The sequence below is a fragment of the Papilio polytes genome, unplaced genomic scaffold, assembly GCF_000836215.1.
Source record: "Papilio polytes unplaced genomic scaffold, Ppol_1.0 DF823923.1, whole genome shotgun sequence".
NCBI classification, from domain to species: Eukaryota; Metazoa; Arthropoda; class Insecta; order Lepidoptera; family Papilionidae; genus Papilio; species Papilio polytes.
The window spans coordinates 995,602-1,067,690 of NW_013525281.1; the positions used below are offsets into that span (position 1 = coordinate 995,602).

Here is a 72,089-nt window from a genome sequence, read left to right on the forward strand (position 1 = left end):
AGGAGGAGACGCACGTAAAGAGGATATTTTCCCATCCTATGCGTCTCATGCACGGATAATTCCGCGTTACCTTTCCATCCTTTTCGAATAACAAAAAGTGTTCGAAGTAAAGGGGACTAAAGTTGGGCCTCTGGCACCATACTCATCAGACTAAGCGGGGAATTGCTTGCTCTACGCACATGTTTTCTGCGTGCTTAAACACGTTCGGATAGTTTGGGTTAATGTTATAATTAATGCAATATTTGAAGTGCAAAAGTATAACCAAAATTGTACTGTAAAAAAGTTATTAAGTAGCTTATGTTATTTTAGACTATGTTCTATATCAGTGCCAAATTTCAGCGAGATCCGTTGAGCTGTTCTAACGATACCTTCCACCGTATATCCATCCATTTATCAATCTAAACTATCTCATTTACATTAGTAAGAAATAAGGGAATAATAAATTTTGGTATTTAGAGTAATCTTATAAATGCTAAAATTTAGATGGATGGATGTTTGTTAGAGTTTACTTCAACTGCCGAACGGATCTAGACGAAATTTCGCGTATATGTAAAAGATAATCTGGAAGAACAGAGGTCTTTTATTTTTTTTCTATGCAGACGGAGTCGCGGGCGAACCCTAGTTACAAAAAAAATGTAATTTAAACAACATAATTAAAACAAGTAAGTTTACGCAATTGCTTAATGATTTGGAATTCTTAGGTTGAACACCAAAGTAGGAATAAAGCAAAAAGACTGCCCGTTTAGGTTTCGATCTCCTTTTAGGGCTAGGATGAGCCTTATGACTATTTATGAAGCGACCTCGAAGTCGGAGCTTTGATCTACTGATGACAGATGCAAACTGTTGTTGTGCCAAGGCTTTTGTTGTTAAGGAATCCAAATCTAACCGAACGTGGACATGATACAAGATTATAGTGCGACAAACTTTTTTGGCCCAATGAAGTGAGATTAAAATACTATAGCTTAGGGCTTCAGTCAACAAAGTTTTTTTTTTATAACATAAGGTGGCAAACCAGCAAGCGGTCACCTGAATCCGCCAAAATGGCGAAGCGACCGCTGCCCATAGACGTCCGCAATTGCAGATGCGTGGCCTACCCTTATACGACGGAAGAGGAGACGCACAAAAAGAGGATATTTCCCCTTCCTATGCATCTCCTCCACCGTCAAATCCACTTCCCCTTCCCATCATCTCCTTATAAGAAAAGGGTGGTAAAGACAAAGGGACTTAAATTAGGCCTCCGACACCACACTCATCAGACGAAACACGGAATTGCTCCCATTTCACGCCTGTCTTCTGTGTGGTCGTGGTATTACACCGGGCGTGCCGGCCCATTCGTGCTAAGATGTTAAAGCGGGCACTAACACTGTTAAAGTGACTAGAATCTTAGTGACGAAGAGCCAGATAAGTTTATTGATTTATATTTAGTTTATTTTAGAATAGTTTTAAAATTTTGCTATTATATTTTTTATTTTTAGTAGTCTAACACATAGGCCACCCTTATTTGTTTTTTAAAATTCCAAGTAAACGGAGCCGTGGGTGAAAGCTAGTATAATTAATATTGTTTCCTTCGAACTTTATCAAAGCAAACATCTTACAAGGTTAAAGTTATTGGCTTTGCACCATAGAGGTTATCAATCTGCTGCAAATAAGAGCGCGCGCACATCTTTGAGTAAACTATCGCAAAATGTTTAGTCTCGCTTTGATTCCTATGAGCTTATATGGAGCGTACATTACTCGATTTTAGTTGTACAACTAAACAGTTGAATTTGCTGCGTAACAATCGACAATCGCACGACAGTTGTTCGGTAGTGTATTCGAAGTTATGCGCACGGTCTTACGTGTATGGTACAACCACGTACTGTGGGACCATTGTATAAACGCATTCGCAGAGTTGATGCCACAATTTGATTTGAATGCTAATCAAGCGTTGCAATGTTATTGTTACAGATTAGATCGGAATATGCAAGATTTGCATGCGGATTTGCATGATGTTAAGATTAAAAACCCACTTGTTTGTCTTGCGTTAGAAGAAATTAACTGAGGTGCAAGCTCTTTTAAGAATATAGCCCTGAGGAACAAGGGCATGATCCTCGCAATTAGTTAACCAACAGACTGTAGATTAGCTGTTGCACCCGTCTTCGTCTGCGCGAAAAATAAAAATTGTAATAAATTTGTGGCAATGTAACTGGCATGCGTAGACTCGACTACGCATGTCAGAGTCGAAAAAGAATATCAGTAGATTAGAAAACTATAGCGAGTAAGGCGAATGATGTAAAATAAAGATATTAACATATACGTCTTTAAATTAATTAAAAAAAAATATTGTATTACTCAGAGATAACGTAGCTATTTATTGGTGAAGTAATAGTTTTATTAATGTTGGCATAAGAAACTGGAAATCGGTAGCCACTAACAGACCGAAGTGGAAAAAATTACTTGACCAAGCCAAGGCCCACAAAGGGCTGTAGAGCTAAGGAAGAAGAAGAAGAAGAATAGTTTTAATACATACAAATATAGAAGTCTTTCCTCTTTATAACATTAGTATAGATGTCACATAGTGACGTTATCGAATTACAGCTGCGGACTCTACAATATCCATTCACCATCACCCATAGACCCACCGACTCACAGGTCATACTAAAACCGAGGACGTGAACGGTTTGGCGGTTGATAGGTGCCATATACTACTTTTTTAATATCTATTATTAGGTGGCAAACGAGTAAGGAGCCACCTAAATCCGCCGAAATGGTGAAGCGACTGCTGCCCATAGACATCCGCAATTGTATATGCGTTACATACCCTTAATCAACAGAGAAGGAGACGCATAAAGAGAATATTTACACTTACTTCTTGATCTGTCTCCTATTTGCTGACCCTACAATTGAGTTAACACTTAAATTTCTACTGATGCTATTACTAAATGTAATTTTAGAATACTCATCTCAATCATCCAGAATATTAGAACATAGATTGTCAATGATTATATGCAATGTATGTAAAATTATGCATGCATGCGTTTCCATATTCCCACGGTCTCAGACATGTTGATCGTGATCTTGACTGTATTGGAATAGACTAGAAAATGGATTACAAGAGCCTTATATAGTGTTGAATGTTGAAGACGATTTAAGTTGTATAGTCATTAATTTATAACTCTAAAATAACAGGTCAATTATTATGTTTTAAAAATTTGAATCAAGTTTTCAATGTTTTCAAAAAAATTAATCATGTTTTCAATGTTTTCAAAAATTTTAATCATGTTTTCAATTTAATTGAATTAAGAGTATCATGTATTAAAATCGTTTATTGCAAGTGGTTCAAATATTTTTATTAAAAATAATATTGACTAATTAATGAGGAATTCTGATATATTAATAGTAATAAACGTTTTGTCTCTATAAAGTAAAACTTACATTTAACGACTTTTTTTATTACAGATGTTAATTTTTTTTATAGTAAATATTAATATGAAAGTTTGAAAGTAGCGTCAGTTGTGGAGATATTGAGAAGCAAAAGGTTAGCGTATGGACAAGTTATGCGACGAGATGATGGGGACATAAACCAGAAAGTGTTAAGATTGAATGTGGATGGCAACAAAGGAAGAGGAAGACCGAAGAAAGTATGAATGGATTGTGTGAAAGGATATGCTTAAGTGAGTGGATTATGACGGCTGATAGAAATGGAATAAATAACAGCACATATTATGCCGACCCTTAGTAGGGATAAAGGCAAGTTGATTATGATGAAATATTGTTATAAAAAGTTCAAGAGTTCACGTTCTTAAGACAAGTTTAAGGTTATGAAAAGTATAGTACAGGCGTGAATTTTAAAATTATTATTAACAATAATCTAAACGGTTCCGTGTTGAAGATTCAACAGCGAATATAATTTTTAATAATTATATGTCTACAAATTTGAATGTTTCATTCACGTTTCAATTATAGGTTTTAAATAGAAACATTGTAGACTTAAAACTTATTACGAAATAAGTTTTAAGAGATAAAGGACTAAAAGACTATTAATATGGATATTTAACATATCTTAAAATTATCTTACAAAAATGCAGACTATGTTCATCACAGATAAGTTACCTTTCTAATGGTGAAATAATTTTTAAAATCGGCCCAATAGTTTTTGAGTTATTTCAACACAAACAAAAATAAAAATCTTTCCTCTTTATAATATAGTTAAGTTAATATAATTTATTCCTGAAGTATATCTGATTCAAGATGATGCCATTATGTGTTAAGAAAACATTTAATCAACTACTTGTAAGATAAATTTATAAAAAGCCAGACAAATCAACTGACGCTTCCGTTTATATTAGAAACATGACAGGCGCTGAGTGATTTTGAGTTTTTTATAAGAGTCGAATTAATTGGTTATTTAGGATAATCATTAAGTACTTAATAGGATGAATAATGTTTAAAATTATTGCCTTTAATACTCACGATGTTAAAATTAAACATATTCAAATCTATTATTTTTATATTAGGTGGCAAACGAGCAAGCGGCCACCTGAATCCACCGAAATGAAGCGACCGCTGCCCATACAACTCCGTAATTGCAGATGAGTTGCTTACCCTTAATTTAAATATAAGAAGATAGCTATACAAACATTTTCTTTCGTGGGTAAATGCCTTACGCATATAACCCTTGCAGGGACAAGGGTGGTTATGACGTTATGTTATGTTATATTTATTAATAAAAAAATAACCGATACAAACATAAAGCGGCTCGTTATCAGAATTAGTTACTATTATTTGATCGCTTGTGGGCGAGATAAACTTACAAAACTTCATAATTTTATCTTATCACCAGCTTTCGCACGCGACTACGTCCGCGTGAAATTAAAAGAATAACAACAATGAGTAGCCTATGTGTTCTTCTAGACTACCCTCTACATCTATACCAAATTTCATAGATACCCGTTCAGCCGTTTAGGCTACAAACATCCATCTAAAGTTTCGCTTTTGTATAATTATTATACATAAATTTACATAATCACACATATATACATTAGCGCATATACACATACGAAATCACACACACACACACACTAACACACGCATACATAGTAATATTTGAATTCACAAACAACCTTTTTTATTGTAAATTTGTTTAGATTTATATTAGTGTTCTAAAAAAAAACCTAGCACTAAGACGGAAGAACCCTGGCTCCTACAAGACGGTCCTAGAGCCTAGTGTAGGAACCAGGCGATCGACCACAATTGTATTAAAAGACATTTTGTAACTTTATAAATAAATCTATTAATCTTTTAAATTTATTTACAAAACTTGCCTACGTGAGTTTTACTACGATACACAATGTTAGTGTGCACCTACCAAGAAGTGCTCAAGAACGCCGCATGGCGCTCGTGTGCTAAAATTGATATTAATTCAATTTGTTTTCTTGTAATTCCGACATACGTAACTTACATTTATAACAAGTAAAATTATTACCTACCAAATGTTTTAATGTCATTGTTTGTTTTTTTTTTGCGATAAAGACACAATAAATAATAATTAATGATTTTAAACCGACAAAATATAATAAAAGAGGATAATTTAGTATCACCCTAGGACTTTGATCAAGTGAACTGAAAACATTTAATGCGACAAACGTAAATTTTAGACAAGTTACATTTCTAGGCATACCTAATTTATATTGAACTACCATAGCTGTTACTCGCGACTGTACAAGCGTAGAATTAAAAAAAATGCCTATATTACTCAGTGATAACATAGCTTTTTAACACTGTAAGAATTTTTGAAATCGGTCCAGTAGTTTTTGAGTTATTTCAATACACACCCAAATCCAAAAATACAAATCTTTCCTCTTTATAATATTAGTATAGATTGAATAGTCTCTCTGTTTTGGTTAACATTGGTTCACGACTTGAGGTGAATAACGATCGATAGTCAATTATTTATTATGATTATGTTAAGCTCGTGACACACCCGGTGTAAGGGACGGGCTGCGTGATGCTGTAGTCAATGATCCCAATTACGTTCGTGCCGTGACTTGCTTGCTTTATGTTAATTATTTTCTCAAGGTATACACTTTAACACCCTAATTGTATTAGAACAATCCTTTCTAAATAATAAATATAACATATAATAATTATTATTTTAATTTATTTCAAGCTTCAAAGTCAGCTCATAAAAATAATGCAGAAATAATGCTTTCAATATTATAAATTAGCTTTCGCCCGTGACTCCGTCCGCGTGGAATAAAAAAAAAACAAAATAGAGTAGCCTATGTCATCTTCCAGTCTCTACATCTATGCCAAATTTCATCGCGATCCGTTCAACCGCTACAAACTCTGACAAACATTCATCCATCTAAACTTTTGCATTTATAATATTAGTAAGATATGATGCTTTTAATATACAGATAATGGAGGTTATGCCGTATTTAAAACGGCTTAACGGATCTTGATAAAATATAACACAAATACAGAACAGTCTAGAAGAATAAATTCTTATTTCCTTGCGGGCGAAGTCGCTGCCAATAGCAAGTTTAACATATATCTGCCAATGTAGATATTGCTGACAATCGAAAATAAATCATTAATTTGAACCTTCTTCGGAGTAATTTTAACTGCAGGAGTATCTGCTATAAATAATTGTAAAGGAATCGCACGTGACTTCATAAATTAACCACATTTGAAACTTGTATCAAAAGTTAATATTCCCATCCCTGTCATACTCATTGAAGAAACTGAGATAACGATATGTTTGCAGCGGAAATTCACGGTTATCGTCTACGATAACTTGATGCATCATTAATTTGAAACGTGCTTTAGTACAAACAAAAGCATTGTTTTGATGAATTATTAAAGTTCACGTTTGATGAATACTTTTATATTTTTTTTTCATTGTCTATGCACGTATTTGATTGCGTTTGTACTCGCGAAACAAAGAGATACAATTTGTGTAAGAATGCCAACAAAACCGTATTCTCTGAATAGTTATTAGGTAAAATTGTTTTCATATATCTAGCCGCCCATATATTAAAAAAAATGCTTATTAACATGTATTAAAATCGCTTGTAAGGTAATTAGTACCATCTATAATCCCCTAACTACTCTATGTGGATTCAACACAGGTTTTAAAAGTTCAGATTGATCTATCGTCATTTTAGTCCTCACGCCGTAATCATCTTCGTTTATCACTTACCCTTTCATATTCGTATTTGGAATGCCCGCTCTATTATTAATTTGATACTCTATGTCGCAAAATAATTCAGGCGTGTTCAACACTAGATTATAACGCCTTGAAACTCTATATTTGTTAGGAGATATAGATATTGCGTTTTATGTATTGTATTTCAATTAATATTATTTTAAGTGAACGTATTCTCACACTGTTTATTGCCAATGTTTTTATTCACATTTTACCATAGACATGATATACCCCGTACTTTTTAAAGATCGTAGATGTTTTGTTTAAGAGGAAAGCATTTAAAATGCTTATAGTTAACCAAAAAAGTTACATTCCTGATTATTAAAAAGTTAAGATATATACAAAACTATTTATTTTTTATTACATCTCTTAATTGATTTAATTTTAAAATGCTTTTATAAATTTACATATATGCCTTTAAGTAACAAATGCATCTGTGGTATATGAAGTAATTTTTTTATTCTGGTTAATAAATAAAGAACAATAGATCTGCCAAAATTATTTGCAACTCAAAATGGTAACTTCAAACAACTCTAGAAATAAATACTTATTACCTGTCTTCAACTTCATCCATTAGCTATAAAATCGGCATCGATCAAAACAATGCTGATAACAGATCGGACAGTTTTCGTATTGAAATCCATTCTATCAATAATTACGTTGCTGAAATTAATTGATACTCTATCCTTGGTAATGTGCGTACTTCATTGACAAGTCGAGGTCGAGTCATCACGTTTGTGGATTAAAAAAACTATAGCAACTAATTACTTTAAAAATACATATCGTAACTCGAACATAATCGTTCATTATGATCGCTATGAAACTATGACGTCAGCATTCGTGAGATGTTCAGGATTAGCTTCAGTTGAGGTATATATTGGGTCAGTTCGTCTTACAGTATCACAGTTTTGTGTGAGCTTCACATTTGGCAGTACCTCTCCAACCAACATAAACATCAAAATGAAACTGGTAATAATTTAATTATGAATTTTAATTCTGAATTGTGTAAATATATTATTTAGCAAATAAATAAATTTTAAAACTATATAAATGAGAAAAATCAGACCATTATATGCTTTTATTTAACAAGTATTTAACTCTTAGATACTTTATTTTCAATTATTAAAACTATTATAGACCAATGTATGAAGCATATCTGTCTCAGTTCTCAAGTAAATCTAATTGTTTAACATGTAAAATAACTGTTCAACATTTTTTTTCAAGTTCATCGTCGCTGCTTTAGTCGCTGTGTGCGCCGCTGGTCGTCTCGAACATCTCGAGCGCTCTTACCTACCTCCTGACAGCAGCAATTCTCTAGGATTCGGTTCTAGCCGTTCACAAAACGGCTTCGGTTCCAACGGACAGGGAAGCCAAGGTTTCGGCTCCCACGGTTCCTCTGGCAATTTCGGCTCAAACGGCGGTTTTCATGGCGCCTTCGGATCGAACGGTGGTTCCAGTGCTGGTTTCCGTTCAAACGGCAATGGTTTCGGTTCATCAAATGGCAACGGATTTGGTGCTGCCACATCTAACCAGTACCTGCCACCTAACTACAGCTCATCTGGATCTCACGGTTTAGCTAGAAGTGGATCTATCGGAGGTATGATTTGACTCTACAAGCGTTGCCATGGCAACTTACTATTCAACAAATAATCTTCTGTTGTTCTTTTTATTAACTAGTTGACCTATTTTGAGATTCCTAGATTTGGTCATTCTCATTTAATTTATTAAGTACTCTTCTTATTTTGAATTCTTCCTTCCCAGCTCCAAGCACACAGTATGGTACTCCATCCTTTGGCAACAACGGTTTCGGAGCCCAGGGTGGGTCTCAGTATTCCCAGGGTGCGCAGTACCGCTCTCAGTCCGGTGGTGCCGGCCCCAGCAACCAGTACCTCGCGCCTGCTCGCTCCAACTCCTTCCAGAACGTTCCCCAGCAGAACTTCGACGAGCAGACTGGCTACCATTACTAGTGCATATATCTTTGTAACCGCTTAGCTAATGTGATTATTCTTTCAATGTTATATACTTGAATATATTTACTCGTATTAATAATTATATTTTCATTTACTTCCCTGATAACTTAAAAATACTTTTTTATCGAAGGGACAAAACTATCACCCGATATTAAATGACAATAGAAATTGAACCAATGCTATTTTTATAGTAATCGACATAAATTAATTTAACAACGCTGACGATTTAATCTCCTAGATGATTGACATCGTCTCAGAGGGTTGAGGTTACTAATTGTTAATCATATTCATACTACAAATGCGAAAGTTTGATGGATGTTTGTTTGAGTTTCTAGAATAAACGGCTGAATGGATTCCAATGAAATTTGGTATAAATATTGAAGTGAGTCTGGAAGAACATACAGCTTAGTTAACTGTAAACTATGCGCCGACAGTCAAGGGCAAAAGCTAGTTTAAAATTGAACATGGTATATCTTGTTTCGAAGACATGATGAACTAACCTGATGACCTTGACTAAACTTACAATCGGTATCAACTTAAAAACACATTCGACTCGAAATGTGGAATTGTCAATAGAAAATGTTTGTAAATCAAGGTTACAGGTCCGGATGTAGTTTTATAAACTAATTGCTTGACATCGTCCAATTAGAATGTTTTTCTTAGATTTTGAGTGTGTTTGGTACTTGAGAATTCGCTTGAGTGGGTTATGCAAAAATGTTATAATTATATTTAGACTCATTGCTGAATTTAAAGCGCGTATTGGGTCTGCATTTTTTTTTTTATAATATATGGTGGCAAACGAGCAAGCGGCCATTTGAATTCACCGAAATGGTAAGCGACCGCTGCCCATAAACATCAGCAATCGCAGATGCCTACCCTTAATTGACAGAGGAGACGCACATAAAAAGGACATTTCCCCTTCCTATGCGTCTCCTCCACTGTAAAATCCACTTTTCCTTCCCATCCTTTTCTCTTAAGAATAGGGTGGAAAGGGAAAGGGACTAAAATTAGGCATCATCATCCTCATTTTAGACATTCTATGAAAATTTTAAGCCAGTTGTAACTGAACAGTTCAACTCAATTTAAACTGTCAGTTAGAACTGACAGATGATGGAAGGCTTTATTTATTGATTCTAATAATACGTTCGCTGACGATTTTACGAGTAGAATGCACAGAGTATTTAGTATTTCAGATGAATTTATGTTAATTCAATCAATGAAAGGTGTAGTCAAGAAACATTACGATTATTCTACGACTACTTATCAGAAACGATTTAAATGTCGCAAAACGAGGAATGTACGTAGAGTTTGGTAATAAATTTGTTTCCAACAGAATGTATAAAATTATCTTAACATGAATGAAATCATATTAAACAAAAAAATATTTAAATTCATACAATGATGTTGAGTTTTAACTTTGACTTTATTGCGTAATTAATAAGTTTCATCTGTCAGGCGACAAACTCTATCAAACATCCATCCATCGATCCATACATCTAACATCACAAACTAATACCATTATCAGCTGCCAGCGACTACGACCGCATAGAATTAAAAAAAAAAAACAAAAATGAGTAGCCCATTGTGTTCTTCCAAACTAATATACAAATTACATCGTTATTCGTTCAGTCGTTTAGGCTACAAACTCTAATAAACATCCATCCATAAATCCATACATCTAATGAGGTTTCCGCAGTAACCTTGGCTTCGATTTAACGAGGACCATTACTCACGTACACATTACTCCTATTTCATATTACTTTAATAAGCACGTTGAACTAGTTCACCCTATAAACATAATACCATGACCAAATGTTGTATTTAAATTAACATTTTTGAAAATAAATCCTTTTAGTAAACACGTGTAAGACATTGGCATCTACATCTAACCATTTATATAAAAATAAAATTATAAATAAAACAAAAAAAAAAGATACAAAACAAATAAAATCAGTTCCCGGGCAAAAGGAAAAGGCTCAGCTGATACAGCCAGTCTAGATGTCCAGCTTGTCACTGAAGGCCGCGCTGGTTTTCAGCCTCTTATGTAAAACTAAGTTACAACTTATATAAGGGTTTACTTCTTTTTCTTAATAAAAATCCATATATGTAATGTGAGTAATTATATTTATTTATATACAAATAACATGAGAGCCCAGTCACATTACCTAAACGTTCACAAAAGTATATTTAATTAGTAATGGTAGCCGGTCTGCTCGTCGAAGTCCTGCTGGGGGAGGTTCTGGAAGGAGTTGGAGCGAGCAGGCGCGAGGTACTGGTTGCTGGGGCCGGCACTACCGGACTGAGTACGGCCCTGCGCGTACTGAGAACCACCCTGTGCTCCAAATCCATTGTTATTGCCAAAGGATGGAGTACCATACTGGGTGCTAGGAGCTGTGAAAATAGAAACAGTATTAAAATAATTAGCACTTTCACTTTAGCAAAACTATTTAAAAGTCATACCTCTTAAAGATGATCCGCTTCTAGCAAAGCCGTTAGACCCAGCTGAGCTATAATTGGGCGGCAAGTACTGGTTCGATGTGGCAGCATCAAATCCATTGCCGTTTGAACCGAAGCCAGTATCGGAACCACCGTTCGATCCGAAGGCGCCATGAGAATTCCCGTTTGAGCCGAAGTTGCCAGAGGGACTATGAGAGCCGAAACCTTGGCTACCCTGTCCGTTGGAACCGAAGCCGTTTTGTGAACGGCTAGAAGCGAATCCTAGAGAATTGCTGCTGTCAGGAGGTAGGTAGGAGCGCTCGAGGTGTTCGAGACGACCAGCGGCGCATACAGCGACTAAAGCAGCGACGATGAACTAGAAAAAAAAAGATCAGTATCTAATATCATTCGCTTCTGAATTTTTACTTGGAATTAATACTTACCTGTCACTTTAGTTGCAACTACGATATATACCAGATAAAGTTACAAGTATGACATTCAAATATTATATTACTTGGTTTGTTACTTCTAATTTGATAGTTTGGGTGAAATTTAAAACAAGAACTGTAATTAAGGACTTAGTAAGATCATAAGGGAGAGTAAAATACTGTAAGGAGAAGATGTTTTCATAAAAATTACAGGTAATGGATTCGAAAATATAATAGTAAAATGGATTACCAGTTTCATTTTGATGTTTGTGTTGGTTGGAGAGGTACTGCCAAATGTAAAGCTCACACAAAACTGTGATACTGTAAGACGAATTGACCCAATATATACCTCAACTGAAGCTAATCCTGAACATCTCACGAATGCTGACGTCATAGTTTCATAGCGATCATAATGAACGATTATGTTCAAGTTACGATATGTATTTTTAAGTAATTAGTTGCTATAGTTTTTTTAATCCACAAACGTGATGACTCGACCTCGACTTGTCAATGAAGTACGCACATTACCAAGGATAGAGTATCAATTAATTTCAGTAACGTAATTATTGTTAGAATGGATTTTAATACGAAAGCTGTCCGATCTGTTATCAGCATTGTTTTGATATTTGTTAATATTGTGTTTAGTAGTTAATGGATGTATGGAAATTTATCAATTTGAAATAGGAATATTTGCGTTCTATAGCAACTATAGCATAGCTGTTGTGCGATTGTCGATTGTTTCGCAGCCCAATTGTTTTGTTGCACAACTAAAAATCGAGTAGTGTACACACCTCTATATAAGCTCATAGGAATAAAAGAGACTAAACGGTTGTACGATAGTTTAGTTTTGCCAACTTTAACAATAGAATTGACATACGATACATAGATATATATTTCCTGTGTAACTTTCAATACCCGAGGATTACCCGAGGATGCGCCGCGGTTACTAAATGCACATGCTTATGGAATTCTCAGTCATATGTTTTATTAATTTAACTAAACGATGCATGTTTAAAATAAACCAGTTTTAGTTTGTTCTTTTCCGTCTGTACGTGTTGATAAATTTGTTACGATTTTTAACATACTTTTTGTTCTTCTTAATTGATGCAATACTTAACTTTTGTTCCGGAAAAAAAATGGACAACGACCAATCAATCATAATTTTATAATATAAAACTAGATTTTGCCCGCGATTCCGTTCGCGCGAGATTAAAAAAATAAAACTGAGTAGCCTCTGTGTTATTCCAGACTATCCTCTACATCTACCAAATTCCATCGAAATCCGTACAGCCGTTTAGGCTACAAACTCTAACAAACATCCATCCATCTAAACTTTCACATTTATAATATTAGTACGATGTTAAACACTACTATCTTTTGTTACTTGGATTTCATAAGCTTTTATCATACTAATATTATAAATGCGAAAGTTAAGATGAATTGATGGATGTTTGTTAGAGTTTGTAGCCTAATTGGCTGAACGGATTTCAATGAAATTTAGCATAGACGTAGAGGACAGTCTGGAAGAACACATGGGCTTTTGTTTTTTTTAATTCCACGCGGATGGAGTCGCGGGCGAAAGCTAGTACAATATGAACCCAAAATGTAACTGTATTGTACTGTTTGTAACATAGTTTTTTATGACTCAAGACACCAATGGCTAGAATCTTAGGTACATTTAACCATTCGTTAGTGTTACTGGTTCGATAAATATATGAAATGCGTTTCCGAATACGTAATTTGAGTTTCATTCCGTTAAAACACAGATCAAGCTAACAATTATGAATCACTAAGGGCCTGTCCCGCCATGGCGGGCATGTAAAATATGTAATGGCAATATCGGATTTTGTTCCCTTATCTGACAGTGACGTCATTTTTAAGCTATTTCAGTGACTATCAGCTATTGGTGGGACAGGCCCTTAGTAACGGGAACATAAATTGAAACTTCAACACAGCATAAGTCCTTACTTCTAAGATTACAAACATAACTGAATTTATAGTAATTTAAATAGCAAAGAATAAGAAACATAACCTCAAATTCATGCTAAATTGCACTTTAATCTTATCTTATTGTAGTCATCTAATAAATCGATTCAATTTGCATAAACACAACATTCGTATCAACTTCGAACCGACGATCCATCTCTAACAAATCACAGTAGTTGGTCAGGAAGCGATTTGACCCATGGGTCTATGTGCTAAAATTTTAAACTGCAGTTTCTGACACGGAAAGATCGTGAACATCGTCATTTCATACTATTACTAGTTTAAAAAAAAAACTGCCAACAGATCTGACTTATATATCTTACTAATATTATATAAAAATGTGAAAGTTTGGATGGATGTTTGTTAGAGTTTGTAGCCTAAACTGCTGAAGGGATCTCGATGAAATTTGGCATAGATGTAGAGGAGAGTCTGGTTGAACACATAAGCTACTTGCATTTGTTTTTTTTATTCCGCGCGGACGGAGTCGTGGGCGAAGCTAGTATTATAAATGCGAATGTTTGGGTGTTTATTAGAAAGTATCTCCAAAACAGCACAAAGAATCTAATGAAATTGGGCACATATGTAGTTACTATTTGTTACTATGTTTTTTATTTCGCACGGACTGACTTTCAGTGATTTAAATTACAACTTAAAGGGGGGAACAAAACTTCCTGTAATTTGAAGATTAGACTTCGAAAGTTTGCAACATTAAAAAAAACGGAAATAAATTCTCCTTTTGAACAATATACTTAGTAAGATTACAAACTGTCGATGTTCACTTACGGGCGGTATCGTCGCTACAATGTAGCACCAATGAAAGGTTTGTACAACCTCGCCTGTAAAAGTCGAAGTAAAATTATACATATCAAATCTCACCTCACAAATTGTGTGTTTAAGGCCGTTTACCTGATTGTCTTGTATTACAACCGCGTAGGTTAGAAGTCGAAACTAGTTACAGGGTATTTGATTACAAATTTAATAAAACGGAATAGAATTTGTGCAACAGATTATAAGATTATAAGACAGGTTTATAAGTATACGGTAAAATAAAGTTTGTTTAAAATGTAATGTTTAAAATATGTTTAATAGTTAAATAATTAAGTAATAATAAATAAATAAATAAGTTACCAAAATTAGAGAAGATAAAAAAAATAGCATTATCAACAACAAAGATAAAGCATACATTTTTAATTACAGGAATATCTTATTTTCTACAAGTTACGAGATTGCCACCTCTTTCTTGTGCTCGATTTCACCACCACATTTGATAGACATCTTTATTTAAAGACGAATTAGGTAATATAGCGCCTTCTTCTTAACTGAGCGCCAATAAGAAGAAAAGGTTTTGGTATCTGTTTGCTTATAACGCCATCTAGTGATAGCATTTACATAACTTCTTGTCGTCAATTCATCGGAGCGGTCGCGGCCGCTTTTTAATCTGTCATCTGTCATCGCGTCTGCAAAAACCACCAACGTCGTGCCGTGAGTTAAATTCAAATTTTGCTTAATTTATACAATTTACTATACAGTATCAGAAAGTAACTTTTTACAAAGCAATTAAATTATTTTATGTACAGATGAAATTTGTACTCTCCTCAAATTTTATTTGATGCAAAATTGTTTTGTAGTTAGGAGAGACTGATAATTAAATAACTAAAGAATTTTAAGAATATTCACCATGTTAAAATTATGAAAAAGCGCCATCTTTTATAAATTTCTCAAATTGTTTACTCATCACATGACTATCCATTTTAATCTTAGACGTATTACAGTTTGTGTACAGATGGCGCTTTACTAAATTATTAACAGATAACATAATTTATTTGAAAAATGTTAAAAGTCATTACCTTACATGCATGTTTCGTCCATTCATTCTTTTCAATTTATTATCTTTCTTACTAAATTTATAAAATCAAGGATTTAAACACATTAAACTTGATTAATTCTTATCCCTTGTATTATACCACAAATTAACCATCGACTAGGCCATTAAAAAACAAATGGTCAAGTTGCCTATGCTTTTTACCAGACTATGCTCTACATGCATGTCAAATTTCATGGAGATACCTTCTAACATACATCCATCCAAACCGCTTGATGTTTTAATAGTATGACTTGGTATGATCACATTTATGTGTAGGGATAGGATTAAATGAACAAAAGCAAGCACATATTCTCATGACCCTGTTTATGTGATCGCATTCTTCGAAAGTAAAGTTCTTCCGAAAATAATTGAACAGTCAAGGTTTAATTAAATCGATGTCATCCGATAATATCCAGTTTGGTACTTTAAATGGTTTTCGGGTTTTATATAAAAGTGTAAAATTAGTATCGTGGTCACAGTACTTCTTCAATTCTTTGTCAACACAGTAGAAAACATAAACGACATGAGAGTTGTAAGTATTAAATAAAAATTAACATATCTTTTGTGAAATAAACGTACTCTTACTAATATTATAAGTGCGAAAGTTTAGATGTATGTTTGTTAGAGTTTGTAGTCTAAACAGCTGAACGGATTTCGATGAAATCTGGTATAGATGTAGAGGATAGTCTGGAAGAACACATAGGCTACTCAGTTTTGTGTTTTTTAAATCCATGCAGACGGAGTCGTGGGTGAAAGCTAATACCAAACATTTTTTTTTATTTCAGATTGTATTGTGCACGTTCATTGCTGTAGCAGCCGCAGGCAAACTGCCTACAAGTAACTATCTACCTCCTAACCAAGGAGGTTCACCATCAAACAATTATTTACCACCAAACCAAGGAGGTAGTATTAGTACAGGATCTTTAGCTGGCGGTGCTTACGGCACTGGAAATAGACGACCTCAACAAGCCGCAGAGAAGAATGCAGCTATTCTTCAACAGATCCAGGAAATAGATGAAACAGGTAAGTCTAACGTATTATTAGAGAATTGAAGGCTGTTTGAAGAGTTAAGACGAGGAGTGCTGATCTTAACAACAAAAAGGCAGATAGGATAGAATTAATAGGATATAAAAAATGCATTGACTTTATTGCAGTATGTTTATTCGAAATACGAGTAACTGATACTAACAATAGAATACATAACGTTACTATAATTTTAAAAGCGGAAGTTTAGATTGACAGGTGTTTGTTAGAGTTTTTAATCAACACTGCTTAACAGATCTCGATAAAATTTGGCATAGATGTCTGGGAGAATACATAGGTTACATACTTTTTTTTTATTTAACTTAGACGAAGTTGAGGGAAAAGCTAGTACTTTAAAAATTTAGATAATATAAAGAAGATAGTTTAAGAAAAAAATATGTTATGGTATAAGTTGCTTCCCTTCCCAGGTTTCCGTTACTCCTACGAAACATCAAACGGTATACGAGCTGAAGAAGCGGGCGACGCATCTCGAACTCAAGGAGGTTTCGCATACAAGGGAGATGACGGCAACGTTTACTCCATAACATTCACAGCCGGAGAAGGTGGTTTCCGTCCTCAAGGGGCTCATCTACCAGTAGCACCTCCAACTCCTGAAGCTATACTTGCAGCGTTAGAACAGAATGCTAAGGATGAAGCAGCTGGAATTTTCGATGATGGTAATTTGCTCTTTAAACTAGTTATCTATACTTACATTATAGAGAGGAAAGATTTGTATTTTTGTATATATTGAAATAAGTCAAAAACTACTGAGCCAATTTTAAAAATTCTTTTACTGTTAGAAGGGAATTTATCGGTGAGTAACTGCCTATATATTTTAATTACGCGCGGGTGAAGTCGCGAGTAACAGCTAGTAATCTATAGTCTTGGAATTTTCTCTATTTAATTACTATAATATTCTATTCTCTATTAATTTGTATCCTAGAACTAACATAGTTATGATGAGCCATGCTTTTGGAATTTACCTCTGAATTATTTCTTAACTTAAATATGTCATCTTATATCAATATTTAGACACCAATATCGTCTCCGAAGTTTGTGAATGAATTTTCTTTAATAATTACTGTATAGTTTTAATCTGTAATGTTTTACAGGTCTGTATCATCCAGAACAATCGGGCAATCGCAGACCTGGCAGCGGCTATGGAGGCAACTCGCCCGGTTCCGGAAATTTCAACGCCAACACTGGTTACACATATTGATGTTCAATTCAATAAAATAGAAATATCAAATGACATAAAAGATTCAATTATTTAATAAATAGAATATTTAAAACCAGATTTAGTTTTACTTTACAAATATTAACATCTGAAATATAAATAAGAATCTCATTTTTTTATAATATAAGGTGGCAAACGAGCTAGCGGCCAACTGAATCCACCGAAATGGAAAGCGAGCGCTGCCCATAAACATCCGCAATTGCAGATGCGTTGCCTACTTATAATTGACAGGGGAGGAGACGCACATAAAGAGGACATTTCCCCTTCCTATGCATCTCCTCCACCGTCAAATTCACTTTTCCTTCCCATCCTTTCCTCTTAAGAAAAGAGTGGAAAGGGAAAGGGACTAAAATTAGGCCTCCGGCACCACACTCATCAGACGAAACGCAGAATTGCTTCCACTTCACGCCTGTTTTCTGTGTGGTCGTGGTATTGCACCGGGCGAGTCGGCCCATTTGTGCGAAGATGTTAAATCGGGCTCTTCCATTGTCATTTATTTCCTATCTACTTTTGCAGTAGTAATTTATTTTCACAAGGTTTTACCTTTAAAGATATTACTAGATAATGATCTTCAGCTATTTGTTGATATGCCTTTAAATTGTGTTGCAAGTCTCTTGCTTGCTTGCTATTTGGGTAAAAAATAAAATATCAAATGTATGAAATTACAAAAAAGATTTTATTCATAGAATAAATAATCGCCTCATTTTCTCACTGGTAATCGATATGACTATGGTAATACATTTTTATCCAATATTAAACACTATATGATCACGCACTCTTTCTTAGTTACTAAGGCAGAAAAGATTGTTATTTATTATGAAATTTTCATTCACAAAATATAGAGCGAGCATATATCGAAGACTTAGAAAAATTTCAAGTTAAAGTCAACAAAAACAAAAGACTAATTATTGTTAATATCAATAGATAGGATAAAATTAATTTTAAAATATCTATTGACAAGTTAAATGTAGTTAGAGAAACAGCTTCTGAAGACATCACAGAAATAAATAATACTATAGCAATTATAAAATCAGTTTTTCTTTAGATTGGGGAATATCCTATAATCCATCTAAATATGGTCACTCTAAATTTCGAACGGAAATTTCATGATAGATATATCGATGATAACTTAATACTGGCAATTGCTAAGCTTAGAACTTGTAGGCCTGTCGGAATCCGGTGCTCTGGGCGCGGTATTGTTGCTGCTGACCACCTCCGTATTTACCTGGGTTGTATTGACCTGGAAGAAAGAATTAAATTAGCAGACGTAAAACTTAATTATCTAAGACTTAGAGTGCGTCTTTATAGTTTTTAATAGACAAAAGTCAGAGACCAAAGCTCCAGTGGATAGATGTATACCATGAACTGAAAAAAATTGCAAAAGCAAATTGTAAGACCGTAGTTTGAGACTTAAATGTAAAACGTTGCTGGACCAAGCCAAGGTCCATAAAGGCATATAGCGCTAAGAAGATAAAGTAATTCTACCATCTATACTACTTTGGTTAATGCAGATGAACAAAGATGATAATGCCTTTAAATAATGCTAGTTTTGTAAAAAAAAGATTTAATATAATTTCCGTTAATTATGTTCAAAGTTAGTTACTTATTCAAGTTAACCAAATTATAAACTCTTAACGAGCATACAAACATTATTATAATAAACTCCATAAAAACAAAACACAATCTACATTCCTCATTAAATCTAACTCCGCACATCATAATTTGAAATCTTCTCATAAATTTAACCAACCTAAACATAACCTTGATTATGGTAATGTCAACTTTATTACTATTAACATAAGATAAATTAAGGTGCATAATAAATTGGCTGCCGCTTCTATGAATGTGATTCAGAGTGAGAGGTCATTGTGCAATACACAAAGGTCGGTGCAGTGTGTAACATCACTGAGCCTAACTCCCGGTGCAAGGACAAAGACCGTGTGAAACGGATGTTGCCTATTATTTTTGGAACGTTCTTTTGTCATAAAAATAATAACACATTTTGTTAAATTGTACCAGAAAGAACATCACTATTATAACTAAGCGAAAGAGGATTTTAAATTCGTGAATGTTAGAAAGAACCACATTTTAAAACCATTGGAACAAGCGAAAATTAATTAAAAACGGCTCAACTGGTTGAAGTTGAATGGGCTCCAAACCATCGATGATCTCACAAGGGTTTTGCGATAGTTCAGTCAAAGGGGCACAATCTAAGTCTTCAAAGTAAGGATAAACTAGAAATACAATTGATATCTAGTGCATCCAAGACTGCACATCACATCAATGTACAAGATAACATTTTTTATCGTGTCACGATTGAATCCTTGATTGTAGATTGTAATACAATTTCTCCATCTATGTAATATCTTACTAATTCTTTTGAGATATAGAAATATCTGATTTATTTAAAGGTATTTATTTCATCGCCGAAACTTGTTCCTAACAGGCCAATAGTGAAAGATGCATATAATTTTTCGGTGTGGTGTAACAAGTTTGCGGTCGCACGATTGTTATTTGATAATGCTAGAAAACCGCATTGTTTTCGGAGGTGTTCAATTCGCGGTACGTACAGTCTATTCAATTATCTTTGTACAAATTCATCTTCCCAGGCATTCAGATGAGGAGGTATTGAAAAATTATTAAAACCGGATAATTTTGTTGTGAAATTCCACCGTTGTGACACTTATTATCGTATCTAATTTGTGGAGGACAAAAAGAGATCAACTGTTTGAACTGTCGAAACCCGGAATTCGATGTACAAGAGCATTTTCTATAACCCGTGTTATCCCATTGCAAAGACAATAAAAGTCAATTTCCTGTAATTTCTAAATGAGTTACACATTTTAAATTTCTTATTTATCTACTGGTTAATATTGCAAACAAGACTTGCGTATATTCCAGCCATTATTTTCACATTACGCACCAATTGCGTTGCAATACAGGCGGTATAATGTGATAGGTCAGCCGGTTAAGCGGGATAAACGCCGAGAGGAATCGACTGGCTGTTATTTACGACGTTCTTTGATAACAGATTAGATAGAAATTGCGAAGATTGTTCAGTTATTTTCATTGCTTCTGGCAATTCAGAAATTTCGAGATTTCTAGAAAGAACCTTAAGTATTTGAAGGGACTAGTGCTGTTCTTTAGTTAAAGCAGTCAAGCTTTGCAATGAAGTAAGACATAGATATATGAGCTTTAGACAGAAAGAGCTAATTGTACTTGTCTAGATTCATAATAGTTCATTCAATCAATGTGTTTGAAACAGCTAAGCTGTTGTGTGCTCGAGCAAACATTATGCAAGTCTCGACTACATAACGTTTCAACGATTGATGAACTATTGTTGTCCTTTACATAGCACTGACAGAAGAATTTCTAGTTTAGTTATGACATATCCATTTCTAGAAGATTGCATGTGACTGAGATGCGTATGTTTAGATAGATGTGTGGTATGACACGAAGGGATAAAGTCAGGAATGTGTTACAGGAAGATTGAAAGTAGCGCTAGTGGTCGAGGAATTGAGAAGCAAAAGGTTAGCTTGGTATGGACATGTTATGCGACGAGATGACAGGGACACAAACCAGTATCTGTTAAGATTGAATATGGATGGCTACAAGGGTAGAGGAAGACCGAAAAAAGTATGAATGGATTGTGCAAAAGAGAATATGCTTAAGAAAGTGGATTCAGATATGACGGCCGATAGAAATGTATCGAAGACCAGCACACACAAAGGGCAAGTTGATGATGATTTCTATAGATTTTTCAAGAATAATAATTGCTTAATAATACTGACCATCGTCAATGATACCAGCGGCTTCATCAGCTGCGTTCTGGGCTAGAGCCTTGAGGATGGCTTCAGGAGTGGGGGGAGCGGTAGGCAGATGCGCGCCCTGGGGCTGGAATCCAGCCTGGCCGGCGGAGTAGCTGATGGCGTAAACTTGGCCATCATCTCCGGTGTACTGGAAACCACCTTGAGCTTCGATACCCTCGACCTGGAAAGTGAATTGAGAAATTTGTTAGAAAAACATTTTAATTGAATAATTTTCATTTTATACTTTTTATATTATATTTAAATCGTTATCTAGTTAAGTAAATCACGTAATAACTTTGTATCATATGTGATATTAAATTTCGAACGATCCCGTCATTCAAGTCATCTAGAATGTTCCACATATCAATTTACTCTTCCTAATGATGATTACATCGGCTTTTTATTACGAAACTATAACACGTTGAATAATTCGTTATGCAAATGTTAAAAAGTATAGTCAAGGCCTGTACAACTTTTATAAATACTATCTTTACAACATATGTTTTTATTTACTTTAGATCTAAAATCTTTATTGTCTTGTTACGAAATTTCTTTACTTGTTTCGTCCATTTTTTCCCCGTTTATTATCACAAGTTCTTTTAAGAGAGCGCACACCTTTGACAAAACTATCGCACAACTGTTTAGTCTTTCTTTGATTCCTATGATCTTATATGGAGGTGCGCACACTACTCTATTGCGCAACTAAACAGTCGAATAGCTGCGAAACAAACGACAATCGACAAAAAACCTAATTGAATCTTGTCATAAAATGGCATAAACTCATTCAGGGTCAAATCTCGTTCACAATATTGAACAATGTATAGGTCACATACGATAATCCTTGGCACGTACTAGATGTGACAGTTAACAGATGAAGTGCAAATGTTAACAGATCATTAAATTAATATCTTCGTACGTAATTACTAGGTTAATGTAAACTTTAACATCCTGTCAAAAATGATTGATTAAAGTAAGTATAAGTCGAGAATGTATAATTAGATCTAGGAGTAGGCCGTTTGCATAATGTACTCGACCTTTCGAATATCGGTCGACGGAGCTGGCCACTGCCCTTTTCATCATTGCAATCTAACACATGGGATCGTCTTTGACTAGGGTGACTGCATGTGACATACTAAAAGGGACTGAATATTAAATATTTAAATTTATGTTCAAATTTTGGTAAAAGAAAATTTTAAGCGCATACTATTAAAACTTTTACCAAAGATCATATGAAGGACGTTTGTAAAGTTTATGCTTACGAAATTTTATATTGCTCGTTTAGGGTCACATTTTCCTTAACTAAAATTTTTTTGCCGTATAAATTACTTTTTCACTGTCATTACTATTTGTTGATAAAACAACAATGTTCATAATAAAAAAATCTTATTAAAATCATCAAGGTCCAGTCCTACATTATCATGGTGACCCTAGCATTTTATACAGGTGCGTCTCGGTTGGCATGTCATGATTCAGTTGATCTTTGACCTGTATTAACATTTTATTTATGTGATGCAGCCACATGACATTTATTGGCAAACATTTTTTTCCATGACTCGAGAATCCTTATTCTGTTGTAATTAAATATTTATTGCAGACATTATTGTGGATTAGGTCCAACTTAAGTAGCTACATAAAAGCAAGATAATGTAATTTGGAATGTAATTTTTCTAGATAAATAAATAAAAGGACTATTGCCAATAAAATTTACAACATGGATTTTTACAGACTTTTACTTTTTTAACTGTCCCAATGTTTGTTAATCGTAACAATCATTCAATAACAAGATCTTCGACTCTTCTTGAAAATTAAGAAGAGTTGCAGAACTTTTTATTGACGGACTGTTACGATATCTGTTTGCATGCCAACTACAAATTGTAATGATTTAGAACTCATCAACTATTTCAAAGTTCATATCTTACCTCTTGCCCCTGTTCCTCAGCTTTGATTCCGTTTTCAGTTTCGTAGTTGAATCTGTATGAATCTTCTTTGACATCCGCGTCGTAAGCAAGAATGCGGGCGTTCTTTTCTAACGACGCCTGAGGACGGCTGGATTCATAGGACGGCGCGAACGCTGATGCAGCGATGCCGAACAGGGTGGCGATAAGTACCTAAGGATAAAAAAGCTTTGCTATAATACCTTTTGGTGTCAATTTGACAACTATTACTACGGTGGTGTGATCACACTTCGATTTGGTATATTCTACTGCTTAGTTAGTGTTTTATATGACATATCTTATTTTTGATGGCTCTTAAAAAATGCGAGATAATTCTTTAAACATGAATAAGATAAAGATGCAATAAATATGATCATAAAATAGACAATAATAATCTACAGTCATTTATCTATTCAACGTAATTAACATAGTTATATAGAAATTATTATTAATTCTACTTGTAAACTGTACTACAATAAAACTCCTACATTCTGTGAATAAACGCTCGTACTTTTTAACAATCGAGCATATTTTGCATTCAAACAAAAACATAAAGACGACATCAATCGATTTGACAAAAATACAGCATTGTTTTTTAAATAAAAATATACATAAAGCATTTATTAAAAGTATTTACGTTAAACGGAACATATTAAATTTTACGATAGTATTACGATTGGTGTTGCAATGTTTCCTTGTATTATTTCTTGTTCAATCCATTTTCAGGTAATACGCAAAAAACTGTACCTAAAATAAACAATTGATAAACTAAATGTGATGTCTATTTTAAATGAATTTAAGATAGTACTATCTGTTGCCCGCGACTTTGTGCTCTACATCTACGACCAATTTTAGAGATATCTGTTTGACCTTTCTGGATATATGATACAAACATCCATCCATCTAAACTTTCGAAATTATGATATTAGTATTAATATAATATCGTCTGTTTCTCACAATAATAAAAAAAGTTACCATTTTAGTATTAATCTGTTAATTAATAAAATTAATAAACATCACATTCCGGTTTCACACATCACTGAAGACTGTTGTGAAATGTTTAAAAGCGTCATTTAAAACTTAATTGCCCAGACAGTCTTTGTAACAGTCTATTCACGAATTTGTCTAATGTTGACTATTTTTTGTCTATGACTGTTAAAACTTTTTAACTTTAAAATAGCAGTAATGTACATATTGTAAAATTCTACACGTAAATTGTTAACATTTAATAATTCTTTACACTTTAGTTAATTTAAACGCATGAAATTAATTAATAAAAAAAAAATTATTACAAAACTCTGAAATAAAAAAAAATAGGCACAAAAGTTATGGTTTTTGATAATCCTATAAAGATATCCCTTAGTTTATTCTTTGACAATGATTGTCTAATCTATGACACTGAATATCCACTCACCAGTTGCATGGCGATGCTTTGACAGGTCGGAGGTGAATTCTCGAATGATGATAGTTGTACCTTCCCTCCCCTATTTATACGCATCGCCGTATGTTACAAAATTCATACTTTATAATGAAACTACGACTTTTCCCAATAAATAAAATGAACTTTTGACATCTTTTTTTTTCGGGTTCAATAGATTTGATATTTCATAGCAATTGTGTATGAAATTTTAGACTTTTTAGACTCTAGGAGTTATTTAACCTTTTGACCTAAAGAAAGCTAGAAAGATTTACAACTCACTGAACGCCATTTCTTTGGTTTAATGGTTAGCAAGTCTCTACTGTAAATTTGGTAAGAGAAAACTTCAATTAGGGAATCACTTTTATCTTTATAGACTCTATAGCGATTACTGAGCGTTTTTTTTTACAAAACTCATATTTCTGCCTATCTTAAGTTTATGCAGATAAGTGTTTAAGTAGCAATTTTATCGACTACAACTATTTTTTTTTAAATACAGTAAAAAGAAAGCTTCAAAGAAAAATTACTGTATAGAATGATATCCGGATTCCTTAATAAATACCTCAAATATAGTTTAATAAAACGGGGTACACAGTAATAGTAACGAGTACTTTATAACTTACTAGCTGTTCGCATGCGGCTTCATCCGCATGGAATCAAAAAAAAATTATTTAATTGTTTTCATTTGTCAAATTGACAATTGCAAATGTCAAAATAGCAAATACCTTACTATGGCAATTTTGCTTCCTTTATGTTTGCAGCAACTTATGGTCTCTTTCCCACATTAGGGTTTTTATACAAAATATTTACCCCCTAAGTTTCATGGCGTGAAAATATATAGCCTAAAGCGTGACAAAAATATGCTGTAATTGCTGACATCTTAGGCAACAAAGAAGTGTGTTTACGCTTTATTATAATAGTATAGAAGTATCTCTTCTTGAATAAGATATTATAAGTAATTAATACTTAAAGAGTTTCTAACTACAACAGTATAGAAAAATAATTAAATTTAATTGATAAATAAATAAATTAATTTAATTTATCTTTATCCAAATTGGAAATGTTAAGTTTTTTAACTATTAACTTAATATCTCAGTTTAATTTTCACAACTATTATAGTTATGTTATAACTAAAATTATTTTAACCTTTTATTTCTCATTTTCGATACCATTATAAGTAATCTTTTTTTATATGGGAGCGTTATTTTCGAGGTTATATTGCAGAAGCGAATATAATCTAACGCCTTGTTTTATCATTTTTCAGTTCGTAACGGACAATTATTTAATAGTTCGCATGTTTGTTTGTATATTACTCACGTTTAGTATTATTAAAGGTTATTAGAACGTAGCTAGGTATAATATTTACTAGTTACTTATGTCACCGGAAAATTGTTAACATAATCATTTTGAAATCATACTAGCAACTAAGAAATAATATCAAATTAATTTTGTAAATGCAAAAGATTAGATAGATGTATGTTTGTTAGAGTTTGTAGCCTAAATATCTGAATATATTTTTGACATTTGGCATATATGTATGCCATAGTCTGGAAGAAAACATAGGCTTACTTTTATTTTTCTTAATTCCACGCGAACGGCGTCGCGGGTAGTTAGTTACTTTACAAAATCTTATTAAGAATATTTCATTTACTATTTAGGTATTCAATTTCATTAATTTATGAACTGTTGAGAATTAATTAAATGTCTTTGTGATCCATTCAAACACTAGCTGAAATTTTATAATGTTTAGGCAGTTTGTGGATTAATAGATTTCACGACCTGCCGCTACCATACATGGTATACGGTTATAAAGTTAATTTGTGTGTTTTAAGATTTCCACATTAGGAGTGTCTTCACTGGCCATCTGATTTACGATAAACTATACGTAACCTGTTTATAATAATACAGACTTGTCGAAATAAACTCTCACTACAAATTCTGAACGTATATTAAAAGTTTTATATTAAAAAAAATTAAGCCACCGTTAAATATGAATACGGTTTAAAAAAAAAAGTTAATATCACACATTCCTTTTATTATTTCAACCTATGAATATAACGTATTAAATGATAATGTATTAAAATTTTTCATAGACAAGTTAACAAATTAAAATTCATATTTTTTTCTTAGCTAACTAATATACTAACGTAACTGGCCTTTCCCGCGACTCCGTCCGCGTTAATTTAAAAAAAAAGTGAGTAGCCTATGTATACTGCAAGGCTATCCTCTACCTCCATATCCAATTTCATCGAAATTCGTTCAGTCGTTTAAGCTACAAACTGTAATAAACATCCATCCATCTGAACTGCCGAATTTATAATATTTGTAAGATAATTATGATTACTTGCGAAGTAAAATTGTCTACAACTGTGTTCAGAGTACTTTGTGTGGGACAACTTCAATTTATATAACATTTTTTACAACACCTAAATTATTTCAACACTAAGGGTCTCCCATAATTACTACTATATGTATCTCAGTTTAGCTGTTAGTGTTGCTTTATTCACCTACAACGCTCATTTCCACTTTCAAAATAACAAAAGACGATCTTAAAATAAAAAGACGATCGTGGGTCTATAACCTTCACCTTTGGGTGCGGCATTTCCTTTTGGCATACCAACGTTGTACTGAATGAATTCTTATACCTTCGAAATATAACTGTTATTTAAAAACATATAGGTTGTTATAATTCTTTCTCTTGTGCTCTTTTCAATAGCAAACAGTCATCTCCTAATTAAAGACAAAAGACGGTTGCAAAATTGATGACGCAACAAAATGCATTCGTTCGTCAAGTTATTTTACAGCCTGCATCTAGCTCTTTCAATTCTGCAATATCATATCAATTTTAGAAGCCCAGAATGAGACCTAAAAGGCCTTTATGTCTTTAGACCAAGGCCTCATGATCTTCAAGGTCTCTCTAGAAGTTGAGCTTATTTTGGTAACATATACACAGCTTGTTTGCAATGACTTCTTGAAACATTAAAGTGTTACAAAATTATGATTCAAGTCTGCAATAGATTTATTCTTATGCCGCAAGAAGATCCTGTTCTTTCCTTGATTAATCGATAATAACACAGTACGCATAAAGCTTGGGATACACCAGGTTAAGTTAATCAATTACATATATTTTATTATTACGTATTTTTAATTCTAGTCTTAAAATGAGACTAGGTATTTCCGTTTCATTGTTACTAAAAGTACTAAAAACACAAATAAATGTCTATAAGAATAGTTCTTGTATTGCTAGATATTTTTGGTCAAATGCTCTATACCTAAAAAAAAATCCATAACCCTAAATCCAGTTCACTTAATTTTACTCAGAAGATACGATTTTCTCATTGTTTTTAGATAATCTCTTTAAACATTAATCATTGTGGCAAACAAAATTTAATTAAAATCTCACGGCTGAGTTCCCCAATGAGGCAATCAATTTGCTTAACACCTTGTAGCTAGTCAAAAATTAATACTGATATACGAAAACTGCATTACATACTGCATTTAACTCGTTTTATTATTTTTTTTTATAACATAAGGTGGTAAACGAGCAAGCGGCCACTTGAAACCGCCAAAATGGCGAAGCGACCACTACCCCTTTCCATCCTCTCCCTTATAAGAAAAGGGTGGTAAAGAGAAAGGGACTTAAATTAAGCCTCCGGCACCACACTCATCAGACGAAACACGGAATTGCTTCCATTTCACGCCTGTCTTCTGTGTGGTCGTGGTATTATACCGGGCATGCCGGCCCATTTGTGCTAAGATGTTAAAGCGGGCACTACCACTGTTAAAACTACACTACCACTGTTATGCTTTCAAATGACTATAAAGTATTTACAAATACGCGGTACTGGAATTAGTTAACAAGGGTCATGTAATGTTTACGTTCTTACATTTCTTTAACATATTTAGCATACCAATAATTAGTATACAGAGATATGAAACGCGCGCAAACATTGCCTATGCGGTCTTAGCTTACCTTTAGCAATGACAAGCAATTTCTTTCTCTTTAACTACAAAAAAAACAAGAATATCAATTGTTAAGAATCGTGGTCAGAGTTTATAATAAAAGTGGACGAAGTATTAGAAAAATATAGAAAAATTTAGAGTTAGGTGGTTTTGGTGACCACTGTGTTTTTCGACATTTAAAATTACATATATGTACGTTTTATAAAAGATATTATGGTGTAAATTTTCATTGTTGACCCTCATAGTATCCTCAACTTTACTATGAGAATGTCCTGGACGGAGTGACCCCATCGGTATTTAATTCAATAAATTATCGACTTGTAGGAACAAATGAAGATACAGCTACGACTGTTTAGCACTGACCTTTGCGTTCCTTGTACATTCTGATGCCCATCCGTGGTATCAAACTGCGTACCGACAGCAGAAAATGTTAGATTCATATCCTGAATTGATTTAAAACAGTTGAAAGTAAAATATTCGTTTTTTAAAAAGAAATTGACATAACAAGTGATTGAAATTCGAATACGAGAAATAATTAAAAAACAAATGACAATTAGAATGAAGAAATACAATAAATATTAGGGCGGGAATACACATGCCAGTAGCTGGCTCTGTTGCATGCTAATAGAATGTGTAAATACTGACTAAATACCAGTAACTGGCATGCAAATAGTTAGCACGATATTCGATTTTTATGAATCTCGTGTTAGTTTACTCTAATTATTACCTGCCAGTGTTTTTTGTAAATTCGCCTGCCAGTAATTCAGTTTTATGAATATAATGTTAGAGCTGTCAAATCTGACATTTACATGTGTAACAAGTTCGCGCCATGTCGTTGTCTATGGTACTTCTAATGGCGAGTAACGTGTTTTTAATGATGTGATATTTCGATTTCAATAATGCAGGATTGCGGCTCGTGAAGGTTAACTTTATACTATTAAATTATGTATACCTGTTAGTATGCAATACCATAGATAATAAAGATGTAGAGTTCTAGCGGAAAATGCATTGTAACTCTATGTTAGCAAAGAATGTACAAATTATGTCAATGAATATTTTTATTTAGGCTAATAATTTTGACAATTCAGAATAAGTCGAATAAGTCGAATTCCATTTTTAAATCTATTCGATTTTTTATTGTCTGTTCTGCTGAGTCATTTATTAACAATAATTACTCATTTAACTATGTGACATTTCCTGTTAATAGGACAAAGTGATCACCAATGGTCTGGCGTGTGAAAGTGATATTGCTTCACGTTTGACCGCGGTCAATGTGTAGGTGGTCCTTATGCAATGCGATTCCACGGCTTGTAATCTTAACTAGTCTATGGATTTAAAATAGACGCCAAGTGCAATAGTTTCCCTTTTTGCATAAAAGATTTTATAATCTGATCTCTAATTGATGGATAAATATTTTAATACGGTTTGTTAAAAATGTAAATACAGTCAATATAGTAAAAAAACTAAAAAAAAAAATAACTATTAATCGATTAAGAATTGAACTTAAATAAGTAAGACAAGCTACCGTTAGTGGTCACATGATTAATAGAGATTGCAGCATGTCGCTAATTTCGGGCCCCTACAGCCTCAACATTTCGCAACTCTTTATAACTTAGATGTTATCGCATAAACTTTGAACTTAAGTCAATCAATAAACACTATGTCAAAGACTACACCATTTAGATAGATATCAACGTAGGATCCCACTGTCGTGAGATCCCATTACTTGAGATCTTTCCAATACCGTGTCGAGTTTTAATAGTGTCTTCTCTGTCATCCATTTTGACAAAATGGAGTGGAAATCTACGGTTAGGCTATTACACATTTAATTACTTTGTTCCACATTATTTGTCGTCAATTAATTTAGTAAGTACATTATTGTTGTTAATAAAACAAATACGCATAAACGTAGTTGATACTTAATAACATTTGGTTATGAAATTTGTATTTCTAGATTTCATACCAGAGTTAAAAGTTCAAAATAACGGAGTACTAGAGATAAATAATTTATATTATTAGGTAGCAAATGAGTCAGAGGCTACCTAAATTCGCCTAAATAGCGAAACGACCTCAGCATATAGAAATCCACAAATGTATATACTTTAAAATTATATCAAAATTTAATTATGTATTATATTTTGCAGCGTCTAAAAAATTTGTTTTGAACTAAGATTGTTTTACTACTAATGAAAAAATATATCTTGAACCTAAAAAAAGTTAACGCGTAACTGTTCTTTCAATAAATGTATTTAATAATTAAATTATGAAGACGTTTATTAAAAAAATATTCCTGTTAAATAACAAGTCTATAAGTTTAGTAGATGTTTTTTCGATACATATTGTATCATTAGAGAGGAAATTATTAATTGAAAATGTGTTCATCGACATATGACCCATGCCTAATCGTATTTTTAATAGTTCTTTGTATATTATTTATAGCTTATAATAGGACGTTATTATTTATAGCTTTTTAATAATTCTTAATTATAGTGTTGTTATTATTAATCATAATAATTTGCTCTATTTTTAATAACGAATCATTTTAAAAAATCTGTAATAGAGTACGCAATAGTATCCAAAGATTTATCATACTAATATTATAAATGCGAATGTTTAGATGGATGGATGGATGGATTGATGTTTGTTAGCGTTTGTAGCCTAAACGGCTGAACGGATTTTGATGAAATTCGATATAGATATAGAGAATATGTTGGAAGAAAATATAGACTACTCTCTTTTTTTGTTAATATCACGCGGATGAAGTCATTAAAAATTAACTTTAGCACGCTTCCTCGACATTGCAGCATAAATATCTGATATACAAAAGTTTAGAAGCTGACATTTGAAAAGTTCGCATCGTAAGTGAATACACGCGTCATGAGATTATGACAGGTATGAAACTAAACGGTTAACAATGCAACCAGTGACTAATCATAAATCGACATAACTCTATTTCACACGAGGGTGGACCAGTGGCACAGAACAGTAGACATTGCAGTATTAACACTGGTTAAATATATACACACTTGCTTAATAATTCTGTCTCGGCGTAAAACAATTACGTAGCAGTTCTGTATTAGTTCTACCCTCGTGTGAAACTATCATAAGGTTAGCTTTACCCGTGTAGGATAACACCGCGCCTAATATAATCGATGTCCTTGACCAGACGATTCTAATAGATTTGTTCCGATTTGTTCTTGTGAATAAATCCTTTCTCTCAATAACAAACTGTAATATTGTTGTGTTAGGCAATCATAACATTGAAGACTGAAATGCTAAAAAACATATGTTCTCTTCTATCACCCTTTATCGTCGGTAGCTCAGGAGTTTATGCACTTGTCTTGAAAGCACCAGGTCTTGGGTCTGAATCCTGCCATGTACAAATGAGATTTTCGAATTTGAAATGTACACCCGACGTCCTTACGTTGGAGGAAACCATCGTAATTCAACTTGTACATATCGGAAAAAAAATTCAAAGATATTTGTGAAGTCTATCAACACACAGTAGTCCTGGCCTAGTCACCCTAACTTAGGGTAGGCTCCGAGCCCCTCAGTGGAACGTATAGCTGGTGATCGTAATATGTTCTTGCTGGAATTAAGAGCACCAGAAACCGACATGCATTTATGTCTAGTTGTACTGTATAATCCAGATAGGTGCCAGAATTTAGCCAAATGGAGGTCTAAGATCTATGGTATCCTCTTTGGCATTGCGGGTGTGAGATATATTGTTTTTATGGAATAAGAATATCTTATAACAAAATCTATTATTTATTTTTTTACCCTAGCTGTTTCTTGAGTGATATTAACAGATTGTATATTTTTGTATTTCGTAAAATTGAATTAATATCTTATGGTGCAATATAACAAAACTGTTTCATAATAACTGGCGAATCTTAGATTCATTATAACGGAGCAAAATGCTCTAAGCGTATATTACACACTTCAGAATGTCAGTGGGTCAAAGTGAAGGAAAGCAATCAGATACTTTAAGGCATCTTTAACATCTGTGGCGTCGATTACAATAGATGAGAGTGAAACGTGGGCCTCGTATATTTATATGTGGGATTATTCAGCATTCCTTAGTAAAAGGATGTTCAATTTATTTGCATAAATTATTTCCTCGAGTATTGATTGGATATAGTCTTCACCTTCTGTCTTCACCAGTTCACTATACGTTCTCACTAAGGACTCGGAGCCTACCCTAAAGTTAGAGTGACTTGGCTATAGTTAACCACGCTTGCCCTGGAATTGGTTGACTTCACATGCAGTTATCTTAGAATTTGTTCGCCGATATGTGCAGGTTTCATTACGATGTTTTCCTTTACCGTTAGAGCGTCGGGTAAATTATGTACACATAATATTCTAAAAATTAAAAATCACATTAGTACATGGCAAGATTCCAACCCAGGACCTCCATTACCGTCCAAACCCCTGAGCCACCGACGCTGGATACAGTATCTTCGTAAAATTAACTGTAGTCCAAAATTTTACTATGATTTGTTTATATTCTGCGTATTCTTACAATCAAAGTTTATTTCAAAGTGTTTATGTAAATGTATTGGTTCCTTAATTAACTGTTAAGTGGATAAAAGTGGTCGAAAAAAGTTTTATCACAAAGTTATCTAAATTCAATGAATATTTTAACATAATTTTAAGAATCTGCACTAATTTTATCAACAGAAATGTAGCAGATAGAGATATATTCACAAATGAGTAAAACAAACTCTTTGGTAATATAATGCTGTGGTTTTTGTAATACTTAGGCAACGAATCAATCAAAATGTCTCTAATAACTCGTTGATGTCTTTATTAGGCGAGGTCGCAACCTCTTTGTTTTGATATTTCATCTTGTAGTTTAAATATAATTCGTACTTTTATACATTTATACGTATGAAGTAAGTGTGTAAGTTAGATATTTGGAAAATGTTTTATGGTAATACACTCAAGAGCATTGAATCCAGTCCACTAAGTGACTCGGATTTAATGCTCTTGAGTGTATTACTTTAACTAATATGCTTTATTTTAAGCACTAAAATTATTTGTTGTTAATTTTTATTTGTATTTATCTTTTAATTGGTATAACTGTAATTGTAATTGTTAATCTCTTATTTTTCAATAAAATTATTTCTATTTCTATTTCTATTTATGCTACTTAATTTAAATTTCTTGTGGTAATGAACCGCAGACATATTTAATTACAAGACAATTTGATGCGAAGAGCTTAAATATGTTTAATTATGACGCTTGGTCAAAATATTACTTAAATTTTTCATACTTGATCTTAGATTTTAATGGGCTTAAGTATATCTTACAGATTAAACTTATTTGGTTTAATTTTTTGATGTTTTTTTATATATAACCTTGCTATAGCAAGGATTTAAGAAATAAAATGTACAAATTAACAAGATATATGTTTATTAAAAATATACAAAAACTCAACAAAAACATTTAACATTGCAAGAAAAAAGACTAGTCAATAGATAAATCAATATTTTAAATAAAGGAACATTTAAATAATATTTGTACATTTACCATTTAAACACTGTTCTCTATTTTCAGGATTTTGGAACGAAATATTGGTCATTATTATTAAAATGAAATCAGTTAAGGTTTAACTTGAATTGTTTGACGTCAAAAAACTTGAATTATCACGATTCAATCAGCAAACAATAGCGTATAAGCACATATGTTAATGTCATATCGCCTTTTGTATGTTAATATTGTATTTGCAAAACTATCATCCAGTTAACAAGTAGCCTTAGATAAAAACGATGGAGTAATTTAGAACGTTAGCTTGAAAATCACACGATTTTATAATATTTTTACATAATGTACTGAACTTATATGTCAAGTTAAAACAATTAATTAAGACGTTAACTTATCTCAAAGTTAAAATCATGAAAAAGAGAACAGTTATATTGACTTTTCGTATATTTTAATGGTATCCAGCATCAACAGAGGCCTGAACCGCGCTATGATAGTTCTGTTGATACGCCGGCTCGTACTGTTGGTAAGCTTGGCCTTGAGATGCAGTGTGTTCCTTGTATTGTCCTGGAATACAGTTAAAAACATTAATAAATATAATCACACCTGTTTCTTTCTTTAAAGTAAATATTACAGTTCTAAACTAACTCAATTAACATTTTATGTGAGAATGGGGCGAAATAGCGGAGGGAAAACTGAGGTAATAAACAATACCTATAAGCCTAATTTTAGTCCCTTTCTCTTTACCACCCTTTCTTATAAGAAGAGGATGAGAAGAGAAAGTGGATTTGACGGTGGAGGAGATGCATGAGAAGGGGAAATATCCTCTTTATGTGCGTCTCCTCCTCCGTCGGATAAGGGTAGGCAACGCATCTACAATTGCGGATGTCTATGGGCAGCGGTCGCTTCGCCATTTTGGCGGATTGAGGTGGCCGCTTGCTCGTTTGCCACCTTATGTTATAAAAAAAAATCAACATCCGGAGAGAGAAACTACAGATTTGAGCATCGCATTAACATTGGCATGATAATATTCGAACCTTTAACTAATTCTCTTGATGTTTATTATGAAAATGCGAAGTAATTATTTCTTTTTATCATATACCTAAATGCAATAAAGATTACCTACCATCATCAACAATTCCGTTAGCCTCATCCTTAGCATTCTGTTCCAGAGATTTTAAGATCGCTTCCGGGATCGGGGGAGGTGTGGGCAAATGCGCACCCTGCGCTCTGAAGCCGTGCTCATCGGCGACGTATTGCACCGTGTACACATGCCCATCATCCCCTACATAGGAGAAGGCACCCTCAGCTTGAGTTCCGTGAGGAGTTTGACCGACTTCTTGAGCCTTTATTCCTGGAAAGAGTCGAGAATGCTTGTTGTAATAAAATACATTAAATACAATGATATAATACTAAAAATAATACGGCGAACCTTGTTACATCTGATTCTTGTACTTATAAAGGTCCGGTCACACTTTTAGATATCGAGTCACATATCTAAGTTAAGTTAGATTTAGTTGCAAATATTATATTTAAATCTAATTTAAATTGACTTACCATTTTCAGTCTCATAGCCATAGTTATAATTATGTACATTATTCTCGGAGTGATAGCTGAGTATTCTAGCTGTTTTCTCAGCTAACGGTCTGCTGTTATATGTTTGACCGTCTACAGCATGCGTCTGCTCGAAACCGTTATGGTATTCTAAACCGGGCTGGTATGCTTCAGTGTTCTGGTAATTCTCCACCTGCGGATGAGTGTAGAGCTGACCTGCTGATGCTACAGCCAGTAAGGCAGCGATAGATGTGATCTGAAATAAGCCAAATGAAAATACAGTTTTTGAACACAAGATGAGTACTGAACTGGGATAGACAGTTACTAAGCGGGTTCACAATTTATTGTAAAGAGTAGTAAAGAGAGTATTGTAAAGAGTAAAATGGATTTTACTTGTTAATATGTCAAAAAATTAGTTTTACTAACTGTAAACTTTTCTGTTGGTAAATATTTATATGCTACAAAACAGCAAAATATGAAATTAAATTTGCGATAACAGTTCTATGTGTTCTAATTGCTTTGTGTTACGTCACAACTGCGATCTTCTTTTGGTAATTAAAAAAAAAAAACAATTTAACAACGTACCAATTTCATGATGACAGTGAATTTGAATGCTCGAGATGTTTGGACAATGAATGCGAAGAAAAAAAGCGCACTTTACTTTTTATAGTCGAAATTTTGCGGCTTCACGCACGCCCGTATGAAGTCACAGTCGTGTTGTCAGTAATTTCACTACTGAAACTGCGGAGTTCATTGGAAACGCATAATAATTAAACCTTAATTTAAAAATTAAATGTGATAGTTACAAAATAATTCGATAATACAGAACATGATGGTACCTCTACAAAAGGCGAACTATGTCATCAAAAACAAAGTGTAAGTACCTTTTACCTTATTTGAAATGTTGGGTGCATGTAAATCCAAGATTGAGAAAGTAAAGTGTTTGCTGTCATATACATAATCTGAAAACTATAAACATATTTATTTGTCTTAACGCTGCTTTGATTAAAAAGAATACAAACTAAAAAGGAAGTCATCGTATTATTAGACAAAAATTACGTTAACTAATTGTTCGTAGTTCTAAGTTTTAGTAGTCTCCATGTTTCTTCTTGTGTGAATGTATGGTTAAGTAATCTGAGGTAACGAGATGCTCCCGTTGACTGAACAAGTGGAACGCATTTAGGATAGACTTATTTACCAATAGACAGAACATAAAATAAAAATTTATTTGATTTTAAATATGTACTTGGTACTTGAAGGTTTTAGAAGAGTGAGAACCAAATATGACTATGGTAATTATGTGACATTAAAGATTATAACCAAATAATCTTACAAATATTTTATTTGCACTTAATTTTTAACCTTTCTTTATTTTATATAGAAAAAATCTTATTTCTATTATCAATTCCTATGTTTAATTGATTCGCCCGTTAGATTCATATATTCACAATATTGTCATTATTGTTTAAAGTGGCCTCTATACCTTTCATAGCTCTATGTTTATCACTTACACTTTCAAAGCAATAAGACGGTCACTAAAATCCCAAGATAACAAGATCGAACATTTTTGTGAAACGCACATCCTGTTCGATTAAATTCAGGATATTACGGTATTATTATATTACGTTACGCAAAGAGTACGGAAATATATTAAAGTAAATGTCGTTTGATGTAAAAGTAATAGTAAGGTTTGTTTACCGTTGGGCCGATCGACTCATCGCTAGAGACCAATTAGATTTTTTTCTTATGGGATTTTTTTCTACTGGGACGATTGATTGAAATGGTAAAGAATATTACTGCTACAAGACTATCATAATATCAAATAATAAATTTAATAAAATAATAAAAACAGTAATTTTATTACAAAATACATATTTTACAAGTAAATATCTGGTGCTGGGACATTCTTGTAAATAATTTACTAGTGTCAGAATGTCCCGTTCTTACATAGCATTTATTACACTTTTTCTATCTTATGGTTATGCTTTGTAAGGATTTTTTTATTTTTATTAATGTGTTTCTTTGTTGGATCTATGTGTGTGCGTTTGAGTGTGTGCGTGTGTGTTATATATATTACTTTATAGGCATTTAAAAATGATTTAACTCAACATTTAATCATCATAAATTCAACAGAAACTTATTATTACAAAGAGATTTTATTAAGTAATGAAAAAAAATGTATAAGGCCATTAATTTGTAGCGAAAATTTTTTGTTTTTTTTTTTAATGAAAAAGTCAAATTCTTAATATCCAATTTCCTTATTAATGGAATCATAATTAATAAAAGTTCCACAGTATGTGTGTATTGTATCGTTTTAATGAAGCAACCAGCAGCGAAGCGTTTAATCCGTGGGTGTTCTGTGACTGGTAATATCCAAACAATGACTTATCTTGTGTTAACGAAAACAATGGATAATTAAAGCATTGTAATTGCACAGAGTATTTATAAACAGAGGTTATAAACATTTTATTTAGTGATAATCATCATCATCATCATCATCATAGGCCTTTGTTTGCCCACTGCTGGGCATAGGCCTTCCCCAATGCCTTCCACAGAATGCGGTCCTCCGCCTACCGCATCCAACGACATCCCGCCGATAACTTAATGACAATGTTTATGTTAATTTAGTAATGATATTACTTATTTAATGAAGCTAAATGCAATATTGTAGGGTCAAAACAAGGTAATAGAAAAAATAATGGTTGCTGTCATTTAATTTGTAAAAACCAATCATTCTTTGTTATAGAAGTTGGAATGTAGTTAAATTTGTAAGCTCTGTCGATTAGTTGCTCTGTAAATCTTGTTTTGCGCGGTGGCAAATTACAGTCGAATATTACAGACCGACAGAATTTTAATAGCTACTTAAAATACAGGATTTTGTAAAACAAGAGTTTCTTAAAAATGTTTCCCAAACAAGAATTGTATTGCAACAAAGTGGTGTTAGAAGAATGTTGGATGTAAAACTCTTTATCTTAAAAACGAATACTGGAACGACATTTCAATATGTAAGGCCAAGTTTAAACTACAAATTTCATTTTTTGACGTCAGACAATTTGTAAGCGGCGGAACTTACGGAACGTGTTTAGATGTCGTTTCAATAATTGGCCGTTAGCGTGTATTTCATTCTTAAGTACATAATCCTCGATTTACAATCACATTTTAATATAGGTTATTGTGTGCGTAATTTCGTTTTCGTCGTAATTTTTCCATTGAGTTTCAAGAAACTTCTTGAAAGATTGGTAAATAAAGATATATTTGAATGAGGGGCAAATATATAAACAACTATGTATAAGAGTAAAAATCCATTTATTATATAAACGGAGGCCTATATAAACTTATACTAGACATCGATGGCACGTGCTGTGTTGTAAGTTTACTGGTATGTCCTGTAGGGGGCGCCGGTGGCTTGTCTGTAAGGGTAGTTGTAGGGATTGCGGGCGGCGACCACTCCGGAATCTGCGTATTTACCTTCGTGATAGCTGCCTGTAATCAGAAATAGATTTGAACATTAAAAAATTGACAAAATTATTGAATTACTCATTTCAGGAACAACTGCGAAATTTTTATTTAAATTGATAATCAATTTGGTCAATGATCACATTTATTTTAAAGAAATCGTTAGTGTCATAAAGATGCAGCATTTTTAATAATTTAAATAGTTCGTGTATGGTAACATCAACCGGTGCCAATTACTTGCATTCCGTTTAAAGCTACCTCTAAATTCTTAATACTTCAACATACCATCATCAAAGATGCCATTAGCTTCATCTCTGGCGTTCTCCTGTAGTGCTCTAGCGATCTCTTCCGGGATGGGGGGTGGAGTGGGGAAGTGCGCGCCCTGTGCTTGGAACCCATTGGCATCAGCGGTGTATCTCACGTTGTATGTTTGACCATCGTCACCCACGTACGCGTAACCACCTTGAGCTTGGATACCGTCCGCTTCACGGCCTACTTCCTCGGCTTGGATACCTGGAAATGTTAACGAGAGAATTAAATTTATGAATATAATAGTTAAAGGAAAATGCATTTTGAAAAGACAGAGAAGTAGAAAAATATCAAACGCTTTTGAAATTACTCAACTTATTGAGTCATTTGAAAAGTATAAAAAAAATTAAATAAGAAGTTCAGATTACTCAATTTTTTGAGTTTTTAAAAAGCATTTACTCTTAAGTACTTATCTGTTGTAATACTGGTATTTGATTACTACCGTAAGTGTTAGTTACTAATTAGACAAAGATTTTTCATGAAAGACGAAAGCTTCAAAAGTAAAACATTTGTAATATTTAGTTAAAACAAAATTAAGGTTTCGACTGCGATAACACAAAAGTTATTAAACGCATAGAAATTATATTCATTTCAATTCAAATTATATCCAATATTGTTAAACCTATTATAAAAGTCGATTGTTAAAAATATAAATTTAAATGTGATATATGACACCTATTATAAGATAAAACGTTTAAAATGTAAATTTATTATCTACAGAAGTAAACACGAAAATAACTCAATAGTATAGTGCTATCCAAACATTACGAATGCTCGCAATTCGCACGATACACAACACAGCGCAATTTTAAATATCGACACGGTATATGTAAAAGGACAAATGTTGAAAAGGCATGCCGGAGATTGTGCGCCAAACGCATCTATCTACCAGCAATGAGCACTAGCGAAGGCATGTGCTTGCAACTACGAACTGGTGTAAAGTTTGAATATTATAATACTATAACCAATGAGGAAGTAAATCGAGATCCTCTCGCGAAAAAAAAAACAATATAGTCATGAGGAAAATACTGTTTTCCTTATAGTGTTTTGTTTCTTTTTGGATTCAATAATTTGGCTGTCATCATATAAACGATCATCATATAAACGATCCGCAAATACATTTACCACAAGTAACTTAACTCCGATTAAAAATAGCTACAGAAGTAAAAGAAGGCCGAAGAAAGTGAACATTGTGTGAAAGAGGACAAAAGAAAGTGATATGAGCTGTTAGAGATGTATGAAGGCATTACTTACTGTGCCGACCCTTTATAGGGACAATGCCAGTTTGATGATAACCTCTTAGGTCTGACTAGAACCAGAAGTTACAATATTTGACCAATACACTGTATAAAACTATACAAAAATGTCATGAACGAATTTCGTTTAAGATACAAACCCACTAAAGTTCGTTTCTCAATTCTATTTGACCGGTGACTGGTTTGTACATTTACCAAACGTAAACTTGATCAGAGATAAAAATTTAATTTATTACCAAGTTCAGAGTGCGTCCATCGATATTGCAATACAAAATTAAACGAGAAAATGAATTCATCTTAATTTATTACTTTTATCTAAAGACATATCATATTAAAGCTTCTGATGTATGTAATTTGCTTATATTTTATAGTAGGCGTGAAGTTATAACGCAATCGTTAAAATACTTTACAATATCCACTAAATAAGGTCTTTTACATCATTGTTTTAATGACTTTTATATGAATTTACTGACGTTGACTATAGTGTTATTATCTAATATAAGTTGACCTCCTGCCTAAAATTCGGAAAATTGTACGTGCGACAGGACTTTTATGCGTCAGGAATATTTTTTTTATCGTAATCTTGCTGCTTTTTCTGACATTTAATGTTCACTTTGTCATCATCATAAGTTCACTTTACGAACCCACTCTCAAAGTCTACCTTAAGAGTGAATACACCTTAGTCAATAAACGCTGGCCGCAGTGACGGTTTGACTTTACATATATCTATGAATTTGTTTTCAGATAATTGCGGTTGCATAGCGATATTTTACTTTGCCGAAGGAGGTAGGATAAATATAAATATGAAATTCTAAAATCGATAATCACATTACTAAATGGCGGGACTCGAACCGAGGACCTGTAAATTAAAAGTCAAGTAACCCTTGAGCTACCGACGCTCTTCAACTAAGGAATCTACTTAGTGTAAAATTATAAGAAATCTACTCTTAGAACTTCCAACAGTCTATTAATGGATAGTGATTAAAGAAATTATGTACATACCGTTCTCAGTCTCGTATGCGAAGCGATATCCTTGTTCGTTGACTTCCGAGTCTGACCGCAAGATGGCAGCATTCCTCTCCAACGCGGCGCGAGGCCTTTGATCCTGGTAGTACTGTTTCTGATACTGCTGCTGGTACTGTGGCTGGTACTGCTGGTATTGCTGGAACTGCGGCAGCGCGGTGGCCGCGCACACAACTGCTGCGAGGATGAGCTGGAATTCAAAGTTAGGGAACTCGTTAATTTTTATATTTTATTTTATGCGGAGAGATGATGAAAACATAAACAGGAAAGTGTTAAGATTGAATGTGGATGGCTACAAAGATAGAGGAAGTCAGAAGAAAGCATGAATTGTATGTAAGAAGACATGCTAAAGAAGGGTGTGAGAGATTGCGTCACACATTATAATATTTTGAATATAACGTAGTAGGGAATGTAAGTATGGGTTTACACTATGTATGATAACAAATTGTTATTCCTATCTGATATTATACGATATTTATAACTATGTATAATCTAAAGCTAATAATAAAACATTAGTAAAGAGAAGCCTATATTAAGCACAGAAATTAATAGGAGAGGCAACCAAGAATCAACGATTTCTACAAGACATGGAATAATAACAAAAACAAAATTTGACAAATAAAAAAATGAAAGAAAACTACGATTAAAAACCGGAAATCAAAATCTATTCAATACTAGGAGGAGTATCTTGCGATGATTTGACTAATGAAATTCGCACAACTGCGCAACATAAACCGGAATCACGAAATAAAAATAGTTATAAACATCGTGATGATCCACACAATAGAACTAGTTCACCACAGACGTACCAATTTCATGTTGTTATCTGTTGAAATATCGATCGATGACTGTTATTCGTTGTGTTAAACTCAGCTTATATAGTGGCCCGGGTTGTATGTGCCAGTGTCAAGGTCGGAAGATCTCATATCTGAATGTGCATTTGGCGTAGGCCCAGTAATGTCATGCATGTTTAGAATGATTGAAGTTGGTTATAGTAATGTTTAGATGTAACAAAATCTATACATATAATAAAATTGGAGTGTCTGTTTGTAATCTAAAAATTTCAGATTTCAGGATGATGACGTATTTGCGTTGCTGATAACGAAAATCGCGTTTAAAATTTTTTGTCTGTCTGTCCGCAAGCCGCATGTGTTCCGAGCAATCTCCAAAACAGCTGGGCCGATTTCGACTGCACTTTCGCTGACTGGTAGTTGATAGATGAACATATTAAAGGGTACTTATTTGTCTTAATATTGCGTGGACGAAGTCGTGGGCAACAGCTAATAAACAATAAAATGAAACAGGAAATTAAATAGAAGAAGGAGAAATTCTTTTAATGAAGCGGAATATTTTATAGAGATACTACCGAATACCTTAGTAGACTGTTGATAATTTTTTTTAAATCTTATAAGAATCCTTTAAGAGTAGAAACATTTCAGATGCCTATTTTAATAATGCCTAATTTAAGTCCCTTTCTCTTTACCACCCTTTTCTTATAAGAAGAGGATGGGAACGGGAAGTGGATTTGACGGTAGAGGAAATGCATAGGAAGTGGAAATATCCTCTTTATGTGCGTCTCCTCCTTCGTCGGACAATGGTAGGCAACGCATCTGCAATTGCGGATGTCTATGGGCAGCGGTCGCTTCGCCATTTTAGCGGATTCAGGTGGCCGCTTGCTCGTTTGCCACCTTATTTTATAAAAAAAAAACATGGTGAACATATAAAGCATGTGACTAATAATAGGTTACTAAAGTTTCCATGTATTTTATCGACACCTTAAACTAAGTTTCACCGGAGTAAAAATCCAGTTACGTAGTTCAAAACACATTTCATGAAATTATCGAGCAAAAACACTAACGAATAGCTATATGTAAATGGGAAACCGGCCATAACTGAACTGCAATCTGTTATTAAGCACATTTATTTATCTTATAATATGAATGTACAAATTTTGACCAGATTAATAATTAACAGAGTTTATATGATATCACGGTATTCGAATACCTTTAATCGATATATGATCGAAGGTTTGAATTACGAGTGTAATAAATACTCAGTTTACGCCGAATTGTGTTAGTCTATTCACGAAAGTACAGTCGGGGAATTTGGTGCTGTCCCACCTGTAAAGTTTTTGGTAGCTTGAACGTTATGTACATATTTTAATAGCGACACAAAACAATAATCAATAGACTGCAGCTTATAGATTTGTCTGTGCAAAAAAACATCGTTCAGTACACGTCTAATTTATTCTTTTATTATTTTGCCGTTGTTTTCTCAAGTCTCTGCTATTTAATTGGTTATTTGTTAGAAGAAGTCTCGTTGCAAGGAATAACACCACGGTTTTGTATGTGGAACACCGTTGATTTTCCTAATTGTACTTAAAATGTTAATTGAAGAAACTGGACGAAAATGTTTGTAGTTTATTAAAATTTAGCAATTGGTTGCTTCTTGATGTTATTTGACATAAATGTATCTGTACATATGACTCATTTATATACCTACTAGCTTTCGCCCGCGACTCCGTCCGCGTGGAATTAAAAAAAACAAAACCAAGTATCCTATGTGTTCTTACAGACTATCCTCTACATCCGTAGCAAATTTCATCGAAATCAGTTTAGCCGTTTGGGCTGCAAACTCTAACAAACATCCATCCATCCATCTAAACTTTCGCATTTATAATATTAGTATGAAGAATGATTAAATTACTAGACGCTTCGAGTACGTGAAGACGCAAACGCTTAACCGATGACAAATTTGACCCCTAACAATACAGTACCGCCCACGACTTTGTTATGCTAAATAGAAACTTTAACACTTGTGGCATTGAGAGAATTGATTCAGTATGCACCACAATACTACATACTATACTATTTACTTAAAATGTAAATAACTGAGGTATTACATAAGATATTTTTTTGGATAGATTTAATGCCCCATATATATGATATACATTTTCGCAGAGCTGAAACAACTTGTTCCCGAATAATTACAAAAGTTTAAAACTAAGATTTGTACTAACATCTTGCCAAATATGATATGTAGTGTCTGGGATCCAGGCTCTCTTTATCAATCGTTGAGACGTAATACGTTATTAAAAAAAAAAGTTTAAATAATCGGGAGAAAAATTAGTATCTTCAAGTAGTGGCAATTATTCTTTGTCTATTTTGACAGAACTCTTATCGAAAACTTCTGGCCGGCTTTGATTTGCCCCTATACTGATATTTAAAACAAAAATATGAATGATTAAAATGCAGAGACCGAAATTGTACTATTTAATAAATAACAGATGTCATAAATTAATAAAAAAAATATTAACAAAATCAATGCGGAAATTAATTCTAACAAATTTTTACGACGTTCTTAAAATACATGGTATTTTACACATATCTTAAGCTGCATAAAAGGGTTCGAAATCGCATTCGTACATACATATGGTAAATAAAAGGATTCTCTGAAGATGCCGTGATCTTTCTTAAGGTAAATAAAAAGCAACGTATAGTTGAGGACATTTATTTCCTATCCATGCATTTTAACTCTTATGGCGACACTTTTTTGTACGACATTAAATTCAAAATGGTATATGAATTAAATTCCGTAACTGTGCTTGTGAAATAACTACTGCAGTAAGGATAGATTTCCAAATTTGTTTTATTATTACGATAGTTTCCAATTAAGTACAGTGTATTTATAATTATGGAGTTGCTAAAATGTCAACAGGATTATTCTTTAAAAGGTTAACAAAATAATTTAAAAATAATTGCGACATAAAAATTAAGTTTCCATTTAGGTAAAATATCATAGTCTTTTTTATGTAATAGGCATAGTATGTACTATATTTCCATACGTTTCTATCAAACGACATATTTGAATTCACACTATTCTTGCGCCCTAATTCTACCATACTTTCTTCATACTTCCTCTACCTTATTAAAGCTATTGCCTTAATCTGTTTATATATTTATTAACTGCTATCTGTTGCTCGTGAAAGAAAAAATCTAACCTCTGTTGCTAAATGATAACGTATCTTTTTAATGGTGAAACAATTTTTGAAATTGTCCCAGTAGTTTTTGAGTTATTTCAATACATAAAAAAATATAAACCTTTCCTCTTTATAAAATTAATATAGCCTAACTTTCGCCCGCGACTTCGTCCGCGTGGAATTAAAAAGAAAGTGAGTAGCCTATGTGTTCTTTCAGACTATCCTCTACATCAATACTAAATTTTTTACCGAAATCTGTTCAGCCGTTTGGCTACAAACTCTAACATCCATCAATCTAAACTTTCGATTTTTTTTTAAATTCGTTATGACATAGCAATAAAAATACAAAAATAAAAGAATAATACAAAATCCATTTATTTCGTTAACAGAGGACTATACAATCTTACAATATAGATATGGCACGTCGATATCAATTGAGTTACTGGTATGTCTTGTATGGGGTGAAGAAACGTCTGTAAGGGTAGTTGTAACGGTTTATAACAACCCCAGACGCGTCGATGTATTTCCCGCGGTAGCTGCCTGAAAAAAGAAATAAAAAAAACAATTACTTTAATTTTTTTAATACTACCAGTGAATTGAAAAGATAGATGTACTCTTATATGTTCCCAGTGTATGGTTTCTCATGTTTTATTAATAAAATAGTTTTATGAATATTTGCTCTTTATAATATTGGGATCAAAACGGGTTCTCCTAGACTTAGGGTCGCTAGGGTGGGGTACGATGAAACGACCGCCCAGGGCGCTGGACAGAAGTAGACACCATAGCCACACAATTTTACAAAATCTTTTGTTACCGCCACCCCTATCATAAAACTAAAAAAGGGGGCGCTGTAGAAGCGCGTAAAATTTCCATAAAAACGTAATTATATCTAACAATTTGCAAAGAAAATATAGAGGATTTTAAAACATTATTGACCTTGTGTTGCGTGATTACTTACCATCATCATAAACGCCACTAGCTTCTGCCTTTGCATTGTGTTGCAGCGACCTGACGATAGCATCAGGTATCGGCGGCGGAGTGGGCAAGTGCGCGCCCTGCGGCTGGAACCCGTTGGAATCCGCGGTATACCTCACACTGTACACCTGCCCGTCGTCACCCACATAGGAGTACCCGCCTTGAGCTTGTATGCCGTTAGCTTCTACACCGGCTTCGTCAGCTTGGATGCCTGGAACGAAAATTGATACCAGATTTTAACGAATTTCATAGTTAACTATCATCAGCACCTCACTATACGTTCCCATTGAGGGTCTCAGAGCCTACTCTAATAAGAGGAGAACTAGGCCATAGTCAACCATGCTGGCCCACTGCGGGTTGACTTCACACATATCTTTGATTCTTCGCGGATATATGCAGGTTACATCACAATGTTTTCCTTCACTGTAAGATTTATAGTTAACTGTACGAGTAGCTTCACGTAATTTATTCTTTCAACTAGCTGTTCCCGTGCGACTTCATCCGCATGAAATTATGAAATTTTTTGTCAAATTATCAATTACAAATGTCAACATGACATGACATGATGACAACCTTGCTTCTTTGATGTTGGCAGTTATCCAAAATATCTATTTTATTTTATTTACCCCCTAAGTATATGAAAATATATAGCCTAAAGCCAAAGTAAGTGTAGGGTCTTTTATTAAAAAAAAATATTCAAAAATATGCTTTAATTGCTAAAATCTTAGGCAACAAAGAAGTGTGTGTTTACGCTTTATTATAATAGTAAAGATAAAATACTTATTTTAATAAACTGGTAAACTATATAGATTTAAACCACTTATGTCATGTTCTATCTTTACTTAGCGCAAAAATTATCTCAGATGTAAAAAAAAATGAATATTAATATATTTGTTTCATATTCCATTCTATTCATCAGTATTGATTTACTTTCGTAACGTTTCTTACAAATGTTTTATAAGATAGTAAAACTTTTATTGCGAATTTGAACCTGAGACCTTGTTAGTAATACCTTAAATCATTAGATTAGCATATTTATCTCACAAAATATGATGGTACTCTTGCAAGCGATACAAATTAGATGGCAGGCTGTTTCAAACAAGTTGGGTAAGCTACGTTGCTTAACGTATATTTGAACTAATAAATTGTTATTTATGAAGCTCTTACAACCTTTAGAACTTTATTAAGGTAACAGAGTAATGGAATAGACAGAGTTGGACATAATAATTTGATGTTAATAAACAAAGATGAGGCTGACAAATGTTAATGATAGTTTTTAACTAACTGTTGCCCGCGACTTCGTCCACGCTATATTAAGATAAAAATGTAGTCTATGCCCGTCTATGTCAGCTACTTATAGTGAAAGTCCGGTCGAAATCGGGCCAGCCGTTTCGGAGATAACCCGGAACAAATGTGGGATGCGGACAGACAGACAAACAAACAAAAATTAAGTGCGATATTCGTTATCAGCAACGCAAATACATCATCTTTCCGAAATCTGGAATTTTTCTTTTGATATTGCAAAGAGACATTTTAATTTTATTGTTTTTGTGCTTTTATTGAAGTTATTGTTTTAATCCAAAATAGTATAATAGAAGTAATATTTACACAAAGATAAATTATAATTTGAATGGAAAATAGAAATTGTTAGGACTCCAACCGTTACCGATTATAGCGCATACTACAAAATTGGAATTTAGATAAAAAAAAACCCGCTTCATATAAATTGATCAGTATTAATCGAGTTACTAGCTTTCGCCCGCGACTACGTCCGCGTAGAATTAAAAAAATACTAGTCAATGTGTTCTTCCTGACTATACTCTACATCTACGCGAAATTTCAAGATCCCTTCAGCAGTTTTGACTACAAACTTTAACAAACATCCATCTAAACTTTCGCATTTACAATATTAATGAAATTTATAGGTTAATCAGCCTATACTTACCATTTTCAGTTTCATAAGCATAACGGTATCCTTGCTCGTTGACTTCGGAGTCAGACCTGAGGATTGCAGCGTTTCTCTCCAACGCAGCCCTAGGTCTGCCATCAGGGTAGTAGCGGTATTGAGGCGGCACGTACGCCGGGATGGCGCCCGCCGCGCACACACCAATCACCGCAGCTAGGATTATCTGGAACAGTTAGTTTTAGAATATAGATGGCGTTGTTATCAACGTTTTAATATCTTAGTCCTCAAGAAGTAAATATAGATTAGTTAAGGCTCCCTTAGTGACTACTTAGTTTGAGAGTGCGGTAGTTTGCTAATACATTATCCATTAATTGTAGATTCTACGCACATAATTTAAAAAGTAGTAGCAATTATAGATAAAAATGAAACAGTTTTAAATTTAATCAAAATAGTAGAGTATTGGATGGAAAAGTGGCCAGGAAATATTTATTAAATTTTTGGAAACAAAAATCTGTTATTTCCATAGTTTTTATTACAGATTTCTTTGCGCTGATTACCACGTTTAATTTTAGTAATTCAGAACTTTCTAGATGTTTAATTCCTTAGAAAAATGTATAATTTTTGTAACACCATTTCTTAAAGGGCCTAAAATTAAAACAATTATTTTACAATATTGCTGAAAAACCATTACGAATTAAATTTAAAACGTGATTAAACAAACTAGTTCGGACGTACCAATTTCATGTTATCTCTTCAAATATCGATCCAAGAATGTTGGTTCTAGTACCAGGCTGGGCTTATATACGTGTCTGGAGACCAGTGTCAAGGTCAGAGGATCAGCTCAGACCTTAAGTATAAGAGTGCATTGGGCGGACCTTAGTGCATATTGCATTACGCGTGTTCAAACTACACGTTTAAGATCCTGTCTCAAAGAATATTTTTTACATTTCTTCCAAATTAATTATGTAAATTGTTTATAACAAATACAATCCACAATTTTATTAAAATTAAGCTTACAAGATAATAAAGAAAATCATTATTAAATACTGAATAAGCGCTGTTTGTTTCTTTGAATTCATTTAGAAGGACGAAAACATTTTGCAAACAATTATAAAGATACGAAATTCTCATTTTAATTTCATATTTTTACAAGTAAAAGACTTCAACGAAATTTGAACACATTATATACCTATAATAAACAGTTTTTTTATTGTTATAATGGTCAAGAATTATAAGAAAAAATGTAACGTTGAAAATAAAATTCTGCATTGAGTTAAATTAATAATTGAATATTTTTTTCTACCAAAACTCACAATATTGATATGTTAAGACAGACTTTATACCTTTTTTAATAGTGCTAATGTTAAGACTTTAGCGAACGGTTAATATAGTTTATGTAGAGGTTTGCATAAAATAACAATTAAATCAAAAATAGACAGTCAAAAATACAGATAAATCTATTATAAATGCGAAAATGTAAATGGATGGATGAAAGTTAGAGTTTGTAGCCATAACTAGTGATCAGATATGCCAAATAATTGACAGGCATGCCGTCTTAAAAATGAAGTCAAAACATTAAGATTTACTCGTATAAAAACTTAAACTCTAGCCCAATGTAAATAATACCAGTAATATGATGATAGTACATATATCTAATCTAATATACGTAAACACACACTTCTTTGTTGCCTAAGATGTCAGCAATCATAGCATATTTTCGAATATTTTTTTTAATAAAGAGCCCTACACTTACTTCATGCTTTAGGCTATATATTTTCACCCTATAAATACCCTAATGTGGGAAAGAGACCATAAGTTGTTGCCAACATTGAGGAAGCAAGATTGCCATGGTTTGTCATGTCATTTGGACATTTGCAATAGATAATTTGATACATGTAAACAATAAAATCAAATTTTCATAATCTTATACGGATGAAGTCGCACGGGAACAGCTAGTTACATTACATTTGTTGTACCCAACACATAAGGAACTAATTATATTACAAATTGTACAATATACTTACTTTATATAATAAATATATATTAAATTATACATGCATGTTGTACAATAAATTATAAAATGGAGCGGGGTTACATTGCTAGCAATCGACCATTTAATTCAATAGTTCAATTTGCGTATTCATGTATCGCAATGAAATTGAAAATAAGAGTTGCATCGTCATTCTTTCTTCTTTTTTTCTTCACTTTCTTTAGAGTTACGTGCCAACTACATGTATATAACTGGCGTGTGTTACTAGCGTGCAAGTACATCAGGAAATTTAATTTTGTAATAGTTACAGGCCATTTGAGGGTTCAAAGGGGCTACGTAGCATGATACTGACCAATTCTGTCTTGTGAATGGCAAGCAGGTACTTATTTAATTTATATCCATGTATGTCCACTCTAAGAGAGTTTTACACATATGTATTTGTAGCTACAGAAAGATGAACAAACTACTTTTTTTAAAAGAACTTTACTTTACTATATGATTAGTAACGTAAAATTTGGTATAGCAAAATTACAAATTAAAACATATAGCTTTCATTTTTCAATAACTACTGAGACGAATATTAAAATTTAACCTTATTTCGGTTTCTGACCTGCAGTGCAATTTTAGTATTTTTCAGCGTCTATTGAACTTTCTGAAGCCTAATCGAAGACCTTTACACTGTAATTGTAGTATCGAAATGTCAACTGAATGTCAAAGCCTTGATAAAGAATGTATTAAAAATTCGATAGCACGCCCGGAATATTAAAAATGTTCACATTATTTTTGTGTAATCTCATTGCAACGGATTTTTCAGTCAAGAGACTAACGTAGAGTGCCTTACTCAAAACTTGGACACTCTACTTACTTCAATTTATACCATGACTAGAACCCGGCTCAGATTTTTGAAGAACCGTGAATTTTTATACATTATCATGCGATCTTGAACAACAAATAATAAGGTACTTATAATTGACTAGCTGTTCCAGTGCGGCTTCAAACGCATGAAATTATAAAAGCTTTATTTACTGTTTATTTATTTTTGTAAATGTCAAAATTCAAATGCACAAATGACGATTGCTTCCTTGATGTTGGCAGTTTGTAGTTTATGGTCCCTTTCGAACATGAAGGTTTTTTCCAATTTATTTACCCTCTAAGTTTAATAGTGTGAAAATATATAGCCTAAAGCGTGATGTAAGTGTAGGGCTTTTAATTAAAAAACGAATTCGTCATAAATATGCTGTAATTGCTGGCATCTTAAACAACAAAGAAGTGTGTGTTTGCGCTTTATTATTATACTAGCTGTTCCCGCGCGGCTTCAACCGCATGGAATTATGAAAATTTTATTTTATTGTTTAACATTTGACATTGACAGTTGACATTTGTCAAATTATTAATAGCAAATGTCAAAATGACATGACAAACCTAGGCAATCTTTCTTTCTTGATGTTGCCAGCAACTTATGGTCTCTTTCCCACATTAGAATTTTATCCAAAAAATTTACCCCCTAAGTTTAATGGCGTCAAAATATATAGCCTAAAGCGTGACGTAAGTGTAGGGCTTTTTATTAGAAAAAGAATTATTCAAAAATATGTTGTAATTGGTGACATCTTAGGCAACAAAGAAGTGTGTGTTTACGCTTTATTATAATAGTATAGAAGTATAGATAGCAGTGAGATACGTATTCATGGTGGAAAGCATAATAACGTTGATATTCCTATTACAGATTAGGCGGTCACAGAGTGCGTGTTTACTAAACAGAGTGTAACAATTTTTTCGGGTTATACAGGATGTCTTCAAGGTTGAAGACGCATCTAACCAGTGTCATAATGATTGCCATTTGCAATAAATCAATAAATTAGATTATCTTATTATCCAATGACATCAATATTGACAGATAATAAATGACACAAGCGCAATTTAGGTTATTACTTGTAACGTTGCGTTAATTAACATGCATTCAGTTTTTTATAGTAATTAGTTACATCAAACTGTAAAGGAAGCGTATGTAAAAACATATTTAAACTTAATTCGATTTAGATATTGATAAATGTATTTTTTTAATTTGATGCAACATCGAATATTGATTGTCTGTTATTAAATGATAATTTCCTATAAAAATAACAAAAAAAGTAAAGCATACTAATTTAAGTTTTAGAGACGCCTTTACACAATGATGGTCCGATATCCTTCATAATAATTTTTTATTTACTAGCTTTCGTCCGCGTGGAATTAAAAAAAAAAAACAAAAGTGAGTAGTCTATGTGTTCTTCCAGACTATCCTCTAAGTCTATGCCAAATTTAATCGAAATCCGTTCAGTCGTTTAGGCTACAAACATAACAAATATCCATCCATCCATCTAAACTTTCGCATTTATAATATTAACAGTAAGTATGAAGTATGATTGAGAAAATTACGATGGATGGATGGATGTTTCTTACTACGAATCTCCAAAACGAATAAGCGGATCTCGATAAATAATTGCTCAGATGTAGAATAATCTGAAAGAACACTTAGGCTACTTATTAATTATTACTTTAATTCTGCACGAAGTCGCAGGCAAAAGCTTATATGATATGATTTATTTCAAACACATTATAAATCTATTTATTCACCATCTCTATTCAATGCATAACAAGATGCATGCTATTTCATCTACGTATGCTAATAAGGCATGTGCAATAGACTGTGAAAAATTACTAAGACCTTACTGCGCACCGCACACTCGCACCGACCCGAACTTCCTAAATGATTCACAACATCCTTGACATACGAGTGGGCGGCACAATGCTGGGAGTATCATCTGACACATTACTTAATTATTCGAAACTACTTTGGATAAAACAATGTAAACGATACCTGTACCGAAGAAGCAAAAAATATGTATCTAGAATTTTAATTGGCAGATAATTTGAAACTCCATAATATTTCCTTTAAATTAACTGACAAAACGGCTGGTGGTATGATCACAATAGTCGAAAAGCAGGATTAAGCCAGCTAAAGACAGTCAATTTTAACTGAATAGTTCGACTCTTCAGTTAAAATAGAACATCTGTAAATGGCTTTTGACTACAAGCGCTTTAATAATTTGCTCAGTTTGAATGTTTGAATTGTGAATAATCTTAATTTTTGAACGGGCAATTTTTATTCAAGTACATTGCATTGGGAGTGATGACTTAGATGACGTATGATAGTGTTTAGTGCAAATACAACCTCTTTGGCTGACAAGAATTATAAATATAGCCAAAGAGGTTGCATATTGGCCGCTAAGACCTCTATTATTAAAAAATATTAAGACGTAGAACAAAAAGTGTACAAGATGTGACATGAGAAAAGAAAGAACGTAAAAAAATGTAAGCTTTAATAAATTGTATATTTTGTGTAAATATAAATAAAGCTGATTAATAACGATGGTACTAGTTTACATTTATTCAGATAGAGTTATTTGGTGGACAAAAACCTGTTGTGCCGACCCTACTAGAGTAAGATAAGGAGGATGAAGATGACACTGTACGCAATATATGATAAACATAAGTTAATCAAGTTAATAAACTTAAATAAACGATTGATCAAAGCCTTTTGAAAACATCTAGTACTTGAAACTAATAAATGACTATTGACGTTTAGGCGTAACACACGATGCCTGTGAATAAATGTTTAGAATTGACTTCTAATCGATATATCTTGTACAGCGTGAAGCTCCAAGTCTTCATAACTTCTGTATTACGCAAGCAAAGTTCAAACATCGTCGAAAGAGCGTTAATGGCTCTAGGGATATGAACAAACCTGGGTTCGAATTCCGTCATGTACAATGGGAGAAACTGTCGGTGTTCCTTAATAGCTACAGTCGCTTTGTACATATTGAGACAACGCAGAAAATAACCAACAAGATGTTTTTGAATGTGTCGAAATAATTTCGTTCAGTAGTACATCGTTCATTGCTTAATATTATTCTGCTTTTTACTCAACTCTTTGGTACCTTATTGGTTGCAATGGAACACGTAAAGAACACCGCGGATTTCCGTGATATTACCAACATGTTAAAAGAAATAACAGTATTTTAGTATCAAGCTTTTGTTTTCGTTAAACGTGTAACTTAAAGATGTCACCCTCATACTAGCGAGTAAATATTTGCATAACAAATGATGCGTGGGTGAATGTTTGCCGTATTCATACACAAATCATCCGCGAGACACATAATAGACAGACGGACAGACAAATCATGTTTACCTCACGGAACGTCGAATATTCATAATTTATGATACTGCATGCAAATCTTGGGAATATTGATCGGTTATTAACATAGGAATGTTTGGGAAGATCATCTAAATAAACAATGCTACACTACGTTTTATGGAATATGTTTTTTTTTTGTCCCTTGTCAATAAACTAGATTTTGCTCGCGTATTAGTCGTAGCGGAATGAAAAAAAAACTCGGTAAGTAGCATATGTGTTCTTCTAGAATATGCTTTACGTCTGTGACATTTTTTATCGTTATTCGTTGAGACGTTTTGGAAATCCAAAGTAATGTCGATCAAAAAATCACATTTACATAATAATAATTTATTTATGATTTTAATCATTTTATGATTTAAATCTATCTTACTACAAGTAATTTTGTAATGGTTTTGAATCCATCTTTTATTGTTCACTGAAGCTTATTGCAATCGTAAAAAAACTATTTAGACAACAACAATATTAAAATGCAGCGCCTAAAAAGAACCTGTTTTCTAGGCTTACGAAATGAATATTGTCAGAACTAGATAAGATTATTGATATAAATATTTACCACCCACACATTTACACAATCCCTGGTATAAATTATGAAGATGGATTCCCCGATTTTGTCATCGAAAACAATCGATACAAGAAACGGCGAACTTATTTGCCAATAACACATATTACTAATATTATAAATGCGAAAGTTTACATCGATAGACGCATTTAGATCTGAGAGGATCTAGATGAAATTTGCCAGAAAGATTAGTGAAATAGGATCGCGAAACGCATAGACGGAGTCAGGTGCAAAAGCTTTAGTATGTTATAAATCTTACTTATTTTATAAATAGAAAGGATATTATGGATTTTTGAAGTCGACCACGGCTCAGAAAATCTGGATAAATTTACGTAAAGATTAAGAACACAAAGTACTTAATTTTTTTTTTAAATACGCACTGGTAAAGTTGCGTGAAATATTCGATTCTTGATTTTGTTAAAATTAAGTTCTGCAATACTTTTAGACGTCATTTTAAGATATATAGCTATTAATCGATAACATCGACATACTCCGGCATACATGCGTTTAGAATTATTTGATCAGATCAGCGAATACGATATCCTATGACCTCTTCATTTATCAATATCGTTTTGAAAAACATGTTTTTAAATGAGTATAACACCCACCTTATTGAATCTAGACATAGATAAAAATAACCCATTAAATCCTGATGTAATCAGGATGTTAAGTGTTGTTAATATAATAATGGATTTCTATTATTAATGTTAGCTTTGTTTACTTGAACACAACAGCAGATACAACTCTAATAGTCAAGAATTAATTATTCTGTCAATCAATCTTCAGGATTACACTATGAAGTGAATTATGAAAATTCCTTTGTAATATAACCTTTGTATTAGTTTTCATTCAGAGTAACTATTTAAATTTTGTTGCAGTTAAATTATTAGGCAATGAAATTGTATACAATAGTTCAATAACAAATTATTTAAATTGTCGATAGTCGTGCGAGGATGCAGTTCAACTAACGCGAGGCGCGTCTCGGCGGGCTAGGGATGGGTCGTTGACGTCACGTCTACAAAATATTTTATGATCATTCAACTTGGTGATTAATTTATATCGATTGTATCCAGTTTAACGTATTCATTTGCTAAGTAATCTATACTATCGCGCTAAATTGGCGACGGCGTCTACGCGGAGAGGTTCCGGGTGGGATAACTCCGCAAAAATATATTTTTTTTAATCCACGCTGACGATATATTCTAACCTAATATTACATCATTAGCCATGTAACATTCAGTTATAAAATATCTCATGAGCCTCATGGCAATTATAAAGTCAAGTTGCAGCCATCAGACATGACTTCAACTTAAATATAGAGTACTGACTTCCCAGTTATTACGTACTGCAAATGCTAAACGATCTTCGCACGGTTGTCGTTCATCTTAAAATAACAGTATTTAAGTCAAATTAGATTTACAGTATATACGGAATTACACATCTCTCTGCCCTTCTTTATGGAGGGTCGACAGTTAAAGAATATAATTCCCTACCCATGCATGATCGAATAACGTATGGTAATCTGGTAAAGTGGTTGTAAAATGGTAACCTTTAGTACTGATGTTAGTGCAAAGTAACCGGCGTTAAGGTAGGGTGTGAGGTCGAGTGTTCCCGTGACCCAGCCATTGGCGAACAGGAGGAACACCGCTGGGTTTTTAATTGGTATTCCGGCCACGTCTGTTCTTTTGGCCGGCGAGTCCCACACCTGGCAACGGTGGGGATGCATAAAGGCATTTTCCCAGCGAGATAAAAAGGGCGTTGTGGGGCAACCGACAAGGGCGTCGGATATAAAGGGGGCGCTGTACGCCCAGGGCACAGGTTATCCTAAAACAGATAGGATAGTTCAGTTATTGACTACAAATTCTTAAAACAAACACTTGAATAAAATTATTTAAGTGTTTGTTGCTATTGATCATAATAATAATAATAATCGATATTTATTAAACAGCAATAAAATAATGTAATACATTTTTAATAGTAACCTTTAAATGTTACATTAAATGTTTCTTACGGACGAATTACATGGGAATATTTTCGATGACCTCACCCTAGCTTTTAAAATGTCAGTTACATTACGAAAATTATCAAAGAAAAAAAACAATATCAAAGTACTTAATGGAAATAAAATCATATAATTCTGAAGTCTAAAGTCCGGCAGTTTCATAGGTCAATTGATAATAAAATAGCTGTTTATCTATAATTCTTAAATGTATCAAAACATATAACATTACTAGCTGTTTCCGTGCGACTTCATCCGCATGAAAATTTTAATTTATTGTTTACATCTGTCGAATTATCAATCTATCAAATGTCAAAATGACATGACATGATGACAACCTTGCTTCCTTGATGTTGGCAGCAACTTATGGTCTCTTTTCCACATTAGGGTTTTTATCCTAAACATTTACCCCCTAAGTTTAATGGCGTTAAAATAAATAGCCTAAAGCGTGACGCAAGTGTAGGACTTTTTATTAAAAAAAGAATTAATAGTTGGATTGCGAAACTTGACATGATTAACAATTTTACGAATGAGATGATGGATCGATACGAAGGACAAAAATCTAGTGCTTACGTGAGTTGAAAATATTCAACTAGGTCTAGTCTCTTTTCACGCGGTCGCGTTGTCACTTCGCGCCGAAAAGGGAGCATTAAGGGCTGGCCTCAGTTGGGTGTAGATAGGTTGGGCCCAGCTAATCAAAAATAAGCAGCGACGAAAGCAACACGGTGCAGAGGGTACCGGTGCGTTCCACTGGAGATCCCGGGACCCTCAATTTGCACCTGAGGGCGGCCATCGAGGGGGTTTTTAGTGAGTAGAAATCTCACATAACCCTGTTTTTTTTTTTACAAAAGACAGGGTATCTTTCGAAGATTTCCCCCCGTTACCAAAAAAAAAAGGTCTAGTCTAGTCTTTAGACAGGAAGATGTTGTTACTAGGCAACTTAAGCTATAAAATTAATGTTAATAAAGTGACATATAGGCATGTATTGGATCATTATAAATTAATATCACATAAACGAAGTGTGTCGTTAACTGCAACACATAATTGCCACATTAAGCAGCTATAATCAATTTGTGAGGGCACCACGCTGTTAGATACTCGTACTTGGGAAGGGTTCGCGATATTTCATTAAGAATGTAATAAATATAATTTTTGCAGTCTCTTGAGTATATTTTACATAACTGCGCCATATGGGTAGAAAAATACAAGGGTAATTAAACTTGCTTCAAAATAAATGATAAAAAGATTTTATTTGCATTACGGTTTACAAAAACTATAAACCATTCCAGCTTTCGCCTGCGACTTCGTCTGGGTCTAAAAAAAATGAAGTAGCCTATGTGTTCTTCCAAACTATCCTCTACATATATGCTATTTTTAACAAGATCCGTCCAGCGCTTTAGGCTACAAACTCTAACAAACATCCATAAATCCATCTAAACTTTCGCATTTATAATATCAACTAGTTTTCGCCCACGACTCCGTCCGCGTGGTATTAAAAAAAATAAAATCAAGTGGCCTATGTGTCCTCCAGACTATCCTCTACATATATGCCAAATTTCATTGAGATCCGTTAAGCAGTTTAGACTACAAACTCTTACATCCATCCATCCAAACTTTCGCATTTATAATATCAATATGAAACAATATGATTGCCAAATAAAAAAGAAAAACTTACTTCTTATTATTTAACAGTTAATGTATTTTAATGAAAAATTTGATATAAGATAGATGCTCTAGCACATTTACAATTAAAGATGGGCGTGAAATGTAAATCAAAATTGTGTCCATGGTCACGCTTTCGTGATATAATTGCGTAAGCAGAGTTGAATGAAATGTTTTGTGCCTTTATATTTAAAAAAATACTTATATAACCTTACTTTTTACTTTTACTAGTTTGAATTAAGAAATATCACGCTTTTAACTCAGTAAAAAGATTTTAAAGAGATGCCATTCCCTACTTATGTTTAAGTAAGAAAACAATCTTAATACAAAGTAAGTGCTTAATTTACCCTCAGAGAGGTACCCAAAAATTCATTTTTAAATTTGTTATAACATATTTATATAAATATTTACATTGTAAAAGCGCCAACACATCTTTTCCCGGTCTCGGTGACGATTCCTGCGCTTCTTTTGTTTTTCACTGTAACTTTTTTATATTCAAATAGGCAAAAGTCTTGATGGCCAGTATGCCACTTCTTTGTTTGCATACGAACTCCTTGTCAGCCAAAGTGTTTGGATTCTGCACTGAACGCCATGTATCTTATTTATGTGAGAACTAGATTTTCTTCCATAAATCGATTTATTTGGAATGTCACTTACTTATAATCCTCCATCTCTCTCTAATATACCCTTAACGCTACTAGCGCCCTGGGCGAGAATTACGACGCCCCTTTTCGACCATACTATGGTACTTTATGTCAGACTGACTCGCTGGCTTTAGTACTCCCTTTCCGTCCAGCGCCCTGGGCGGTCGCCCATTCCAATGTCAGCACTGTTTTATATATCCCCTTAACTATTTTAAGCTCTTGTCACACGCTATTGTTTCCTATAGCTAGTAAAAATTGCTACCGGAAACTTTTACTGTACAAAATAAAAACTGGTTTCTCGATATACTGGAAAGATTACATGAATGAAAAATGCATAAAAGATTATGAGTGAGGCCTTCCATAAATATTTATGGCTACTTCCTTTTAACTGTTCTTCAATAGCGATAACTGCATTGAAAAAAATGAATTATATTTTTATTGATAAATCATTGTAGGAGAGGCAATGCTGCTTTTGTATTATTGCGTATACGGAACCAATTATTTATTTAAGCATATAACCTAGGTATAATTTGGGATTTAAAATTACATACAAGTAATAAATAAAAAGCACTTAAGTATTGTTGTATTGTAATGTTAAATTTAACTACTAACTACTAACTACTATTATAAACTAACTAACATTATAAATGCGATAGTTTATATGGATGTTTGTTAGAGTTTGTAACTTAAACTCCTTAACGGATCTCGGTAAAATTTGACATAGATGTACTCGTAGAAGATAGTCTGGAAGAACTCCGCCACTTAGTTTTATTTTTTCAAATCCCACAAGAACTGAGTCTCAAGCAAAAGCTAATCTACAATAATATTATAAAGAGGAGAGATTTGTATTTTTGTATGTATTGGAATAACTTAAAAACTACTTTGCCGATTTAAAAAATTCTTTCACTATTACAGAGCTACGTTATCAGTGAGTAATGTAGGCTATATTTTTATTTTTATTTCACGAGGGTGAAAGGCAATCAAAGTGAATGTTACAATGTGTAACACTCACATCGAACAACTTGTTAGCTTGCTGTAACACTGCTTCTGACTGCATGCTCATCGTGTAACAAATCGTATATCGGTCAGTACGCACCTTTAGACATTAATTGTAATTTATATGACAGTATCGAATCATAAATTATACTCTTCAGTTATTATAACAAGTTACTCATTAAAATTCATACATTTTGTAAAGAGAATGATATTAGTGCCCGCGCACCTCGATGTTGCAAATTCGTAACTAACCACTGAATTAGAAACCAGTTAATTTACTATAACAAGTACAGATATTTTAAAACATGTGTATTCCAGAAATACAGATTTCCAGGAATCAAATCGAGGGTCAATATTATTATTATTTTAACTAGATAATTTAAGTTAGTTATAAAATAACTAGCAGTTCCTGTGTGGCTTCATCCGCATGTAATTATAAAAACTTTATTTTACTGTTTTACATTTGTCAAATTCTCAATTGCAAATCTCAAAATTACCGTTACCGATACCTTGCTTCCTTAATGTTGGCAGCTTGTTTATGGTTCCTTTCCCACATGAAGGTTTTTTCCAATTTATTTACCCCATAAGTTTAATAGCGTAAAAATATATAGTCTAAAGTGTGTCGCAAGTGTAGGAATTTTTATTAAAGAAATAATTATTTAAAAACATGCTGTGATTGCTGACATCCTACCCCACGAAATAGTGTGTGTTTACGCTTTATTATATTAGGTTAGATTACCTAGTGTCCATTAATTTTAGGTTGACCTAAGTTTCAATGGAGTAAAAGCTCTAATTACGTAGTTCGGAAACGCTTTTCATGAATTTATCGAACCAATAGCACTAACGTATAGTTAAATGTAGCTGGGAAACTAGCTACTAATGCTATACCTTTTTGTTTGTTTAATTATTACATACTATTCTAGCTATAATAAAAAGTTAATTTAAGAATATAATTTTGACAGTGGTAGTGCCCGCTTTAACATCTTAGCACGAATGGGTCGGCACGCCCGGTGCAATACCACGACCACACAGAAGACAGTCGTGAAATGGAAGCAATTCCGTGTTTCGTCTAATGAGTGTGGTGCCGGAGGCCTAATTTAAGTCCCTTTCACTTTACCACCCTTTTCTTATGAGGAAAGGTTGGAAAGGGGAAGTGGACTAGACGGCGGAGGAGATGCATAGGAAGGGGAAATATCCTCTTTATGTGCGTCTCCTCCTCCGTCGTATAAGGGTAGGCAACGCATCTGCAATTGCGGATGTCTATGGGCAGCGGTCGCTTCGTCATTCTGGCGGATTTTAGTGGCCGCTTGCTCGTTTGCCACCTTATGTTATAAAAAAAATGATTAGTGTAAGCAGGTTTTAAAATAGTTCATATTAACCCATCAAGCAATGTCGATACCCATTTTACTATAACCATAAAAATCTAAAACATTGAGATAATTTCGTAATGATAACGAGAACATAAATATTTATTACAATTGCTACACGCCTTTATTTTTATTATAGGTTACGATGTTTAATTAAATGTCATGAACTTTGTACAATAAAGGCTTTAATAGGGCCGGTATTTATATGAAATTGAAGACCTATTTGGGAAACAAAGAAATACATACAAAAATAATTGACAATATAAGAGTTTTTTTATACAGGGTTACGTAAGACCAAATGATTAAAGACCAAATATTTTTACAAAATGTAGCTCATCTCCTTCTTAGTAAAAATGTATTACCATCTTTGACACCACACTGAGTCCGATCCGGTAATAATAAAGAAGTAACGGCCCGAGCCGAGGCTCCCGAAGGAGCCCTCGAGCTTAGTTACTCATAAACGAGGTTTAGGCTAAGCGCCATCTGCGCTCGGCCACTTCAAGCCCGGTGGAACTGTAAATGCCTCTTCAAGGTAAAGAGTGAAAAATAAGTGACAAAAAAGCACACTGAGAATTATTTATTAATTACATATGCGGTCCCTTAGCGTTAGCTTTAAGTATATACTAAGGCACTCACTTATCGATCATTAAATAAATCCTCTATACATGTAATAAAATTGGAGTGTCTGTAATATCAAAAGAAAATTTATAGATTTCGGGAAGACGATGTATTTGTGTTGTTGATTACGAAAATCGCAATTAAAAATATTTTGTCTGTCTGTCTGTCTGCATGTGCGTTCGTTCCGGTTTATTTGAAACGGCTTGGCCGATTTCGACCGGACTTTCACTGAAGGGTAGCTGACATAGGTATATTATAGGCTACTTCTATTTTAATATTGCGCAGACGAAGTCGCGGACAACAGCTAGTTCTCTATAAAATTAGGTAAGATCTGTATGACAAGATTATTTATTTTAATCTTGTGTTATAGGAGAGTTAACAATTTAACTATCGCTACACGGATCAAATCTACGTCATCATCCCATTAAAATGTAAATGTATGTAAAAATATATTTTATAGCGTGTATGAACAATTACAGCGAATGAAAACTAGCCTTATAAGGTGAGTTTGAAATGGTAAATGGACGAACTTTAATAAAAGATTTCGATTTAATTTAATTATTAATAACGTCATTAGGACGGCTCAAAGAGAATCGAAACAAATTGCGCATCGTAATAATCTGATGCGACCACAAAAGCTGTGAACACTGCAAAAACAATTGTTACATTTTTTTATATAGTAAAACTAATTTTAATAATTCTAAATCGAAATCTAAATTTCACAGGGTAAATAGAAATGTTAAATAGATGAAAACATAAATCATAATTTATTTCGCAGTAAGACAATTAAAAAACCTTGAATGGCTCCAATCATTTTTATTACATAAAAATGTTTGGAATTGTAATTCTCTTCTTCTAAAAAACACATTAAACAATAGTCGTCTAAATAATAAACTTATCATGACCCAGTAGTAAGTACTTAGGGTCCTTCAAGAAGCGAGCCTATCATTTCCTCAAAGGCCGGCAACGCATCTGAAGTTCCTCTCGTGTTACGGATGTCCATGGGCGTCGTTGACCACCTCGGTGTACTCGCCGCTCGATTGTCCCCTTTTATTATAAAAAACGGCTCGATAATAACACATTCAAAATTTTAATCCTTATTGGCCATGTTCACAGTTTTCGTCGTCGCACAAACTTAAAAGGAACTGTAATACAAGGCTGTGGCATTTATTAGGAGATGTGTTATTACGTCGATCCAGTTAGCTAAATAATAAGGTCAGGAGTCGTCTACATCCATTATTGTATTGAAAAATAGCTTGTTCAATATTTTAACTATAATAAAATGAACAAAATCGTTAAAAACTAGAAAATTACTTCGTCTCAATGATTTTGTTGTTTATAATCGCCTTGTTATAATTTAGGCGTATTTAAGGTAACTATTATTGCGTGTTTATTCGTGTTTTTTAAGGATTTGATATGTCACGTCCACTGTAGATGTTCTGTGCTGATGTAAAATACCTTATGACATTCCGGGGAAGAAGGCGAATCTTTTGACATTTCATTCATCAAAATCGGTTCAGTATTTTAGGCTGTAGGCTGTTACAATGGAATTTGCATACATACAAACACACATACTTAAAAGCAAACTTTCTCACGCACAAAAGCACTCTTTGTTAGTCAAGTAATTTAGTCTGTTCTAAACTATTCTCAACAAAATTATAGGTATACTCCTCATCTAAATTTTATTGAATTGTTTGCAACTCTTTTTGAAAATCGCTTCCGCATATCGCGCTTCTTAACACTATAACAACTGCCTATATCTTCTAGCTCCGGGCTACTTTAAAAAACAACTACAGTCCAAAATTTATGACCGATTAATTCATATAGAATTCTTAGTTCGATTTTGTTTAAGAAAAGGTCGCCAGTTCAATAAAGTTTCAACTATTTTATACAGGTATGCAGTTTTACGATTCTAGTATTATAATATTTATCTAAGTAAATAACGTTATACAATTACATCCTTATGTGAATATGTATACAGAACTAATTAAGGGCGCGCGCACACCTAAAACTATGCTATCGCAGAACTGTTTAATCTCGCTTTTTTTGTGACTGAATGGCCACTGTTTTCCTTGAAGAGGCATTTACAGATACACCGGCCGTAAGATGGCCGAGCGCAAATGGCGCTTATTAATGTAACTAAGCTCGAGGGCTCCCTCAGGAGCCTCGGCACGGGCCGTTACCTCGTTATTACCGGATTGGGAGGCCGCCGAGCTCTTAGGTCTTAGTCTCGCTTCGAATCCTAAGATCTTATATGGAGGTGCACACACTACTCGATTTTAAGGTGTGCAACTACTGTTGAATTGTCTTCGAAACAATCGACAATTGCACAAAAGTAGTGCGATAGTTTAGTTTCCGGTGTGCGACCGCTCTAATTAAAACATTCACCTAAGTCTATAAATATAGTACGATATCGTAGACGTGATATATATTTATAACTCGATCGATAAAGAGATAATAGTTTTTCGTGTTTACAAATTAATTAACCTCAAATTTTAAAAATATTGCAACCTTTTTTTAAATGTTTTTAAATACGATAGACTTCACCATTACTAATAAAGCCTCAGTCAGTTGGTTTATTTAGTTAGAGTTATTTTCTATTAATTCTTGTTCGTATGAGCTTTTCGATAAAAGTCGATCTTACTAATATTATAAACTAGTTGTCGCCCGCGACTCGGTCCGCGTGGAATAAAAAAAAGAAAAAGTAAGTAGCCTATGTTCCAGACTATCCTCTACATCGATACCAAATTTCATCAAAATCCGTTCAGCCGTTTTGGCTACAAACTCTAACAAACATCCATCCATCCATCCATCTAAACTTTCGCATTTATAATATTAGTATGATTTCAAAGTTTGGATGGATGGATGTATATTTGTTTGAGTTGGTAGCCTAAAAGGCTGAACGGATCTGGATGAAATTTGGTATAGATGTAGAGGAAAGTCTGGAAAAACACATATGCTACTTTCTTTTGTTTTTATTAATACCACGCGGACGGAGTCGCGGGCGGAAGCTAGTAATTGATGAAACTATTGTATTTATAATTCGTCAGTTTATAAACGTATAGCAAATACTCATGAAATTATTGAAATAGTCCAAATAAAAATGGCTACCAATAATTCATTAATTAACTCACGCTTTGTACTTTAGTAGAAATTGAAATACACGAGTAAAAGTGTAACACTTATGTATTTTTCACGTACGATCATCGGATATCGCTGCAGCTTGGAATTAATATATTGTTTAAATTTATTTAAATTTAATAAAAAAAGATTAATATATAATGCAGTTAAGTTTGGTAAAAAATGGTTCACAAAAACATAACGTCGTGTCGATCGAAATCTAGTCAATAAGAAGATCTGCGCACATCCTGCTTGATATTTTTAAATTGAAACACAATCAATAAATATCTTCATGTGGGAAATAATTTTTAAGTTGTGATAATTATAGGATTATGAATGTGGAGGGGTACATCGGTAGAGGTAGACCTAGAAAGAGATGGATGGATTGCGTGAAAGGTGACATGATCAAGAAGGGAGTGATGACTGAGATGACGGATGATAGAGTGCTTTGGAGGACGAAAACCTGGCGCGCGGACCCTACGGGAGTAGGATAAGGCAGGGGAGATGATGATGATAATTATTGGTTTATGAATGTAGCTTACTTTAACGAATGTTTTTTTATAAGTGAAGAGGTCAAACGAGCGGCGGGATCACAGAGGTGGTCAACGACACCCATGGACATACGCAACACCAGAGGATTTCTTCAGAGGTTTTAATCTAAACTAGAAGTAATATTCTTGCACACACGGCTTTAAGTCACTAAGGGCGTCCCTTAGAGATAAGTCATCGTCATCTGAGAAACTCCAGAACCACTGTTAGTTTGTCACAAATTGTAATATTTAAAAAATAACAAAAGTAATTGACAATAAAAATGTCTCCAGAATATAGTAACGCTCTTGTACATCTTCCTATTTTAATTATCTAAGACAAAGACCATCAATAAAACATTTTTTTTTTATTATATGAAATTTAATTATTGTGTTTAACGAAAGAATGTTACAGATTTATAGAATGTTCTCGAAATACAACAATGATTGGCAGTTGAACTTTATAAAGACGACGCAAGTAGATTATCAAAATTTGTTGAAAAAAAATTATACTTGTCAAATCGAATAGCTTAACATTTATCATATTTAATAATGGTTTTGAACCACGAATGAAACATATTACAAAGTTCTTCTATTCACTTTTTGAATATTTATTTTTATCTATATTAATGTAATAAACCGTAAACACTCACTTCTTTGTTGTCTAAGACGTCAGCAAAAACAGCATATATTTAAACAACTCTTTTTTAAATAAAAGCCCTACAATTACGTCACGCTTTAGGCTATATATTTTCACGCCGTTAAACTTAGGGGTAAATGTTTTGAATCCAAACCCTAATTTGGGAAAGAGGTCATAAGTTGTTGCCAACATTAAGGCAAGGTTGCCATGGTTTGACATAATGTCATGTCATTTTGACATTTGCAATTGATAATTTGATGTGAACAATAAAATGAAATTTTTATAATTTTATGCAGTTGAAGTCGAATGGGAACAGCTAGTATATAATATATAATTCAAAACTAATTTAAACCAGGCTTTAGTTAGTTGTAAAACAATGTTATTGTAAATTTAATAAGACTTCCTGATACATTATAACAGTCAACAAACCGTGGGGGCTTATCGAAACACAATAATAACATTATCTTTTTTAATTTGCAATGGCTAAGATAAGAACGATGAATTAATAAAATCCGTAACATGTATAGCGTTCAATTGTTTTCTAATTGCCGCTTCCCGCATAGAAATATTGGTCTCACCTGTGACCTTGGAATAAGCGAAGCGACCTCCACCATGGCAAAAATTATCAAAATCATTACATAGAATAAAACATAGCTTCTCGTTGTCTGTCTGTAAGTATGGTTAGATCTTTAAATCTACGTAATAAGTAAGTTTCAAATGTGATGTAAATAGACTTAATTATGTACTTGCCATGCAAACAATAAATATTTAACTACAAAGTGGTTTTGAATAAAGAAAGAAAGTTAGTTTTAAACAACAATTCATAATACAGTACCACTTAAAATAATAAACTAGTTAGTTATATTTTGTAAATCATGTTAATTGCTTTATTATTTTTTGTTATTTTACAGTATGATTAACGGTATTAGGTAAAAAATAGAAACTGTATATCAATACATCTTCTGAATAATCTTTGAAGACTACGCTATAAAATACCGAGACGCCTTACAATATTAGAATAGCAAAATGTCGAAAATGCAATTTTATTTTGATTAGTCACAGTGTAAAAATGAATGAATTATTGAACTGAAATATATTAAGTAAATTAAGTCTTCGTTTCCTTAAGACTTCCCTAATATTTGTATAGAATTCAAGAGTAATTTGTATTTATGATAAATACACTGAACAATGATGAACCTACACATCTTCCTACGACATCCGTTTTCAATTACATATGTGAAGGACATGCAGTCACATACCAAAACGTTCTGTGTTTTTGTATTAACTTGACTGAAATCCTGATTTCTGTCCTTTTTCCCATTTCTACTTATAGTAGAAAAATTGATGTAAAATGATAAACGAAAACAAAAGAATCAGATGTAAAATTGGCTATAAAAAATACATGTACATTAGCTATCATTAAAAATGTAAATACAACTATTTTTCTAATGTATCCATTAAATACAATAACTCCGCCATCTATCGATTAATACTTAAACTACTACTAAATGCAAATGCGAACGTAACAAAAACGATTCCTAATTCAATTTGTAGATGGCGCTGAAAAGACTTTTTTAAATTTTGTTCTAAAGTAACTATAAAATAAATAGACATTTTCTACTAAATTAAAGACAAACAAAGCATGTATCAATACTTCAACGTGGTTAAAGGTTATGAAGCGAGAAATTAAATTGCTCTTGACACTCCTGTGTACATTTACAAGTTTGCTAAACTGCAATATCTAGTCATCTCAAGATCCCTGAAATCTTGCAAAATGTATTGAAAGGGGGATATGTTTATAATACGCAAAAGTAACAAACTTAAAAGTCTATGATTCATCATACTTCATACTAATACTAATATTATAAATGCGAAAGTTTAGATGGATGGATGGAGGGATGTTTGTTAGAGTTTGTAGCCTAAACGGCTAATCGGATTTCGATGAAATTTGGTATAGATGTAGAGGATAGTCTGGAAGAACACATAGGCTACTCACTTTTGTTTTTTTTTAATTCCGCGCGGACGTGGTCGCGGCCGAAGACTAGTAGAAAATAATGATGGGTTATTAGACATCAACGCCGAGATGTTATTTAGTAAAAAATCTTAGTACAAAGTGACAAGGTCGTAACTCGTAATATTAACTCGAGACTAGCAGACAAATTCCAAAGTAATTGGAATGCTATTAAACTTGCGACGTGCACTCGTTACTGCACAATGATTTCCATACATTATATGAATTTAACTCAAACGAATTCGAGCGTACTGTTTTGAATGTTTACATTTTTTGATCTTTAATAGAATGGATCTGTCAAACGCATTCCTCTATTTTAAACACGAAAACTAAGTTATAAACTCGCTTGTGTGCTCATTTTCTTCAAGCTTTCATATACTCTCAGTTCCAATTGACAGTTTTAACTGTACAGAACGACTGTTAATACTGTGTGTAGGCAACATTTTAACTGTCAGTTTAATAGTTAAAATGCTTACACAGTGTTAACTGAAAAATTCTACTGTTCAGTTATAACTGTCAGGGAAAGTAGCCCGGTTTAGGCTACAGAACACAATGGAATGGACATACATACAAAAAATACAAAAAAAACATGAAAACCCGCTCTCATTTATGCTAAAATCTTTACGTTCCTCAATCTGTCGAGCAAAGGTTCGTTACTAGTCGATAACGACTAATAAAAAAAGCTGACTTTCGTATAACAGTTTTGTTTTCGTTTATTTTGACACTCAACGAGTATACGATCTAAATGTAAAGCGCAAGGCTGTTCAGACGTTCCTACTTGTCAATAGTAATTATAATAATTGTAGACTAGTCACGAGAGGCATCTCAGATAAACATTTACGTTATCAAAAACAAATCGACATAAAGCAATCATAAAATATTCTTAGGATGAACTGGCTTACACAATAAAATACAATCTCTAACTCGGTAGCGACGTTCAAGTCGTTCTCAACCAACGGCGGAACCAGGGGGGGGATCAGGGTGGTCGTAACCCTTCCCTGAGCTGGTTGGTCAAGTTCTTGACAAAATATATTTACATATTTTATCAAGATCTTAACTTGACCACGACTATGTGACCCCCCCCTGGCGTCAAAGCTGGATCTGATCCTTGTTCTTAACCCATCGTATTTCACACGAGGTATAGTAACATTCAAATGTGGTAGCTTGATATTCCGAACGACGTTACACAAAATACAATTGTGTCGAGATGTAAATCGATGCGGAAACTGTACACATTTTTACGCACGCTTTCTGTAATGGTAAATTTAGTAAAGCACGAGCCGTTATACAATTTGAATGTTATAATACAAATATCAATGTAAGCGTCGCTTGTATCCTATAACGTACTTGTTTTGAAGCTATACTTAAGAAAAAACAATCCTTTCCTTTAGAGCTTAAGCCTTAAGGCAGAACGGATTTCACTGAAAGTTGGCATAGATGTAGACCATAAATGAAAGAGCTCATAGGCTACACACTTTTGTCTTTTTTTTTAATGACATACGGACGGAGTCACGGAAGATAAGTTGTTTTTTTATAATCACATGCAACGTAATATAACTTGCAACATATCATTTAAGCCGTATTTTCTAAACATGCTATTAAAGTTACCGTAACTTATTTTTAAGAGATAATTGTACCGCAGCCACTTTTTAAACGAATCAACATTGATATAGTGATTTTGTGTGGTCCAAGTACAAAATTAATTTGAGATTTATATTTAGCTAAAATATTTATATCTGGAGATGGACGGGACACACTTTACGCGGAGCAGATAAATGGAGTAAACTCATAAACTACTGGTATCCAAAAAAAGGTAAAAGGAAACGCGGAAGACAACACAAACGATGGGAAGATGACATAAAAAAGGCTGCAGGAGAGACCTGGTCAAGAAAGGCAAAAAGAAGGGGAGAATGGAAGAATTTGGAAGAGGCGTATGTCCAACTTGGACACACAGATAATAAATAACAAATGAAATAAGAGTTAAATAAAATTAATATGTAAAATTAATATTATAATGTATCAATATTCAACTCAATTATGTAATGTGACATTAATTATCTGAATAAAGGCTTATTATTATTATTATTATTATTATAAAATATTTATATAGTCAATTATCGTAAGGACTTGACTATCGTTGAAACTAATATATTACAATAGTTTAAGCGTTAGATATATACAAGAATTTATTTATATATCTTGCATTTGTTTCTACGTAGTCGACACAGCTCTTTCATACATCTCTATTTTCCTTTTTTGTTTATAACTAGCTTTCGCCCGCGACTCCGTCTGCGTGGATTTAAAAAAAAGCAAAAGCAAGTAGCCTATGTGTTCTTCCATATTATCTTCTACATCTATGCCTAACTTCATCGAGAATCGTTCAGCAGTTTAGGCTACAAACTCTTAGAAACATCCATCCATGCAAACTTTCGCATAAATGTTTTTTACATTTTCTCTTGTAACACACGTTAATGTCAAAGTTCAGAGCAGATCAGATGAGCAAGTATTAATAAATATATCATAA

The 72,089-nt window shown here is 33.3% G+C and overlaps 7 protein-coding genes across 7 annotated transcripts; 2 read left to right on the forward strand and 5 right to left on the reverse strand.

Moving 5' to 3' along the window:
* Positions 1-8,094: 8,094 nt before the first annotated feature.
* Positions 8,095-9,238, forward strand: LOC106102283 (pupal cuticle protein 36-like). The gene is made up of 3 exons (XM_013281710.1): positions 8,095-8,158; positions 8,414-8,786; positions 8,951-9,238. The coding sequence occupies exons 1-3, from the start codon at positions 8,150-8,152 to the stop codon at positions 9,154-9,156; spliced, it is 588 nt and encodes a 195-aa protein (XP_013137164.1). The 5' UTR covers positions 8,095-8,149; the 3' UTR covers positions 9,157-9,238.
* Positions 9,239-11,292: 2,054 nt separating this feature from the next.
* On the reverse strand, positions 11,293-12,334 carry LOC106102248 (DEAD-box ATP-dependent RNA helicase 9). Its single transcript, XM_013281671.1, has 3 exons — positions 12,274-12,334; positions 11,620-11,971; positions 11,293-11,550 (listed from the first exon to the last, which is right to left on the reverse strand). The coding sequence occupies exons 1-3, from the start codon at positions 12,280-12,282 to the stop codon at positions 11,351-11,353; spliced, it is 561 nt and encodes a 186-aa protein (XP_013137125.1). The 5' UTR covers positions 12,283-12,334; the 3' UTR covers positions 11,293-11,350.
* A 4,037-nt stretch (positions 12,335-16,371) lies between these two features.
* On the forward strand, positions 16,372-18,191 carry LOC106102247 (pupal cuticle protein 27-like). Its single transcript, XM_013281670.1, has 4 exons — positions 16,372-16,405; positions 16,659-16,896; positions 17,325-17,573; positions 18,009-18,191. The coding sequence occupies exons 1-4, from the start codon at positions 16,397-16,399 to the stop codon at positions 18,113-18,115; spliced, it is 603 nt and encodes a 200-aa protein (XP_013137124.1). The 5' UTR covers positions 16,372-16,396; the 3' UTR covers positions 18,116-18,191.
* Positions 18,192-18,788: 597 nt separating this feature from the next.
* Positions 18,789-25,341, reverse strand: LOC106102561 (cuticle protein 3-like). The gene is made up of 4 exons (XM_013282079.1): positions 25,291-25,341; positions 23,862-24,050; positions 21,925-22,123; positions 18,789-19,373 (listed from the first exon to the last, which is right to left on the reverse strand). The coding sequence occupies exons 1-4, from the start codon at positions 25,297-25,299 to the stop codon at positions 19,285-19,287; spliced, it is 486 nt and encodes a 161-aa protein (XP_013137533.1). The 5' UTR covers positions 25,300-25,341; the 3' UTR covers positions 18,789-19,284.
* A 9,850-nt stretch (positions 25,342-35,191) lies between these two features.
* On the reverse strand, positions 35,192-36,888 carry LOC106102224 (cuticle protein 3-like). Its single transcript, XM_013281646.1, has 4 exons — positions 36,880-36,888; positions 36,298-36,550; positions 35,867-36,094; positions 35,192-35,307 (listed from the first exon to the last, which is right to left on the reverse strand). The coding sequence occupies exons 1-4, from the start codon at positions 36,886-36,888 to the stop codon at positions 35,192-35,194; spliced, it is 606 nt and encodes a 201-aa protein (XP_013137100.1).
* A 2,693-nt stretch (positions 36,889-39,581) lies between these two features.
* On the reverse strand, positions 39,582-43,183 carry LOC106102225 (cuticle protein 3-like). The gene is made up of 4 exons (XM_013281647.1): positions 43,148-43,183; positions 42,318-42,528; positions 40,036-40,263; positions 39,582-39,777 (listed from the first exon to the last, which is right to left on the reverse strand). The coding sequence occupies exons 1-4, from the start codon at positions 43,154-43,156 to the stop codon at positions 39,668-39,670; spliced, it is 558 nt and encodes a 185-aa protein (XP_013137101.1). The 5' UTR covers positions 43,157-43,183; the 3' UTR covers positions 39,582-39,667.
* Positions 43,184-46,668: 3,485 nt separating this feature from the next.
* Positions 46,669-50,008, reverse strand: LOC106102252 (cuticle protein 2-like). Its single transcript, XM_013281676.1, has 4 exons — positions 49,934-50,008; positions 49,238-49,421; positions 47,276-47,503; positions 46,669-46,857 (listed from the first exon to the last, which is right to left on the reverse strand). The coding sequence occupies exons 1-4, from the start codon at positions 49,940-49,942 to the stop codon at positions 46,757-46,759; spliced, it is 522 nt and encodes a 173-aa protein (XP_013137130.1). The 5' UTR covers positions 49,943-50,008; the 3' UTR covers positions 46,669-46,756.
* Between the last annotated feature and the right edge of the window lie 22,081 nt (positions 50,009-72,089).

Excerpts from the sequence above, each read along its gene's own strand:
- LOC106102247 (XM_013281670.1), top strand. Across the intron at positions 16,897-17,324 it reads CCAGGAAATAGATGAAACAG|GTTTCCGTTACTCCTACGAA; the intron begins GTAAGTCTAACG and ends TTCCCTTCCCAG. Across the intron at positions 17,574-18,008 it reads AGCTGGAATTTTCGATGATG|GTCTGTATCATCCAGAACAA; the intron begins GTAATTTGCTCT and ends AATGTTTTACAG.
- LOC106102283 (XM_013281710.1), top strand. Across the intron at positions 8,787-8,950 it reads TAGAAGTGGATCTATCGGAG|CTCCAAGCACACAGTATGGT; the intron begins GTATGATTTGAC and ends CTTCCTTCCCAG.
- LOC106102248 (XM_013281671.1), bottom strand. Across the intron at positions 11,551-11,619 it reads AAGCGGATCATCTTTAAGAG|CTCCTAGCACCCAGTATGGT; the intron begins GTATGACTTTTA and ends CTATTTTCACAG.
- LOC106102252 (XM_013281676.1), bottom strand. Across the intron at positions 47,504-49,237 it reads TGCTTATGAAACTGAAAATG|GCATCCAAGCTGACGAAGCC; the intron begins GTAAGTATAGGC and ends TTTTCGTTCCAG. Across the intron at positions 46,858-47,275 it reads TAGTGGCGTTTATGATGATG|GCAGCTACCGCGGGAAATAC; the intron begins GTAAGTAATCAC and ends TTCTTTTTTCAG.
- LOC106102225 (XM_013281647.1), bottom strand. Across the intron at positions 40,264-42,317 it reads CGCATACGAGACTGAGAACG|GTATCCAAGCCGAGGAAGTA; the intron begins GTATGTACATAA and ends TAACATTTCCAG. Across the intron at positions 39,778-40,035 it reads TAATGGCATCTTTGATGATG|GCAGCTATCACGAAGGTAAA; the intron begins GTATGTTGAAGT and ends TTCTGATTACAG.
- LOC106102224 (XM_013281646.1), bottom strand. Across the intron at positions 36,095-36,297 it reads TGGCTATGAGACTGAAAATG|GAATAAAGGCTCAAGAAGTC; the intron begins GTAAGTCAATTT and ends GACTCTTTCCAG. Across the intron at positions 35,308-35,866 it reads TAACGGAATTGTTGATGATG|GACAATACAAGGAACACACT; the intron begins GTAGGTAATCTT and ends ACTGTATTCCAG.
- LOC106102561 (XM_013282079.1), bottom strand. Across the intron at positions 22,124-23,861 it reads CTGAGGAACAGGGGCAAGAG|GTCGAGGGTATCGAAGCTCA; the intron begins GTAAGATATGAA and ends TTCACTTTCCAG. Across the intron at positions 19,374-21,924 it reads CGCTGGTATCATTGACGATG|GTCAATACAACCCAGGTAAA; the intron begins GTCAGTATTATT and ends TCTTTCTTCCAG.